Raw genomic sequence first — 72,089 nt, 5'->3', positions numbered from 1 at the left:
GGTCTACTCTGCTCTCCCGTGTTCCATCGCTACTGACAACTATTGGTTGCTACTGGTTACCTCCGTGTACCGCAGAGCCCTGCTGCTGCTGACCGCGCTATCACCCATCTACTGCTGATCCGCTCTCCACGCCTTCACGTGTCCCGCAGGTCTACCCTCCTGTCAGCATTGGATTTATATCTCATCAACTACTCCTCTGCTGGATCATCTCCACTCTCCTGGGGCCTCCTTGAGTCCAGTTCCACGTGTTATTGATTCCTGTGGATTCGTGTCCCTGTTGGTCTACTTATCTGTGCGCTGCACCTACTAGACCGCTGCCTCAGCTATCCTGGGACTTCTCATCCAGCCGGCCTCCTGCCGCTCAGGTATCGCTGCACTCCTATCTGACTGCCTGCTTCTGAACCACGGTATGCATACTTCTCATTGACTGTGCTGGTGTATTGCATATCTTGCTGGACTGTGTTGGTCCTCCTCTGGAGTCTGCTACCCGCTGAGTCTATTGCCATCATTGACTGTGTTAACTTGTGCTGGACTACTTCAAGAGACTTTCTATATTTGCAGACCTGTTCAGTCATTTATATATATTGTGCATGTTACTGTGGATCGTATATAAGGTGCCTGTGTATATCCTGTGTTGCAGTCTCTCCCCGTGCACCTCCTCACATATATATTCAGTGGTACAACGTGCTAGTAGCAGACCACTGATCCCTGCTTCCAGTATCACCTGTTCCAGTATCCTCTCACATAGCAGTGGTACAACTTGCTATCGCAGACCACTGACTCTCCGGATACCTCCTCTTGGATTCCATTCCTTCACTCAGACAGCGGTACAACTTGCTATCCGCAGACCGCTGACTCTCATCACCTCCTCGTTTCTGTTGGACATTCCTCCTCACTATAGCAGTGGTACAACTTGCTACCGCAGACCACTGACTACCCTCACGTGTTCTTTGTCCATACAGTTCCTCGTGTATTTCTATATCCATATTACCAGTGCTGCTAGTCATAGACTTTCCTGAGCATCTCCATCATCTGCTATTTCCTGTTCCGTGATCACCCTGCTACCAGAGTACCATATTACCATCTATACTGCTCTGGTAAGCCTATCACCTGGTGATCCCTGGGTAAAGACTCCTAGTGCCCGTGACACAGACAGAGAGAAGACAGAAGACTTTACCTGACAGAGGAATCATCTGACAGGGTAAGTCAGAATTCACTATAGCGTTGTCTCTCCTCTGTATAAGCTGCACAAATACTCTGTGAAAAAATTGAGGATAATGTTTATCCTCAATTTTTTCACATGATTTATATAGGTGCATCTTATACAGTGGAGTGTCCTATACATGGAGAAATACGGTATACTGCATGGACAAAAGTATTTGGCCACACCTGTTAATTATTGAATTGAGGTGTTTCAATCAGAGCCATTGCCAGAGGTGTATAAAATCAAGCACCTAGCTATGCAGTCTCCATTTGCAAACATTTGCGATACAAAATGGGTCGTTTTGAAGAGCTCAGTGACTTAGAGTGTGGTACTGTGATAGGATGCCATCTTTGCAATAAGATGGCTTGTGAAGTTTCATCCCTGCTGGATATTCCATGATCAACTATAAGTGATATTATTACAAAATGGGAGCGTTTAGGAACGACAGCACAAAGCCACGAAGTGGAAGACCATGTAAAATCAGAGTGGGGTCAATGACTGCTAAGGCGCATGGTGTGTTAAAGTCACTAACGCTCTGCTGATTCGATAGCTGAAGAGTTCTGAACTTCCACTGGCAATAATGTAAGCACAAAAACTGTGCGGTGGGAGCTTAATGGAATGGGTTTTCATGGCCTAGCAGCTGTATGCTAGCCTCACATTACCAAGACCAACGCCAAGCGTCAGATAGAGTGGTGTAAAGCACACCAACACTGGAGTGTGGAGCAGTGGAAACGTGTTCTGTGAAGTGACAAATCATGCTTCTGTTTGGCAGTCAAATGGGCGAGTCTGGGTTTGGCGGATGCTGGGAGAACATTACCTGCCTGACTGCATTATGCCAACTGTGAAGTTTGGTAAAGGAACGATAATGGTATGGGGCTGTTTTTCAGGGTTTGGGCTAGGCCCCTTATCTCCAGTGAATGGAAATCTTAATTCTTCAGCATACCAAGTCATTTTGAACAATGCTATTCTTCAAACTTTGTGGCAACAGTTTGGGGAAGACCCCTTTTTATTCCAACATGACTGTGCCCCAGTGCACAAAGCAATGACAACAAACACATGGTTTGATGAGCTTGGTGTGGAAGAACTTGACTGGTCCATACAGAGCCCTGATCTCAACCCCATCAAGCAACTTTGGGATGAACTGGAACGGAGATTGCGAGCCAGGCCTTCTCATCAAACATCACTGCCTGACCTCATAAATGCTCTACAGAATGAATGGGAAAACACTCCAACATCTTTTGGAAAGCCTTCCAAAAAAGAAGAGTGGAAGCTGTTATCACTGAAAATGAAGACCAACTCCATATTAAAGTATATGTATTTGAATACAATCTCATTACAGTTCCTTTTGGTGTAATGGTCAAGCATCTGAACACTTTTGTCCTTATAAAAAAAAAATATATATATATATTGTGAAAGTCAAATAGTTGGATGAAGTCATTTCAAATAAACATCAATTTAATTGTCTTTATCTGAAAATATGTGAATAGGCATGCTACGGCGTGGAAGGGCGTAGTACGCAATAACACTAGCGAACACTTCTACATGCATTTACACTCACACATTCATTTGTAAATAGTTCACCTTAATAAAGTTCCAGCACATAGTCTTTCATAATCAAATGTAATAGATTTAATAGTTTAATACAATAATGTTAACACCACTTTGTCACGCCTGAGGATCTGTCTTGTACCCGGATTGGGTTGTGTCTCTGGAGCTGGACTGGTGGCTACGTGGACAAAGCTGGGTGGCCTGATAATGTTCCTCTGAATGTAGTGAAATTACTGGTGCCGATGGTGATTACACTAGCAGAGGAGAGCAAACAGGAACTGGATTGCTGTAACCAGACTGTAACTGGAATGCTGGAAGTGGATTACTGTAACTGGACTGCAACTGGAATGCTGTAAACAGATTGCTGGAAATGAATCACTGTTACCGGAATACAATAACCAGACTGGAACCGGAATGCAGTAACTTGAATGGAAACAGAATGGAGCCAGAATGCAGACTGCACTGTCAGAGCTGGATTAATAGCAAGACTGTAGCAAGATAGATAGCAAGACAGCAAACTGCTGGGAACCAGGTTGGTGTCTGAAATAGAAGCTGATGAGATGGATCAGGTGACTATATCCAAGAAGGCAGCTCCCATGAACTGGCGTTGAAGGGAATCTGAAATGGAGGATGTTATCACCTGATTGGATGAGAGGAATCATGTGACCAAATCCAAGATGGCAGAACCCATACTCTGATTCTGGAGGGATCTTTGGAGTAGAGATAGACTGGACAGCATCTTACAGAGAGGTCTGAAACCAACAGAGCCTGAGGACCGCAGGGACAACTTGGAAAGGCAGCGAAGAGGTAAGTGACAGAACCTGAAAGCCTGGTGTGTGACACACTTTATTGATATCAACGGTTCAGAATATAGGAAATGTATCATGTTTAGTGTCATACCAATCCACTTTCTACCATTAGACATCCGCTACAATCGGCTAAGCGATCACACCCTGTGTATGCTAATTATGGATGATAAAGGATTAATGCTCAGAATAATAATGTGTTTGGAATGCTAATAGACTGGTTTGAACCAGAATTTCGGCGGGAAGACACGTAGGCAGCTTTTGGAGAGTTGACCCCTACCATTGGAGAGCATCGTTTGAACTGACATATGACCTGCATTATACTGGACTGGCCTCAATCCTAAACCAATGGAAAAATGCCATGACATCACCACTGCTTTTTATGTACTACAAACTGTATATATACCTGGCACTGAGACCATCATTCAGTCCACTTTGACCACAGGCTTCAGGACTGAATGACTGTATGCTGGATCCAGTGTGTTGTGTATGTATCGGCTGTACTTTTTTTTTTATTTAATTGGTAATTGTTACATCTTGCTATTAATTCTCTTTTGTGCGTTGGAACCACATTGATCGCAGCGGACAATATTTATTGATATCGACTAGATGAACATAACTATTTATATATATATATAGCTATAAATTCAAACACAAAGAGAGAGCGCCAAACATAGTGTAACTGTTAAAAACACATAAAAGTGCAGAAGTGCTTATTGGAATGGTACCAAAGTGACAAATATCATAGGCTTATCCAGAGGTGGGCAAACCTGTCCTCAAGGGCCATATCCAGTTCATGTTTTTAGGATTTCTGTCTGTAGAAACAGGTGGGATAATTACTGACCCAGCCAAATAGATTAACTCAGCTGTACATGATTAAAGAAATCCTAAAAACATGAACTGGATATGGCCCTTGAGGAGAGGTTTGCCCACCCCTGGGCTTATCTATGATAAGGTAATATTCTTGTAATTGAGTTATCAGGTCTCCCAGATGGATTCCAAACAGAACTAAAACTCAGAAGACATGGCAAGGATAGTGTACTACGTTTCAAAAAATGTGTCATAATGTTCTCAAAAAGTATTTAATATCAACCCAGCATAAGAACAAGCAATTGCCTGTACATCAAAAACACGTAAAAAGGCTTATCTGAAATCCCCCATTCTGCAAATTCTTCTCCAAAGGTAATTAGATTCCTTACCAGTGCTGGCAGGTGGAAGAGACACTCCGCCAAATTCTCACGCGTTTCGTCTAACAAGACTGTTTCAAAGGGTATACCAACACTGAGACACACAAGTTTAAATGGCCCATATACATATGTATGTATGTATATATATACACATATATATATATATATATATATATATATATAGTGACAGAGTCACTGGAAGGAGGCTAAATGGCAGAACTATGTGTCCCAGGCTTACAGCATTGTGCATGTTAAAACACCAGGTAGAATGTGTAGATGTGTAGGTAAAGCTTCTCACAGGGTATTTCCTTGTGCTACCAAGACATGGTAAGAGTCCATGGTGTTATGTATGGAGAAAGAGAAGGGTGGGCTCCATACATAAGGCCCAGTCTGGGTCTTCTGGCCTGCCAGTCTCTAAACAGACTGATCAAGAGATGCACCTGTGAGGTGCCTGTGAAAAGGCAGCTAGAATATGCAATCATTGTCTCAGACCTGGGGAGGAGGTGAGTTGCCTCCTGAGACACTCTGCTGTGGTGAGCAACAGTACAATAGTTAAAAGTGTGCCCGTACATAATAAAAGACATAGTTAGGCTTATCTGTAAATTTCCCAGATGATAACTGAGGATCTCACAAGTCCACCTGGCCAGGGTAGGTATGGTAGTCCAGAAGAGAGATCAGGGATATGTAGTGTGTTCATCCTGTCAGGATATCCGGTTTATATAGTCCCACATCGCCATTATATTGATATAAGGCAATTAAATAACAAGAAACAACTATAGAAAACATTCACCATTACTATGCGCCCGGACGGACGGAGCTAGCGTCACTTCCGGTATCGGGCGTTACATCACTTCCGGTATTACAGGACATATATTGCTATAGAGTAACCAGCAGAAGTACAAAATAATAATATAGAGGATAATTATCCCCACTATATACACATAAAAGATCAAATATCAAGTTAAATTGCCACAAATATTATAAGGTATTCTCCGTGACCCAGGCGTCCGAACGGAAGAAACTGACGTCACTTCCGGTACCGGGTGCCATGTCACTTCCGGTATTACGGAACATATAAAACTACAACATACATTCCTATATATAGCCCCAGGTAAATGCAAGTATATGTTCAAGAAGAAAAAAAAATTATGTTCACGAAAAAAATCTATATATAAACATAATTTTTTTCTTTTTTTTTCTTGAACATATACTTGTATTAACCTGGGGCTATATATAGGAGTGTATGTTGTAGTTTTTTTATTGGGCTATTATACTGGTTAATCTTGGGGATTTTGATGTCTCCTATATGCACTTTGTATTGAGTTTGTATTAAGCTGTGATGTTGTCTTCTGTAAAATGGCGTCTTCCACTGGTCTAAAGTGGAGACGGAGATATAGATTGAGAGTATCTTCTATATATATTTGATATTTGATTATCTGCTTCTGTGTGGTGGAGATAACTCTCTTTTATCATACCATTATTTTGTATATTATTGTTCTACTCCATTGTTTGCTATTATATAGAAATACATGTTCCGTAATACCGGAAGTGACATGGCACCCGATACCGGAAGTGACGTCAGTCTCTCTAGCTCCGGCAGGCTATGTAGCCGGGCGCCTGCTCAGTTGTGTTCCTCAGCTGTAGGCTGATTAAAGTTTCTCTAATATTATTAGCCTGTACCTGGTGGGGTATTGGTGACAGGTTCCCATTGGCTGCTCTAAGTATTTAAGGTAGGGAGGGCTTAGCCTCCCTGCCGGTTATAGCTTGTCTGCCCCAGTCTTGCTGACCTGCTCCTATTTGCTACACCCTGTCCTGTGGATACTGTTTGATTCCGTGTATGACCCCTGCTTGGATTATTGGACCCTGCCTGTTTAGCTTGTGACCCTGACACTTCTTGCCTGTACCGGCCTTACAGACATTCCGGAGACGAAATTGGGATGGATGAAAGCGGAACCAACTTGTCTCCATTTCAAGCTCTGGCGGGTCATGGTGAGACCTTGTATCAAATGGTCCGGGGATTGTCCCAGTGTTTGTCCGCTAAAGAGGAGGACTTCCGGACTACACTAGCCATTTCCGGTCCCGCCGATGAACCCAAGTTAAATTTGCCGGACCGGTTCTCCGGAAATAGAGCCCTGTTCCGGAGAGCTGTAAGCTCTACTTTAGGCTGAGACCTCGGTCTTCTGGTTCGGAACAGCAGAGGGTCGGGATTGTCATCTCTCTCCTTCAGGGTGATCCTCAGTCCTGGGCCTTCACCCTGCCTTAGACGAGTCCTACCATGCAATCTATGGAAGCCTTCTTTAATGCATTGGGTCTGCTCTACGACGACCCTGACCGAGTTGCCTCCTTTGAGGCTCATCTACGGGCTCTAAAGCAAGGGCGACGTTCTGCAGAGGAATACTGTGCCCAGTTCCGCCGATGGTCATCTGACAGTGAATGGAAGGATCCAGTGTTACGCAGCCAGTTTCATCTAGGACTGTCAGAGCAGATCAAAGATTCACTGGTGCAGTATTCTTCTCCCATCTCGTTGGAGACCCTTATGCAAGTCGCCATTAAAATTGATAGGAGAATTAAGGAGAGGAATACCGAGAAAGAGACATCTTCCTTTTCTTCTGCATATATTCCCGTTCTTACAGATATTAAGGAACCCATGCAGTTAGACGCATATCGCCTCTCTCCTGAGGAAAGAGACAGAAGGCAATCACAAGGTCTTTGTCTCCACTGTGGTAATAAAGGCCACTTCTCCCGTTTTTGTCCCAACAAACCTGGAAAAGGAGCATGCCTAGGGAACGAGGGGAAGGTTCACTTAGGTTTGCAAATTTTCTCCTCAAAGAATGCTGTCCTGATTCCTGCACAAGTCACTTTCGGTGCCTGTTCCGTGGCTCTGACGGCCTTCATTGATAGCGGAGCTGCGGGCAACTTTCTTGACATCGGGTTTGCCCGCTCTGCTGGAATTCCGACTTTGAAGCTCAAGTCTGCTATTACTGATTGTGGCTTAGATGGGAGTCCATTGCCTGGTGGCAAGATTATCTGGGAGACCCCGCTATTAAACATAGGAGCTCTCCATTCAGAGTCCATGACTTTCTTCGTTATCAACTGTCCGTCAGTTCTGTTGATTCTGGGCCATCCTTGGCTTTCCCGTCATAACCCTGTTCTGGATTGGGTGAAAGAAATTATCCAGTGGAGCTCTTATTGTACACAGTCTTGCCTAACTATGCCTCTGCGAATCATTCAGTCAATTCCTGAGCAGCTTCCCTCACAATATCATGAGTTCTGGGATGTGTTCTCCAAAAAGGCTGCTGACACTTTACCACCTCACCGTGACTTCGACTGTGCTATCGAGCTTATTCCTGGTTCCAAGTTACCCAAGGGACGCTTGTACTCTCTTTCTGGTCCGGAGACCAAATCCATGCAGGAATATATTGATGAAAACTTAGAGAAAGGTTTCATCAGGCCATCTAAATCTCCAGTAGGAGCTGGATGCTTCTTCGTATCTAAAAAAGATGGAGGACTAAGACCCTGTATCGACTATCGAGGACTGAATCTCATTACAGTCAAGAACACTTATCCTCTTCCTCTCATCTCCGTATTATTTGATCAGTTAAGAGGCGCTACAGTCTTCACTAAAATCGATCTTCGTGGAGCATATAACATCATTCGTATCAAAGAAGGAGATGAATGGAAGACGGCGTTCAATACACATTCTGGCCACTATGAATATCTGGTCGTGCCGTTTGGTCTTAGCAACGCACCTGCAGTGTTCCAAGATCTGATTAACGAAGTTCTTCGGGAGTTCCTTGACTATTTTGTGGTTGTCTATTTAGACGATATCCTCATATATTCTAAATCATTATCTATACATCAGGGTCACGTCAAACAGGTTCTACAGAAGTTACGAGAACACCACCTTTACGCCAAACTAGAGAAGTGTGACTTTGAGGTGCAGAAGGTATCATTCCTGGAATACATAATCTCTTCTGCTGGGTTCTCCATGGATCCAACCAAGGTCCAAGCTATCCTGGATTGGGTGCAACCAAATAATCTCAAGGCGGTACAGAGGTTCCTGGGCTTCGCCAATTACTATAGAAGGTTCATTCGTGGCTTTGCTGACATTGTGGCTCCTATTGTTGCCCTGACCCGCAAAGGAATGGATCCAACCAACTGGTCGCCCCAAGCAGTAACCGCATTTGAAAGCTTGAAGAAAGCCTTTGTATCCACTCAGGTCCTTAGACACCTGGATCCTGAAAAACCATGTGTTCTTGAGGTCGATGCCTCGGACGTCGGTGCTGGCGCTATCTTATCCAAGAAGGACCCTCATACTCACCGTCTACACCCATGTGCCTACTTCTCCCGTAAGTTCTCTTCAGCAGAAGCCAATTTATGATGTGGAATGGAAGACGACGTTCAATACACATTCTGGCCACTATGAATATCTAGTCGTGCCGTTTGGTCTTAGCAACGCACCTGCAGTGTTCCAAGATCTGATTAACGAAGTTCTTCGGGAGTTCCTTGACTATTTTGTGGTTGTCTATTTAGACGATATCCTCATATATTCTAAATCATTATCTATACATCAGGGTCACGTCAAACAGGTTCTACAGAAGTTACGAGAACACCACCTTTACGCCAAACTAGAGAAGTGTGACTTTGAGGTGCAGAAGGTATCATTCCTGGGATACATAATCTCTTCTGCTGGGTTCTCCATGGATCCAACCAAGGTCCAAGCTATCCTGGATTGGGTGCAACCAAATAATCTCAAGGCGGTACACACTTCCCTTGACTTCAAGGGATGGTACTTGCAGGAAGAGAACACCAGCCTTTTCAAGCTGCCATGACATCTCACAGCCCGCCCTCCATTCCTTCTCACCATGCAACACATTGACATGATTTACTTCAGGGAAAACAGCAACAGAAAATAAATTACATTGTGGTTTTACATTGTAGAACAGTGGTTAGCAGTGTCCAACTGCCAAGGCCGTAATTAGGACTGTGCGAGAGGGGCGACCACCCAGGGTGTAACGCTGAAGGGGACGCAGTTTTATGAATATTTCAGGTTAATTTATTTAAAATTGAGGGCCAGTTTTCCCTCTCTCCACAGGCGCTTAAATTTTAAGTTACGGCTCTGACAACTGCAGACAATTTTAAAAGCACACACTTACCTTGGCTTCAAGGGATGGAAGTTTCAACGCCGTACTCACTTTCAAATAATTTGTCACAATATTTTTCCAGAAAATTTATTTAATCCTGATGAGACTACAATGTTAATATACTCAATTTAAGAAGCATTATTCAAATGATATGCTATTCCTCAAAAAAATAAATAATGAGGTCAGCATTCTCTCTCTAAGTTATACAAGTCTACCAGGCACGTTCTCGTTTTTTGTTCTCTTCGCAGCTGTGTCGTTAGAGTGTTTCCTGTCACTTTCTTAATTAGGTCCATTGTAGTATTTTGTTCTTTAATTAAATAGGTTATCAAGTTGTATACATCTAATTTCTTTTTAACAAGAATACTAGTCCACTCTTGGTGCCAACCTTCCTATTTATTTTGTGTTCTTGGTATTCCCAGTTTATTGTTTCCATAAACAGACTAAATGGTGAGTGGAACATTTGTGAGTGCTGCCTGGAAATTCTCTTTGGGCAGCATTAATGGCAAACATTTCAAAATCAGTCAGGATGTACTGCGGAGCAAGCGTGAGATCATGTTCCAAGGCATCTCCTGCAAGTAAAAATCTTTGATAGCACTCCTGGCTTTTGCTTGAAAGTAAAGCAACCACCAATGGAAGAAAATATCTGGTATTCTCATCAGTTCCAACCATAGTATGGATGGTGTATATTTGCTTGAATAATGTTGGAAAGGTTTTAAAAGAGCCATCCATCACCCAATATGGTGCTTCCTGCAGTTTGATGAAATTGTTCAGAGTTGAAAACAATAAAATTCTTTCAGTCATACCTGCTAGTTCTACTATTTCACCCCATTTCTTTTTCTTACATTATCAGGGACATGGATTTCGTTCAGGGACATGGGCAGTGGAGGCATGTCAGCTAGTCTCACCCTTTTCATGGTTTGTTGGAGAGCATCACGATTAGGCATGGCATTTGTACTCGTGGAAGGCATCTCGGCCGTCACCCGCTGAGTGATTTGGTCAGGTGTCTCCATGGTATTTCTGGCATGTTGTTTTATCTCTGCCCTTGCAAGAGCCACCTCCATTTTTTCTGCCCTTACTGGATGAATATGCTCGGCTATGGGACAATTCTCTTGATAGGATTTCCAATGCCCCAAATTGCTCATTGTTTGTGATAATATGTAATACATTCATTAAGCTTGCAATATAATTCTCAACATTTGATTAATGTTAACTGGCACATAAAAATATAGTAAAAAATGTACGATATAAAAATGTTTTTATTGTAAGTACATAATTTGAAATTGCATTACATGAATAATAAAGTTCATAGTGTTAATTACATTAGGACAATATTTAATTTATATTTATAAACATTAAAATAGTATTGAGAATAAAAATATGTAAATATTTACCCTGTAAATTGGTATTTACACATTAAGGGCCTGATTCATTAAGGAACTTAGGCAAGAAATTTCTTGCTTAAGTTTTCTGGACAAAACCATATTAAAATGCAAGGGGTGCAAATTAGTTTTCTATTTTGCACATAAGTTAAATACAGACTGTTTTTTCATGTAGCACACAAATACTTGACAGCTTATTTGTACACTGAAATTTAAAGTTATTTGTGTGCTACATGAAAAAAACAGACAGTTTTAAATTATGTGCAAAATATAAAATTAATTTGCACCCCTTGCATTTTAACATGGTTTTTTGTCCAGGAGACTTAAGTTAGAAATTTCTTGCCTAAGTCCATAAGTCATTGCCAAAAATGTCAAGATGTATTTAAATTTCAAGTAACTTGAAAATATCCACCAAAAACATGTTTTGGTTGCACATTAGAAGGATCATCAGATTTGACATCAGAAGATTAACTTCACCATCAGCACATGACCTTGAACAGCAGAAAAATATTTTGACACAGAAGATTAATTTTACAGCAGCAGATAACTGGGACAGAAGGTGATGAACATTGTAGTTAGCGATAAGGAGACTTGTCTCAGAAAAGCTCTATTGCAGCCGACCCTGGAGAGGTAAATAAATAATTGATAAAAAAAAAAGAAGAAAAATATCATTTAAACAGTGGACAGGTGAGCAAGAGCTACAGTTAGGAGAGGAGAGCAGAGTGTGGTGGAGGCACATACCCGGCTTGTCTGGCAATGGTGCTGAAGCTTGAATCTACAGGCAGCGATGAGGAGACTTATTTTGACTCGGAAAAGATCCACTGCACAGCAGGGATAAACTTTGCAACATACCTTCAATCCACAGATACATCTGAGTCTGATGTCTGTTCTGTTATTGATGTGCTCTGTCCTAGTATTATTGTAGCAGCTTGTGATGATGATTGTGAAGTTTGAACAGGAGCTTGTCGCGCTGGCATGGGGGCAGTGTGGTCAACATTTCTTCTGTGTATCTCATTGACTAAACATTGCAATGTTATAGCGGTGGCAATATTTGTTAATGCAGACTGTGGTTGAGTCAGAAACATTTAATTTAAAGTGGATGAGATTTGCTGCTGTGACTTGGATATTGTAAAGTGTTCTGAAATGTTCAATTTGGCGACTTGACAATGAAAGTCATACTGGGCAAACAGTTCTTGATTTGCCAAAATTTGCCATTGATTTTGAAGCACAATGTCAATGATTCTTGCTCACTGGACTGGCTCTTGTTCAGTTTGTTGCTGATGATTAGCTTCTTCATCTTGAGTTGATTCTGGTGACATTTGTGCATTTTAGACTTCTGTTGTCTGCAGTTTTTCAATGTCCCGGTTTGCAGATTGTATGTGACTAATGGAAAGACAAGGGGTAGTTCTAAATTAAAATGAAAAAAAATTGTTATTAAGTTTTTAATAATAAGCTGTACCATTAGAAGATACTATAGACATTAGTTTTTATGTTCCTGGACAGCCTTCTCTAGTCTCAACTTGATATGTGGATGTGTCAGTTTGAGGGTGTTACTAACATCTTGAGGTTGACCTGTATTTACTTCTGGAGAGATTAGAGGGAACACTGACATTAACGGTGTCTTCAGTGTTCACAGGCTCAGATTCTTGCTCTATGAATAATATTCTTCTCTTTCCTAATGAAACATTGAGATATGGAAAAAATAGTGCGAATTGTGTTATTTGGATGTATTAATAGGAAGATTGTTGCTAGTATACAAATAATTTATTACCTGGTGCTGATAAAACAGAGGAAGTTAAGGATTCCTCATGGACGGTGACTTAATTCCGGCAGGTGGACATAGTCCTCAATTCATCTGAATCTCGGTGTATCTGAAAATATAAACATACATTCAATTATACTACTATTGGGAGACCTATTTTCTGTTTTAAAATAATCATGTTCATTGACCTGTATTTACTTCTGGAGAGATTAGAGGGAACACTGACATTAACGGTGTCTTCAGTGTTCACAGGCTCAGATTCTTGCTCTATGAATAATATTCTTCTCTTTCCTAATGAAACATTGAGATATGGAAAAAATAGTGCTAATTGTGTTATTTGGATGTATTAATAGGAAGATTGTTGCTAGTATACAAATAATTTATTACCTGGTGCTGATAAAACAGAGGAAGTTAAGGATTCCTCATGGACGGTGACTTAATTCCGGCAGGTGGACATAGTCCTCAATTCATCTGAATCTCGGTGTATCTGAAAATATAAACATACATTCAATTATACTACTATTGGGAGACCTATTTTCTGTTTTAAAATAATCATGTTCATTGACCTGTATTTACTTCTGGAGAGATTAGAGGGAACACTGACATTAACGGTGTCTTCAGTGTTCACAGGCTCAGATTCTTGCTTTATGAATAATATTCTTCTCTTTCCTAATGAAACATTGAGATATGGAAAAAATAGTGCTAATTGTGTTATTTGGATGTATTAATAGGAAGATTGTTGCTAGTATACAAATAATTTATTACCTGGTGCTGATAAAACAGAGGAAGTTAAGGATTCCTCATGGACGGTGACTTAATTCCGGCAGGTGGACATAGTCCTCAATTCATCTGAATCTCGGTGTATCTGAAAATATAAACATACATTCAATTATACTACTATTGGGAGACCTATTTTCTGTTTTAAAATAATCATGTTCATTACCTTCACATGTTAGCCTCGATTTTTTTCTTTAAAAATTTTTTCTCTACTTTGGCAATGATGATTCATGGAAAAGAAAGGATATACACTATATAAACAAAATTATTCGGACGCTTGACCATTACACCAACAGGGACTTTAATGACATTGTATTCAAGTACATATACTTTAATATGGAGTTGGTTTATGAATAAGTGGAGCAAAGCAAGTGGATTTACATTTGATTCCTAGTTATATCCATAGTATTGGACTTTTCTATGTCCTCTTTATAGTTTTCCCTCTCTCCACAGGCGCTTAAATTTTAAGTTACGGCTCTGACAACTGCAGACAATTTTAAAAGCACACACTTACCTTGGCTTCAAGGGATGGAAGTTTCAACGCCGTACTCACTTTCAAATAATTTGTCACAATATTTTTCCAGAAAATTTATTTAATCCTGATGAGACTACAATGTTAATATACTCAATTTAAGAAGCATTATTCAAATGATATGCTATTCCTCAAAAAAATAAATAATGAGGTCAGCATTCTCTCTCTAAGTTATACAAGTCTACCAGGCACGTTCTCGTTTTTTGTTCTCTTCGCAGCTGTGTCGTTAGAGTGTTTCCTGTCACTTTCTTAATTAGGTCCATTGTAGTATTTTGTTCTTTAATTAAATAGGTTATCAAGTTGTATACATCTAATTTCTTTTTAACAAGAATACTAGTCCACTCTTGGTGCCAACCTTCCTATTTATTTTGTGTTCTTGGTATTCCCAGTTTATTGTTTCCATAAACAGACTAAATGGTGAGTGGAACATTTGTGAGTGCTGCCTGGAAATTCTCTTTGGGCAGCATTAATGGCAAACATTTCAAAATCAGTCAGGATGTACTGCGGAGCAAGCGTGAGATCATGTTCCAAGGCATCTCCTGCAAGTAAAAATCTTTGATAGCACTCCTGGCTTTTGCTTGAAAGTAAAGCAACCACCAATGGAAGAAAATATCTGGTATTCTCATCAGTTCCAACCATAGTATGGATGGTGTATATTTGCTTGAATAATGTTGGAAAGGTTTTAAAAGAGCCATCCATCACCCAATATGGTGCTTCCTGCAGTTTGATGAAATTGTTCAGAGTTGAAAACAATAAAATTCTTTCAGTCATACCTGCTAGTTCTACTATTTCACCCCATTTCTTTTTCTTACATTATCAGGGACATGGATTTCGTTCAGGGACATGGGCAGTGGAGGCATGTCAGCTAGTCTCACCCTTTTCATGGTTTGTTGGAGAGCATCACGATTAGGCATGGCATTTGTACTCGTGGAAGGCATCTCGGCCGTCACCCGCTGAGTGATTTGGTCAGGTGTCTCCATGGTATTTCTGGCATGTTGTTTTATCTCTGCCCTTGCAAGAGCCACCTCCATTTTTTCTGCCCTTACTGGATGAATATGCTCGGCTATGGGACAATTCTCTTGATAGGATTTCCAATGCCCCAAATTGCTCATTGTTTGTGATAATATGTAATACATTCATTAAGCTTGCAATATAATTCTCAACATTTGATTAATGTTAACTGGCACATAAAAATATAGTAAAAAATGTACGATATAAAAATGTTTTTATTGTAAGTACATAATTTGAAATTGCATTACATGAATAATAAAGTTCATAGTGTTAATTACATTAGGACAATATTTAATTTATATTTATAAACATTAAAATAGTATTGAGAATAAAAATATGTAAATATTTACCCTGTAAATTGGTATTTACACATTAAGGGCCTGATTCATTAAGGAACTTAGGCAAGAAATTTCTTGCTTAAGTTTTCTGGACAAAACCATATTAAAATGCAAGGGGTGCAAATTAGTTTTCTATTTTGCACATAAGTTAAATACAGACTGTTTTTTCATGTAGCACACAAATACTTGACAGCTTATTTGTACACTGAAATTTAAAGTTATTTGTGTGCTACATGAAAAAAACAGACAGTTTTAAATTATGTGCAAAATATAAAATTAATTTGCACCCCTTGCATTTTAACATGGTTTTTTGTCCAGGAGACTTAAGTTAGAAATTTCTTGCCTAAGTCCATAAGTCATTGCCAAAAATGTCAAGATGTATTTAAATTTCAAGTAACTTGAAAATATCCACCAAAAACATGTTTTGGTTGCACATTAGAAGGATCATCAGATTTGACATCAGAAGATTAACTTCACCATCAGCACATGACCTTGAACAGCAGAAAAATATTTTGACACAGAAGATTAATTTTACAGCAGCAGATAACTGGGACAGAAGGTGATGAACATTGTAGTTAGCGATAAGGAGACTTGTCTCAGAAAAGCTCTATTGCAGCCGACCCTGGAGAGGTAAATAAATAATTGATAAAAAAAAAAGAAGAAAAATATCATTTAAACAGTGGACAGGTGAGCAAGAGCTACAGTTAGGAGAGGAGAGCAGAGTGTGGTGGAGGCACATACCCGGCTTGTCTGGCAATGGTGCTGAAGCTTGAATCTACAGGCAGCGATGAGGAGACTTATTTTGACTCGGAAAAGATCCACTGCACAGCAGGGATAAACTTTGCAACATACCTTCAATCCACAGATACATCTGAGTCTGATGTCTGTTCTGTTATTGATGTGCTCTGTCCTAGTATTATTGTAGCAGCTTGTGATGATGATTGTGAAGTTTGAACAGGAGCTTGTCGCGCTGGCATGGGGGCAGTGTGGTCAACATTTCTTCTGTGTATCTCATTGACTAAACATTGCAATGTTATAGCGGTGGCAATATTTGTTAATGCAGACTGTGGTTGAGTCAGAAACATTTAATTTAAAGTGGATGAGATTTGCTGCTGTGACTTGGATATTGTAAAGTGTTCTGAAATGTTCAATTTGGCGACTTGACAATGAAAGTCATACTGGGCAAACAGTTCTTGATTTGCCAAAATTTGCCATTGATTTTGAAGCACAATGTCAATGATTCTTGCTCACTGGACTGGCTCTTGTTCAGTTTGTTGCTGATGATTAGCTTCTTCATCTTGAGTTGATTCTGGTGACATTTGTGCATTTTAGACTTCTGTTGTCTGCAGTTTTTCAATGTCCCGGTTTGCAGATTGTATGTGACTAATGGAAAGACAAGGGGTAGTTCTAAATTAAAATGAAAAAAAATTGTTATTAAGTTTTTAATAATAAGCTGTACCATTAGAAGATACTATAGACATTAGTTTTTATGTTCCTGGACAGCCTTCTCTAGTCTCAACTTGATATGTGGATGTGTCAGTTTGAGGGTGTTACTAACATCTTGAGGTTGACCTGTATTTACTTCTGGAGAGATTAGAGGGAACACTGACATTAACGGTGTCTTCAGTGTTCACAGGCTCAGATTCTTGCTCTATGAATAATATTCTTCTCTTTCCTAATGAAACATTGAGATATGGAAAAAATAGTGCGAATTGTGTTATTTGGATGTATTAATAGGAAGATTGTTGCTAGTATACAAATAATTTATTACCTGGTGCTGATAAAACAGAGGAAGTTAAGGATTCCTCATGGACGGTGACTTAATTCCGGCAGGTGGACATAGTCCTCAATTCATCTGAATCTCGGTGTATCTGAAAATATAAACATACATTCAATTATACTACTATTGGGAGACCTATTTTCTGTTTTAAAATAATCATGTTCATTGACCTGTATTTACTTCTGGAGAGATTAGAGGGAACACTGACATTAACGGTGTCTTCAGTGTTCACAGGCTCAGATTCTTGCTCTATGAATAATATTCTTCTCTTTCCTAATGAAACATTGAGATATGGAAAAAATAGTGCTAATTGTGTTATTTGGATGTATTAATAGGAAGATTGTTGCTAGTATACAAATAATTTATTACCTGGTGCTGATAAAACAGAGGAAGTTAAGGATTCCTCATGGACGGTGACTTAATTCCGGCAGGTGGACATAGTCCTCAATTCATCTGAATCTCGGTGTATCTGAAAATATAAACATACATTCAATTATACTACTATTGGGAGACCTATTTTCTGTTTTAAAATAATCATGTTCATTGACCTGTATTTACTTCTGGAGAGATTAGAGGGAACACTGACATTAACGGTGTCTTCAGTGTTCACAGGCTCAGATTCTTGCTTTATGAATAATATTCTTCTCTTTCCTAATGAAACATTGAGATATGGAAAAAATAGTGCTAATTGTGTTATTTGGATGTATTAATAGGAAGATTGTTGCTAGTATACAAATAATTTATTACCTGGTGCTGATAAAACAGAGGAAGTTAAGGATTCCTCATGGACGGTGACTTAATTCCGGCAGGTGGACATAGTCCTCAATTCATCTGAATCTCGGTGTATCTGAAAATATAAACATACATTCAATTATACTACTATTGGGAGACCTATTTTCTGTTTTAAAATAATCATGTTCATTACCTTCACATGTTAGCCTCGATTTTTTTCTTTAAAAATTTTTTCTCTACTTTGGCAATGATGATTCATGGAAAAGAAAGGATATACACTATATAAACAAAATTATTCGGACGCTTGACCATTACACCAACAGGGACTTTAATGACATTGTATTCAAGTACATATACTTTAATATGGAGTTGGTTTATGAATAAGTGGAGCAAAGCAAGTGGATTTACATTTGATTCCTAGTTATATCCATAGTATTGGACTTTTCTATGTCCTCTTTATAGGAAGATCTATGTCTCCAGTTTAAAACGACTTTTAAGAGACATACTGCACTTCCATCTGCAACTAGTTTAGAAAGGAGACCTGTAAATGAGGCCATGTGGAACCTTATATGATTCATCAGTATTCAGGTGAAAGGTGGATACTTGACATAGGAGGATTTGCTATCCATGTTCAAATTTATAGTGGTAATTCATGACATTTACTTATATATGATCTCAGGAATTCTATTGGACTATATGATTTTTTTATTTATGTGGTACCACACTTTTTTTTCTTGCTATTTGGCCGATTTTATTCAATCATATATATTTTTGGTCCTCTACTAGGATATTGTGTATACATGTATTGCATTAGACTATGTTATATTGTTTTTTTTAGTATTATTTGAATTTATTTGTTTTTATTTCAATAAATTGTATGTGATTTTATCATTTCACAAGCTCCTTTTTAGGTATTGGCTATTGGCTCCAGCGCTGGTTTTTGTTTAGTCCACATAAGAAGTATTATTTGATTGTCAATTACTTTACAGTTATAAGAATAAACATGGTCGCAGAATATTTTGAGGGTTTACATAGTAAAATTAAAATAAATAAAATAATTTTTTTAGGGTGCGACGCGTAATGGGGGTATTGATTCAAAACAGCTCTGACCTGTAGGGGCATGGAGTACACAAGACCTCGCAGATGCTCGATTGGATTGAGATCTGGGAAATTTGGAGGCCAAGTCAACACTCTGAACTCTTTGTCATGGTCCTCACACCATTCCTGGATGTTGGATGTTATTGCATATCCAACTCATCTAGATCGAGTGAGTTTCCCTGTCAGAATGTTACCCTCCAGCGGCTTTGTTATATAAAGTGTGATGCACTCGCTTTTAACTGTGATTGCATTGTCACAAGCCTGAAGTTTGGAGGCATGTCAGCTACTATCTGATTCGATTCAATATATCACGGTGCCTTAGTGGTTAGCACTTCTGCCTAACAGCACTGGGGTCATGAGTTTGATTCCCGACCATGGCTTTATCTGTGTGGAGTTTGTATGTTCTCCCCGAGTTTGTGTGGGTTTCCTTCGGGTGCTCCGTTTTCCTCCCACACTCTAAAAACATACTGGTAGGTTAATTGGTTGCTATCAAATTGACCCTAGACTCTCTGTCTGTGTGTATGTTTGTATGTTATGGAATTTAGACTGTAAACTCCAATGGGGCAGGGACTGATATGAGTGTGTACTCTGTACAGTGCTCCGGAATTAGTGGTGTTATATAAATAGATGATGATGATTACTGATGTGTGCATTAAGGAGCTTATATCACTTTACAGAGGATACTCAAATCCAAAGAAAATTTTGGTGGAAACATATTCATTCTCACATATTTTCTCCAGCGTATACTGTTGGAAATGTAACCAGATGTTTTCCCATGCAATTATTGGTTGAGCCATGATAAGTGGTTTGTGGCTTAATATCTATTATTATCATCACCATTTATTTATATAGCGCCACTAATTCCGCAGCGCTGTACAGAGAACTCATTCACATCAGTTCCTGCCCAATTGGAGCTTGCTATCTATCTCTTTGTTTTTTCTATTTTTATGTTCTATTTTATTGATTCCTTGGGTATATATGGTATTTAATGCGGTTGACAAATCACATAATTAATTTTGTATGCACCTAGAAAGGTGATTTAAATTACTCAGTCTTTAAAGGTGGATTAGATCCCATCTGTGCAGCCCAATAATTTTTCTTGTTGGGAATATGGACTGTTAATTTTAATGATGAGGGTGGGAACTAATTATGTAATTGTGGGTTAATGGTGAAGGAATTTTATTTGATGATGGGTAATATTTAGTTTAATAGTGGAGTCATGGTAGTGCCTATTAATTTAAGCTGGAGTGAATACTTGGGGGATATTAATTCAATATGGGGTTGAGTGGGGCAGAGGATGTTAAATGGCAGGGCTGTGTGGGGTGTGGGTTTATTTTTTGTAAATGTGAATACTATTAATTTAATCTTGGGACTGGTTTGGTGGAAATAGGTCTCTTTATTAGATATGAATACTATTATTTAATATCAAAGCATCTTGGTGGTAATTAGGTCTATTTATTTATTCTAAATGCTATTAATGTAATGTCTGTGTTAGGTGGATGGAATTTGGTCTATTTATTAAATGTGAATGCTATTAATTTAATGCCTGGGCTGGTTGCAGGTAGAGTGGATTATTAAACATGGGTGCTATTGATTTAATGTTGTAGCTAATTGGGGGGAGGAAGGCCTAGAGTGTTCACTCGATGCTGGACTTTTCATATTTCATGTAGCTATCCCTTTTTCCTAACAGGGTTTCAACATTCTAGGATTCAGACAATCAGCAACTGAGCTAAGACACGAATAGTAGTTAGTGGAAACTGGAAGAACAGGTAAGAGAGAGCAGGACAGATTATCAACTGTCCTGATTCTGATGGGGCAGTCCTAATTTTTGGTGACTGTCTAGCTTAGTCAGGAGGCATGTCCCGCTTCACATTGCTCTACTTGTGTATTTGAAGTGGATGGGAAGGGGTTGGACCTAGTACTGTCTAAAATGGCAGCCACGCTCCTTATATAATGATCAAGCCTACTTTTATGGTGTGGCATTGAAATCCCCCTCTAAAAATCCTGCTTTTGCACCTGTAGAATGCCAGGTGACATCACAGGCATGTGTCAGAACTGGTCCTCATGCGTTAACAGGAGCACCAAAGCAAGAGCATCAATAAAGATAGCAATCTCCTATAGTGAGCAGTTTGAAGGCGGGTGTGCACAAGCAGCATAGAGAACAGGAGTGATAGTATGGGTTTATTACAAAAGCCATTCAGGGTAATGCTAACACAACAAGTGATACAAGAACTTAATTGCCAAGGGAACATCCAGAGAGATTTGCATATTCACTTAGATTCTTTGTCCTTAGGTACAACCAAAGATATGCTATCTGTTTTAGCCAAGAAAACTAAAGAAAATCAGTCTGGATAATAGAAATCTCTAAGGTGGACTTCTCCTTTAACTCCTCTGCTACAGTGAAGCATGCAGAGGTGAAATAACCCAATTTGTGGGGCATTTAAACATTTCCTTTTATGAATACGTTCCAAGTTTTGATAGTGCACCCCTTTTAAATTCTACATTTTTCATCTATTAAAAATCTATTTATCTAAAAATCATCTATTAAACTATTTAAAGATCAATGAAAAGACACCAATTTAAAAAATGTTAGTCATTTTAAGGAGGGTCAGCTACCCAAGAGACCCTTGTTCGCAAGTCCATCTTTATTCTGCTCTTCACCCATATGTCTCTTCTTAACACACTTGTCAGCACATCACCATACACAAAGACTTTTAAGCATGTAGGTACATGCTAAAGTTGATGTAGCAACAGCAACTGGCAGATAAGTCAAAAGTCAACATGGTAATATAATATAAAGATGGTTTCATTATAAAAACATTTTACCACTTTCTATCAGGAGGATCACACATTGTTGGCATAACTGTTTACACTGATAAGTTTCATAAATGTAGATATAAGTAATAAAATTACTCTGGGATGTAGGCAACACAAATAATGCATATACGGTGGTGCAAACATTCAAACATAGCTCTACCAGATTCATAAACATCAAAAACTGTAGAGTAGCTGGTATCTAGTGTAATGATGAACATGATAAACTAACTGTATTTTAAAATAGCTGGATAGTAGTATAAACTAGCATTATTTTAATATGGCTGGATTGTATACTTTTTGCACAGAAATGTTATCAATTCTAAGACAATTTTGACATCAAAACATTAAGGGCCTCATTTAGGGTTGTACACATTTGTGAACCGAACGTATGCAAAAAAGTGTCCTACCATGTGTATGTTGCGTCAGAAGTAACTCAAAACTGTAGAATTTGCACTATGCGTACAAGTGTTTATATTTTACACATAATGATAGTCTAGAGATATGGCTGACAATGTTAGTAGTAAATACTAAAGTTATATAACCTATTTGTACACAATATAATATAATGGAGTGTCATATACACAAGAGAGAATAGTCTTGACAGTTAATATTAAATGCAAAAGTCACATTTTCCATATAATAATGTGTAACAAAATACAAACACCTCCGAATCTATTGTTTACTCCTTTAAAATTCCAGTGACAATCTTTCATGCAGTAGTCTATATGGAAACGGCAAATCAGTAATTCTTATAGACTGACGCATACTATATAATCTAGCAGTGACTTTCATGATTTAAGTAGCTTGAGAGTTCAATATGCAAGCAATGAATCAGAAGTGACTAGATAGTACTGCTGATGGTCATCATTGCATATCTTTGCACCAGCTCTCCAGTACCAGAAAGAGATACACTTCCTATAGATGTTTCTAATTATGTTGTAGTTATGTGAACATACCCTTACTGTATTCAGCTTACATTTGTCCATTCCTGTTCTGCCTCTCCATAAGAACAGACTGTTGGTGCGTATGCACTGTGTGGAGATACTTGGCTTAAGCAAAAAACTCAAAATGAGGTGTATATAGGCTTGCATTCATAATGCATATATGTGCATCTCCTTCTGATCTGAGTGCAGACATATGCATACCCACAAAGTACCTCATGTAGAGTTGGACGTAAGTCCATTTTATTTGAGTAAAATACTTATTTCCCTACAGCGCATGCACACGAAAAATGTGTAAATGTAAGTCCTGCAGACTCATCTTACACTTACTGCTCTCTACTTTTACACTTACTACCCTGTGGCAGGTGCAAAACATACACCTCCTAATAAATGTACATGTGTGTTTCTGCAGGTCTGCATGAGCTGTATTTGCATAATCACACCTTTGCTGTACTCAGCATATGTTGAAATGCCTCATCTCTCCCCCGTCCTGCCTCTCCTGCTGGCGCAGGTAGTCATAAGTGCCGGAATCGGGCAAGTCTGTATGGGTGCATATGTGTGCGCCATTTGCCACCTCTCCAGTTTCGCACAAAACTTACGTGTCCTCTTTCTATGCTCAAACAGCCCTTTGTCCCCCAGACAAACATTGCTGTGTGCATACCTCCCAACTGTCCCTATTTAGGCAGGACAGACCATATTTGTGGGTTCTGTCCCCAACTTGGACCAAAATGCTGGGAGGTAAATCCACTCACTTCTGCCCTGCATAGGATAATAATGTAGAAACCCCCCCTTTCGTCGACTGTCCCACTTTGAAGTCCTCAATTGTAAAGCACTACAGAGTATGTTTGCACTATATAAAGATTAATAAATTATAGTAATCCAGATCTAAAATAAGGACAAAGGGTCAGGGGTGTAGCTGTATATAAAATGGTAGAAGGGCATGTGATAGTATAAGACACAATCATACTTTCATTTCTTACACAGGGCACTGACTAGTGCGCTCATTCTGCAAAAGCGAAACTGACAGCAGCACAGCGCGCACGGGGGGGCGAGGTCGGCACACGTGCTCTGGGCGAATCCCGGAGGGCTGGTGCCACCCAATGACAGACCTGACGATTTTACGTCATTGTTCTCCAGTCGAAAAAAAAAAAAAAATTGCTCCGAGACCGAGCATCGCTAAATCTGACTAGGTTATAGATGGCGGCACCTCCCTGTGACGTCACGGCACACAACGGCCCCGCCTCCGTCCTCGCAGAGAGAAGGTATTGAAGAACGGAACGCCGCGCGGCTCAGTATTGTTCTCCGAGTGCCGCGGAGCGTGTGTTGACAGTTACCGGTGCGGAGATGGAATGCCGGGAACCTGAGTTCAATATTCTGCTGGCGACCGATTCGTACAAGGTGAGACCCGTACTGTGGCGCGGTCATCTGGAGGGGAGGGATGTCGCGGCTGTATCACTATACTTATCTATAGCCATCCTCAAAGGAATCGTGGCCTCCTTGACTGTATGGAAGCACCGGGACAGGGGAACGGGGAGCATTGTGTGGTCAGAGCGCATAGCCCACTCCTCGGTGAGTGCGTGTGTCCCGGCCATGGCTGTGCGGTGTGAAGGTCAGGTATCGGTACAGTCTGCATGGTCCCCTCAGAAAGGCGTACCACTCTCCATTGGCGGAGACTATTTGCACTTGGCGTATTACCGAAGAGCAGTAATGTTAATCACTATATATTAAAGCCACTATGTCCAGTCTGACTATCATTTGCAAGAGGCAGCATCTCGTAAAACTACAAGGCAATCTATATTTCACAATATCCCCCCTATACACATGGAGGTCTCTTGTCCTGTAATTGATGCCCGCATGTATTTTCTTTCTTCTAAGCAAAAGTTCATCCTAATTTAGAATCGTGCATATCCACGGTGAAAGTCTCCTGACACCTTGTTGCACCATATTTTCTCCATAGTAATCAGAAGTTGGATACTATTTAGCCTGTTATTCCAGTTTCTGTTTGCAAGCTATGGGAATACATATATTAGTGTGCACCATAAGCATAGGCACAGTTGAGCAGCTGTGTTGAGCTGTACAGGGAAATGTTAGTAAGTTTTTCACTTCTGTTCGTGGGTGATGACATGCAGTCATGTACATGTCTAGATCCCAAACTGTCTCACTATTGCTATGTTGCAATTGGATGTCATTGGATTTCTTCACAAATCGTGTGTATATAGGAGACTCAAAAAATATTTATTAGCCCCTGTCATTAAATGAAATGTGAAATAGTATATAGAATCCCATTCAGTAGTTGGCTTGTGGTCTCTTCATTTTGTTTTATAAACTCCCTTCAACTTCACTAATAAAATAGAGAACAGTATAGCAATGTCATTATCTCTGGAATTTTAGTCCAGTGCAGAGTGCTTTACCAAGGTCTGTGTTAGGAAAAGCATTAACATGGCTCTCAGCAAGTTAACTCTTTACTGGGACCAAATAGAAAGCATCAGATGTGTCTTTATGTTAAATTCTCATTTTTCATGTTTGAAGCACTTTCAAATGTGTGTAAGTATTTTTTTTCTTCTGAAGCTGTGTCAAACTGGTTGTCACCCATTGAAATATGTGCTGTTGTAGGAACAGGTGACATTAAGGACATACCCAAAGTTGTCTGTTTCGCGCGTTGTACTAGCATTTTTAATGCTAGTTCTACAATGCACAAAAATGGGTCTGGAAATGGAAATCTGTGCTGCCATACCCAGTTGTGATGTTACTTGTGCTGCATTATTTGTATTATATTACATACTTTCTTGCATGCTTTTCTTATGTTACATACTTTAACCTTCATTTAGCATAAGCATACATTATGTTTTTAAATCTGACCTGCTGGTGGCATTTAAGGACAAGTTTGGAAGTTGCACAGCCATTATGACTCAACAATTAATAAAGTACAGAGGCTTTCCTAATGCCTGGATTAGTGCTACTAACTTAGTGACTTTTGCAATCTGAGGAACATTTACATCACAATTTGTTTGTTGTGGGTTTTATTTTTCAGTATCTTAGCAGAAGTGTGTTCTCATACTAGCTGAACTTTATTTTGTATGCACTTAACAGTTGTATAGTTAGAACAAGTAGTGTTTTCTGGGAAATCCATATTAATGAAGTAACAATTTGCAAAAACATGAATGTGAATATAGAATTTTGTTCTGCATGTAGGAATTTGGAAGAATTCCATATTCCTAAACAAACATTATAAAATATGAATGAATCAGAAATTAATTGCTATTTAATGAAGTCTTGTTCCAATATGTCAGTAATACACATGATCTTGTGGAAATGTGTAAAAAGGCCTATCGGCAGCCCCTCTGAATAAATCCCATCTTCTGGCACCTGAGCACCTGTTAACACAGCCATTATAGCAGGTTAATCCATGTCTGTACCCATTGAAAACCCAATCACCTTGCTCGCCAATCTGAGGTAATTTCTTACATGAAAAGTGCTGCATTTGGTACACCATATAGTGTTATATAGGGTGGGGCATAAAGATCTCCCACATTTCGAAAAGGTATAAAAAATGAACAAAAGTATTTAGGAAAATATTGTATTTATTTCTGAAAAGAACATAAGACTGTTTTGTTGATGGGTTTTAAAAATCATATCAGACAATTGTCAGCCGCCTTTTGTAATACATTGCTGAAGACGTTCCCAGAATTTCTCCATCACTCTGGGTCATATCAGGTGGAATGGCTTCGATTTCCTGTCTGATTCTTTCCTTCAAATCTTCAAGAGAACGATGTTTGAAAACCTTTTCCTTCAGTTATCCCCAAAGGAAAAAGTCACATGGGCTTAAATCTGGTGAGCATGCCGGCCACCCCACTTCTCCCCTTAAAGAGATCAAACACCCAGGGAACATTTCACTCTACATCCCGCGTAAACGTGTTTGTGAGCTGTGGCCTCACCCTGTTGACACCACATATGTTCCATATACACATTGGCCAGTTTGGGATGCAGAAAGGTCTCCAACATTTCAACATACCGGTCAGAGGTCACAGTGACTGTTGCACCACTTTCCTCAAAAAAATATGGGCCAATCACACCAAAGTTGGCAATTGCGCACCAGTCACGCAAGGAGAGTGGAGTGGTCGTTCCTGGCGTTCACGAGGGTTATGTTCAGCCCAATAGCGAAAATTCTGCTTGTTTACGGCTCCACTGATTTGGAAGTGAGCCTCATCACTACTCAGAAGAACGGCTGTAGCAGGAACCTGTTCAAGAATTTTCTCACATAGGGCTCTGCTCTTGGCATAATCCCCCTCACTTTATTCTTGAACCAATATAATTTTGTAAGGTAATTATAAATCTGCATGTAAAATTCTCCTCAAACTCTGACTTATTATCCCCAGTGCCATGGCATGCTTATGAGCGGAACATCTTGTTGATTGCTGAATGTATACTGTCGCTACTTCCACATTATCTGGCGTTCTAATGGTCCTAGGTCTGTGAGGTGATTTTCTTTTCATTGTAGATCCAGTTGCCCAAAGTTTAGAAATCCATAGCAAAATCGTTTTTCAATCTGGTATAGATGCATTTCGACATAGCGCGAAGTGTGTTCGGAACACTCTCTGCGTCAGTATCTCAGAACGTTTGTTCTCATAATACGCTTGAACAACAAAGCCCTCGATGTTCGTTGAGGAAATGGGTGAGATTTCCATACATTGGGTAGTATATATAAAAAGGGGGATGTTTTTGGGGAAAATAGTTAATCAGAGTTGTCAGTGTTTCTGAGAACATTCCACCAATTATCAAATATATAGATTTTTTTTTTTTACTTGGAATAGATGTTACATGGTGCATTAAGCCACCTGAATCTGTATGGCATAATATATGTATGATTTGTGTTCTAGGAAGTGAAAAGTTAAATTGCCTCTCCACAAATCAAATATACATATATTCTACATACATTTCTTCACTAAAACTATGAAATCTATTTGTAGGTTCTAACTTCTGCCTTTTTTCTTCTTTTACAAATCAACTTGAATAAGTCAATTAAAATATCACAAAGTTGATCCTGCATTTTTCTTTGCTACACTTTATTGTAGGTATTTTCCAAATGTGTATTGCTCTGCTTAGGGATTTCTGATTATTTTTTTTATATTTTTGTTTTCAGGTGTTTTCCATATCAGATAACTGTGATATGATATTATTACCAGTACTTAGAATTTGATTTTGATGGTGTAACAGGATTCATTTCCTAGTAACTAAAAAGAAATACAGAAAAGAAACTGAAAGTGCATAAAGTAGCTGGAAAAAGGGCTGTAGTCAGAATTCCATGCACACTTTTCACTCTCTGATTGTTAGGATGGCATGTCTGAAAACTTAAGTAAACCTCTGAATTGTGCATTTCATTGCACATATGCTTTCCAGGAACCTTGACACTCATTTTCAGAGGGAATACTATGTGTTACTAATATGATATAGCTACCATCACAAGTTCCATTTGATATAAAAGGATTAATATGCATCAGTAATTGAGATCCATAGTGAAAATGACATGAAATTTGTATTTACAAAATACTATATCATCTATGCCAGTGAGTTATTAAGGTATTGCAACTGAAAAATTGCTTATAATTTCAATATATCATTTCAGTAAATCTTTACTTTTAATATCTTGTTCCATTTCAGTTGGTCAATATATACATATCATAGATATGTAATGTGGTTTATGCATTTTCCCTGCATTTTAATGAATTAAATGCATTTCAGACATTAGTAAGTATATAGCTTTAGTGCATTATTGCACAGAATAGTGGTAGGTTAATGCACACAAGTATCTCATTGCACATCATTATCATCACCGTTTATTTATATAGCGCCACTAATTCCACAGCGCTGTACAGAGAACTCATTCACATCAATCCCTACGCCATTGGAGCTTACCTTCTAAATTCTCTACTATAGACACAGACTAGGGTCCATTTGCTATCAGCCAATTAACCTACTAGTATGTTTTTGGAGTGTGGGAGGAAACCCACACAAACAGTGAGAACATACAAACTCCACACAGTTAAGGCCATAGTCGGGAATTGAACTCATGACCCCAGTGCTGTGAGGCATAAGTTCTAACCACTTAGCCATCGTGCTGCACATGCAGAAACGTCATGTTATAGTATATAATATGAGCCTTCAGAGCATCATTTTTTGCTTTTTTGAAACCCATAAATCTGTGTGGTGGGAAATGTTTTTATAGAGGACTTCCTAAAGTTTGTTCGCTTAGATCTATGTACCCCCTAATATATGTGAACATATTCAGTGTCTTCTAATCTAAGTGTTTCTACCAAGCAAATACTTATAAATTTGTTTTCACTTAAAAAAAGTATAATATAAGCAGGAAAAATATGCAAGCATAAGGATCCGAGCGAATTTGACAACGGCACAAATTGTGATACCTAGATGATTTGGTCAGAACATCTTCAAAACGGCAGGTATTGGGGGAGTGGTTCCAGTATGCAGTGGTTAGTACCTAATACCTACCAAAAGTGGTCCAAAGAAGGACAACCGGTGACACGTCATGGGCACCCAAGGTTCCTTGATGCACATGGGGAGTAAAGTTAAGCCCATCTAAGCCCATGGAAGAGCTACTGCAGCACAAATTGCTGACAAAAATGAATGCTGGCTATGATAGAAATGTGTCAAACACACAGTGCATCGCAGCTTGCTGCATACGGGGTTGCATAGCCGCACACTGGTCAGAGTGCTCTGACCCCTATTCACTGCCAAGAGGGCCTACAATGGCCATGTGAGCACAAGAACTGGACCATGGAGCAATGTGGAAAAAAGTGGCCTGGTCTGATGAATCACATTTTCTTTTAAATAATGTGGATAGCCAGGTGCGTGTGCCTAGTTTATGTGGGGAAGAGATGGCAAGAGGATGCACTATGGAAATAAGGCAAGCTAGCGGAGGCAGGATGTTGCTCTGGGCAATGTTCTTCTTGGAAACCTTGGGTCCTGGTATCCATGTGGATGTTACTTTGAAACGTACCACCTACCTAAACATTGTTGCAACGTTCTTTCCTGATGGCAGTGGTCTTGTTTCAGCAGGATAATGCACCCTACCACACTGCAAAAATTGTTTAGGAATGGTTTGAGCAACATAACAAAAAGTTCAAGGTGTTGATTTGGCCTCTAAATTCCCCAGATCTCAGTCCGATCTAGCATCTGTGGGGAGTGCTGAAAAACAATTCTGAGCCATGGAGGCCCCACTTAGCAACTTACAGGACTTAAAGGTTCTGCTGCTAACGTCTGGGTGCCAGATACCACAGGACACCTTTTGAAATCTATGCCTTGATGCGTCAGAACTGTTTTGTCTGATTGGTGTAAAATGTGTACGGGGTGTTTTTTTGTTTGTTTGTTTTTTTTAACTTCATACAAATACATTTTGAGTTATATTTAATATGCTGATGTATCATTTGAATGCATCTGAGCTCTCGGGGTATATGTGGAGCTTGAGAACATGGGCTTTAGAGCACTAGTGCATGTGGCAAGGCCACTTTTTTTTTTCAACATATAGGACTGACGCAGCAAGACTTGGGCCAGAAAAACTTATCTGCATTGTACAGATTCAGTATGAATGAGCTTCACCCTGATTCGCTGCTTCACTCTGCCTGAATGTATACAAAAAGGCATTTATTTCAATAAAACATATAGCAATAATATTTTTTTGGGAAAATACCACTGCATTACATTTATTTCACACTGGTTTAAGTGTGCTTGTTTGCAAAAAAAAAAGTGCTATGGCAATAGTCTGTCCGTCATACCTAGATACTTTCTGGAACAGTAAGAGATGAAATGGGGAAGATCAGACAAAACTGTTTCTAATCAGATGAGCAGAGTGTTGAAGGCGATGAGTGTGCTGTGCATATTGGGAGATGCCATAACCTGACAGTAGCACAGTATGGTCTTGTGTGGTTTCTGTGAAATTGATGAGAAGATTTTACACACCCACCTCCTGTATTAAATTCAAATTTTCAATTAGTTGTATTTAGTCCATATTATAGTGAACTTCAAAATTAATTTTTCTTCTTTTAATGTTTCTAAGGTCATGATTTTATCTAGATTTCTAGTCCTGGACATTATTTATATAGCACCACCAATTCTACAGCACTGAATATTTGTCATTCACATCCGCCCCTGCCTCAATGGAGCTTAGTCTAAATTTCCTCAGACACAAACACTAAGGTTAATTTGTCAGCAGCCAATTAACCTACCAGTGTGTTTTTGGAGTGCGGGAGGAAACCCATACAAACACTAGGAGAACATACTCTAACCCCACGCAGATGAGACCCTGGTTGGGAAACAAATTCAAAATACATTATACATTATGCATTTGTCATGACAAATGTGTTTCTTATCTATTTGTCTTACTATTGTACAGCTATACTACCGTAACGGAGATTGTGTTCAGAATAAAAGTAGATAATTAGTTAATGATAATAGGAAAAGACCTTCGACATGTATACATTTACAAAAAGATTGTAGTGTTCCTACATTGTTGTCGGTGTACAGTGTTTATATGCTTAAATGGGAGAAAATATAATCAAAAGCTTTTAGCTGGGCTGCCCTCTGTAATCCTAGGACCATCACAACATGATAAACGGGGCCTTTTCGTCCCCCACTCCTCAGTCCAATGAGAATAGGGTGCTCTATTAGTATATACGAAGAAGAGCCCATCATTGTGGCAACTATACTGTGCAAAAAAGGCAGTGCAACGAAGATAACTATAGACCTGAGAACCTTTAATAGAAAGGGCGCTTATGTAATAACTTTTATTATTTACAGTCAAAATACAGGATATATAGAAGTATAGTAAACAAAGGGAGCGCAAACCCACATATCTTTGCTTAAAATACAGGATATGTTCAGTGGCTAGCATTGTTGCCTTACATCACTGGAGCCCAAAAATATACTATTAGGTTAATTGGCTTTGAACAGAATTGATCCTAGTTTATATGGTAGGGAATTTATACTAAGCTCCACTGGGGCATGGATGTTGGAAGTGATTAACATTCTCTTTAAAAAGCTGCACAATATGTTGGATATATATATATATATATATATATATATATATATATATATATATATATATATATATATATATATATATATATATATATATGACCCAAGGCAGCATGGAATTGCTGCTAAGATCATGTCAAACAAATCTAGTGGATTTTTTTTTTTAAAACTCTGTACCTTAAGTAATAAATCCAGGTTGATTTGTGAATGTGGTTTATTTAGATTTTAACAAGGCATTTGATACAGCAGTGATTGCATTGAGCCCTGTCGATTTCTGGTACAAAGCAATCGGAACTACAGCTCAGTTTCTTAAACCACAGTAACTGTTTTCCCCGATCGATCATGCCTGCTGCCTAATTCCCGCTCTTAACCAGTTACCCACACCTATACAATCCCCAAGCCATACAGCAGCCACACCACAATGTATAGCAAAGCTCCAAACACCAGGAATCTAATGAGTCGAACAGTCCCAGACATATAGAGCACCCATATGCACCACAGGTGAACCTATCCTAGCCCATCTCAAACAAGTTTACCTGCAGACCTCAATCCCAGGGACCACATGGATGCTGTAGCCCACCCCACAGGACACAGAAGTGTACCAAAAGGTACAGGGACTGAGTTACTGACTGTTTGTTTTTTGGCTTGACACCTTATGCCAGGTTTATTTTTATTTTGATCTAGACATTAAGGCATAAGAACTCCTATCATCATGTAGGATACTAACTGAAACAATGGATACTATTGGAAATAAGCAGACATGAGAAGCGAAGGCTAGATGGACCTATAGCCACACAACTTTGCCAATTCTGTTGACTATTGGAAAAGCTATCCCCATGTGTTTCCCATATCCCCAGACCCTGCTCAGATGCTTGCTGTTGGCTTGGAAAAAGTGTTGTTAATAGAGATGTTCACTGACCCCCCAGGTTTTGGTTTTGGATCTGTATTACATTCGTGTTTTGGTTTTGGCAAAACCACCCTCACGTGGTTTGGTTTTGGATCTGTATTTGTTTGAAAAATTGCTAAAATATGGTAAAATCACATAATTTGGCTTTTTTTTTTTTTGTGTGTGTTTTCTTTTTGCTCCTACATCATTATTAACCTCAATAACACAAATTTCCAGTCAATTTTGAACACCTCACAGGTCACAGTTATTTTCATCCACATTTGGGCCAAGACTTCAGCAAGCTGGCTGGATGCTAAGCGTTAGAGCAATGGTACAAACACACAGCAGTGGCAGAAAAGAAAAGTGGTGCAAGATGAACTTGTCCTTGGACCCTCCTACTCACCTTTTTATGTTAGAAATTTAAAAGGTTGTGTACAGTTTAACAAACCAAACACTCCCAATGACAAGGAGTGATACTTTTGTGGCTAAACTGCTTGGTTTGTTTGGGCCCCCACAGAAACAAGCTACCAATAGCTTAGCTGCCTTAAGCCCAACAGTGCTGTCAGTGAACTCTACAGTAGCAAGATGTCATTGTCATCCTCGCCCTCATCAGTGTGTACATCATCCTCACACAATATTAATTCATCCCCGCTGGAATCCACCATTACAGAAGTCTCTGTACTTTGATGTAATTGGCGGTAAAGGCCTTCCTCGTGGAATTTGTAGTTCATTTTGATGAACTTCATTTTTTACACATTTTTAGGAAGTAGCCTCCTACACCGATTGCTGACAGAGTTTCTGGCTGTGGTGAAAACTGATTACACACTGGAGGATGGGCAGCTTAGGTATTGCAAAGCAAGTTTGTACATGGGTCTCCAAACTACCTTTTTTTTTTTTTTTTCCCCCTCCCAGTATGTAAAGGGACTGTCTAACATGTCTATTTGTATGCTGTCATTAAATTGATCCTCCACCATTTGATGTTGATAGTAGGTTCAGGTGGAGTGACGGCAGAGGTGTCACGAATTCTTGGCAATTCTTTTAGACCAGATGTCAAAATGTTGCGCTGACTCATCTGCATCACCAATGGGTCTATTGTGAAAGCTAAGTTTTGCAAAGAACATGGCAGTTTATAGCACATCTAGGAAACTTTGCTACACAGTGGTAGCTGAAAGGAAAAGTGGTGCAAGATGGAATTGTCCTTCGGACCTAACGTTGGATTGACATAATATGATTGGGCAGCAGAGTAGACCAAGTTATAAAGTAGACAATATAATGACATTGACAGTATTATTAGGATATCAATTGCAATGTAGACAGTATTTATTAGGTTGACAATTCAAAGGTAGACAGTATTATCCCCAACTCTAACCCTGTCCCTATCCCTACACCTGTCCTTAACCATATCCCTAGCCCTATGATAATACTGTCCACATTTGAATAGTCTCACTAATGGTACTGTCCACCATGTGAATTGGTGACCTAATAATACTGTTAAAACCTGAATTGTCGACTGTTACACAAGCTGATAGACCAAGGCCAAAATGTCACAGTACAAGATGGAATTGTCCTTGGGGAAATATGTTAAAAAGGTTTATCAAACTCGCACAGAAACAAGAGGTAGCAGGTACAGTTTAACAAACCAATGAACTCTGATGTCTTTTCGCTGTCCCTCCTCTGAAGCGTATAAAGAGAGTAATTGTTACCATTTCCTTACCATCTCTTGCTTCAGTTGGTGTCAGGGCAAATTTTATTCTTCTTGTAGCTGTTGCAAACTAATCGGCAGAGTAACTGCACAAACACACAGCAGTTCATAGCACATCTAGGAAACAATGCCACACAATAGTGGCAGAAAAGAAGTGGTGCAAGATGGAATTGTCCTTGGGCCCTCCCACTCACCTTAATGCTGGATCTTAAAAAGGACATGCACACTTTAAAAAAAACAAGCACTTCAATGACAAGGAGTGCCACTTTTGTGGCTGAAGTGCTTTGTTTGTTTGCGCCCCCCCCCCCCCCAACACAAGAGCTACCAATGGGTTTAAGACAGCTAAGCTAACAGTGCTGTTAATGAACTTTACAGTGGCAAATCATGTACCATTGATGATAAGAAGGCCATTGTCATGCCTGGGCATAAGACCAAAAAAATCCACCTCATGTGTGGAATTATTTTCTTAACCAATCCTGGCAACAGTTGTCTAGCCATTTGTAGCGATTGCACAGCCACAGTCAGTAGAGTTAGGGACCTTTTAAACATCTAGGAACCTCATCCATGTTACGCCTTTTGAAAAGAGTTCATGGCAAGCTCTTGGGGAAAATCAGAAACTTATGGTAAAATAACAAGCAGTCCAGTATCGGCTAGCTCCCTTCTCTCAGCTAGATCCAAGCACCTGCAATCTACACCCCCAATGCCTTAATTATCAATATCCACACTAGTGATTGGAGTTGGTCCTACATCCAAGTTGCTCTTCAACCCAGAAGCAGACCAAGAAGGCTACTAGTATTTTACAACAATTGACTGTTAAACAATCCTTTGCAAGATGAAGCAAGTATGACAGCTGTCACACAGCGACTCACAGGCGCCATGGCGACTATGCTAGTATTAGATATGCGTCCAATATCCACCATTAATGGAGCAGGTTTTAGACAGTTACTTGAGGTCCTGCGTCCCTGTTACCAAATTCCACCTCGGCACCATTTTACTAGAAAAGCTAATCCTCGCCTCTACCAGAAGGTTCGTAAAAATGTAATTATTGGGCTGCAAAATGCCATTGGGCTGCAAAATGCCATTCTACCCACTGTAAACATACTGCTGACAATCTGTTTAAAAAAAACTAAGATGTCATTGCAACATGGTTTATCCCGCTTGGACTCTCCTGAGGATATGTGATTTCTGATAATGCCACTAATATTGTGAGGGCATTACCGCGGGGAGAATTTCATCACATTCCTTGTTTTGTTCACACAACTTGGTGGTACAGAGCTTTTTAAAAAATGACAGTGGCATGCAGGAGATGCTGTCTGTGTCTCGAAATATGTCTGGACATTTTCAGCATTCTGCAACAGCATGTAAGAGATTGCAGCAGCTGCAAGAAAAATAGAATTTGAGGGTGAATGTAATTTAGTTCGGTGCAGTGGAGAACACTTTCAGTGTTGTGCAAGGTGCTGAGTCCACTCGACGTAGTCACCTATGAAGTGGGTTAAGAAGCAGCTAGAGAAATTGGAGGAGATGAAGCAAAGCAATTCCGTTAACTATGCTCGACTTGTAGATCAAGTACTTTTTTTTTTTCGCTTCGCCAGGATCCAAGAGTTAGCAACATCTTTAAATAGGATCACTTCATTTTGGCAACTGTGCTTGATCCTGGGTTTAAGAGCCATGTATTTTCTTTCTTTCCAACTGACCTAGATCTCAAGAGATGCAATGAGCTCCTGGTCAGCAAGCGGACAGCTCAAGTAGTACATGACACAATGACGTCTCTTCAGTTTCTCTGGCAACTGCTGGTAGGAAAAAACGTTGTTTCCCAAGAGACCCAGTGGTGATGCAGATGAGTCAGCACAACCGTTTGGTCTGGTCTAAAAGAATTGGCCAAAAATCGTAACAGCTCTGCAGTAAAATGAACTACAAATCCCACGAGGAATGCCATTGTTGGCAATTGCATCATGTCTGTACAGGTGGATTCCAGCAGGGATGACTTAGTATTGTGTGAGGATGATGTACACATTGATGAGGGTCCGAATGATGACCGTGTAGATTGCAGGTTCTGGGATCTAGCTGAGAGAAGAGAGATTTATAAATTGAGGGGGAGTACTATTTGGCTGTATTATTTTTTAAAATATGCATTTTAAAACAAAAGCCTCTGCAAATGTTAATTTAAGGGGAGCACACTGCTCATTTATGTGGCAGTTGTACCACCAAATTAACTGAAGTAACAAAACCTAGGAGCAGTGGTGGAAGCGGGGGTTTATACAGTGGCATGCCATACCGCCACTTCTCCTACTGCCTTCACTGTAATACTGTCACATTTCATTCGCTTACATTTTTCATACCACCTCTTCTAAATTCCCACTTTGACCAGTGCTAGGAGAATATGGCACTGCACCAAAAACTAAAATCTAAACAATGTATACTGCGCAATGTAAAACTATCCAAGTTCCCAACTCTGAGCATTGTAATCAAGCAGACAGAGCTGGCCTTGCTTTATGTCTAGCTCTATCTGTGGATGTTTTACTCTCACACACAGATAAGCAGAAGTTGAAGAGCCAAGATGTTCTGACAGCTTAAAGCTTTTAAATCAACATTTTAGCAAAAATTGCTGACTCTTTAACAGACATACATTTTGCATGAATGAAATCTATAGTGGTTCATTCATTAATGTTGTTTCCAAATTTCTGCATATTAGTCCTGAATGTTAAAATGCTTGAAGTGGTGAAGTGTTGGAAGTAGCGCATGTGCTTATGGAATTGTCTGTATTCGACTAGGGATATATTGATGATATGTGTGGGATTTACTTTGGACATTTTTGGCATACAGTCATGCATGGCTGGAATTGTTTTGTCAGTTTGATTTCAATTAACATATTACTCAAAAATAGTATGTGCACTTAAAGGCCTAAGTTTTAGTAAGTGATAAGTACATAATTATTATTTTTTTTATTGCTATGTATCTTGGTAATATCTACCGCATTTCTACAAAAATATAAATAATATTGCCACTCTTGGCTTCCAATATCTGGTTGCTTATTGGTTACACAGGATTTCTCCTTTGTGCTTATTTAATAACATGGTGCCATGGTGGATTTTTTTTTAGGGATTTATGGTTGCCTACTTATGTAACTTCTGTAAACTGAATGTATGCATGTACCCAAATGATGGTGTTTTCACACTGGGGCATCTCCCAATCTCTCCCTCCTGCAATATGTTTTCAGCTGGCCTAATTTGTCGGTTCATTTTATGTACCAAGATACAGTAATAAATAAAAATGGTATAAGTGCTAGACCTAGAACACTATGATGTCAGAATAAAGGCACAATAGTCTACTTGAGTATCCTAGTTGTTTTCCTAGAACATAACTTCTATTTATTCATAAACTCTCCCAGTTTATTGTTGCGCTCTCACTGATGAACCTTTCTGTATTTTTCCTTTCTAAATGAATGTATTTATTAAATACCATATGGGGCCAAGCTAACAAACATTCAGAGTATCAGCCTTTGAACTTTGATTCATTTAGCATTTATGTTTGCTTCACATTTTATCTGCTTTCTTACTGAAGTGAGAGCCCCATTAGTACATGTGTGTTGGGCTATAATCATTACCATCATTTATATAGCGCCACTAATTCCGCAGCGCTGTACAGAGAACTCATTCACATCAGTCCCTGCCCCATTGGAGCTTACAGTCTAAATTCCCTAATATAGACACACACAGAGCGGCATAGACCAGGGTCAATTTTGATAGCAGACAATTAACCTTACCAGTATGGTTTTGGAGTGTGGGAGGAAACCAGAGCACCCGGAGGAAACCCACGCAACCACAGGGAGAACATACAAACTCCACACAGATAAGGGAATCAAACTCATGACCCCAGTGCTGTGAGGCAGAAGTGCTAACCACTAGGCCACTGTGATGTCCATATAATCGGAACACAAATATATTTGAATACGAAAGTAATGTTTAAATGCATAACTTCTCATATACTGTACTTTCGCTTTTGAAGTCGTCTTAATGAATTGTTGCAGTTTCTGCCTGTACACCATAATGTAGAGCAGAGCTTGTCAGCAGAAATTAAGCTACTACAAGTTTTTACTCTTCTTACTTTTCTTACTCAAGTCTTTTTTTTTTTTTTTTTTTTTTTAAACAAGTTTTTTTCTTTATCCAGCGGGCAATTCTTTGTGAGAAACCACATCCTTTTGTTTTTTAGTTTAACTTCTCCAATATGTTTAAATTGGCAATTGTTTTTTTCATGAAGAGCAAGTGTGCAGCCAGTAACTGTTCCTGTCAACTATCCATGCAAGGTTTTACTAATATTTAGGAGCCCTGACATATTGTTTTAGTTGGCCTCATGAATTATTCATTCAGCCCACAAAATAGATGCCCCCATTCTATGAGGGTGACATATACTGTAATCAGAAGAAATAATTGACCTAAGCAAATAGACATTGTCACTAGCATACTAACCACATTACACAGCCAGTTGTGTGTGTGCCTCCAAGTTAGTACAGATTCAAGAAGAAGCGATATTCCGTGTTCCTTGAAAAGCCACTGACTAAATCCAACATTGAATAATATGACTAGAGAATAAAGCAGCAGTAGCCTGCAGTTAAGATGTCAAACGCAAAGACCATAAACCATATAGGTAGCTAGGCATTGGGCACATCTTTATGTATAAGCCACACATACCTCATCCTGTTTGGGGAAAAATGTGTGCGGGGCTCAAAGTTTTAAGGGACTCTTCCTAAAAACTTTTCTCATTTTATTTTTAAATTGAAACATCATACAAATATTAAGGTTTCTAATCTAAGTGGCTCAAAATGCTTTTAATCATTTTCAAGATTAGAGGGCTTTTTTTCTTTTGTTTCTTGCCAAATAAATCTACTGTTTTTTTGTTTATCTTTCTTCCCAAACAGGAACTGCATCATGAGTTTTGCAAATCACTCTCACCAACACACACTTTCAGTCAGTGTATAGTTAAAGTTTCATAGTCAAGGAACATAGCCTCAAATAAGTACAGATAATATAATAGGATTTATTCAGAATGTTTGGGACTTGGGATTTTCTTAATTCATTTCTCTGTAATTTGTTGCACCCTGCCTAATATCTACTAAGAGATCTAAAATGACCTCTGCCAATCTCCTAGACAATAAGGGCTTGATTCAACTTTGGACGCAAGACCCATTGTGTTCTGTATCTTGCGTGGTATTGCTCTACACATACTGTGAAACGGACCATATGCCAGTGAATGAAAATACATCCAGTTCATGTCCAAATGCAAATGACACTTCCCATTGCCTACGAGATTCAGGGTGAAACAGGGGGCGGGAATGGGCGGATACATGTATGCCAGGTACAGCAAGGGCATGCCGAGGTCGAGTGCATGCACATTCAGCCTATTCCAGCTCTGGGTCTCTCTTGGGTACGTGCTTTTTAGTCATGATTTGCAGCAACTACAGGGCAGGTGTAAGTGACATGTATTTATGAAAGAACATGTTTTGCAAGTAAGAGAAACTCTAAAAATGCATTTTATGTGCAGTACACATTAAGAACATTCTGGATTTTGTTTAAAAATACATTTTAAAAAATTCTACATGTATATGTACATCCTAATCAGAGTTTAAGATACTTCCAGGTCTGATTGAGTAGTAGATGCATCTTCTCAACATCAGACACACTCCTCAAACACTTCCAACATTTTATATGCTACGCATGCAATTGCTGTAAAGCAGCAGGAATAACTTCCCAGCATACGTACAAAAAATAATTATATTCTCTAAAACATGCTCAGCAAATCCTTATCTATGGCCGAGCGACTAAAGCTTCAATAAGCATATGCAAATTATTTGCAAACTTTCTAATTACAAGCAATTTGCTAATTCGTCATCCTCAACTGCTTTATTATTCGTATCTGCAGCTACTTCCAAGTCCGAGCCTGTACACAATTGCTCGGACACACCCTCAGTTTATATTGCCTATGTTGGAACACCCCTTCCCTCCCCCCTCACACCTCTTCAGGCATATAGAGTTGTAAAAGGCAAAAGGTAGTAGGTCCAAATAGCCATAGCAGCTCAAGTGCACTTTATGAGCATGCGCATTGCAAAAGTAGGGCAAAGATGCACTACGCAGACAGGTGTACATCTCACTCTGAATCAGGCCCTAAATTGTTAAGCAGATCTCCTTCATAGCAATTGTAGTAAGAAACACTTGGTAATAATGTGTGTAACATTGCTGAACAGCAGCGAGTTATTCTGTTTTTTTGAAACTTCATGGACAGCTGGTTTCCAGATCCCATGACTTTTTTGTTTTTAAAGTATTAACAAACTAGAAATTTTTCACCTGTTTGGATAGTGATTTTTCTTGCAAAAAAAGTGAGAAATTGGGTGGCTGCCAAATATTGCTTTTATTTGAATATTGGAGTTGTGTATATGTATAAAATATTTTTTTTCCATTCTCCCACAGGTTACACATTATAAACAGTACCCTCCAAATACAAGTAAAGTGTATTCTTACTTTGAGTGTCGGGAAAAGAAGACTGAAAACTCAAAATTAAGGAAGGTGAAATATGAAGAAACTGTCTTTTATGGTCTACAGTATATTTTAAAAAAGTATTTAAAAGGTATGTATGTTTAAAAACACTAATAAATGAAACCACATGCATTGCATTATTCAAAAACTAAAAATAAATTGTAATGCATTATATTTTGCGAATACTGGAACACCTATTATGGTGTTTCCCAAACAGCCGAGCTCCTCCCATTGCTCTGACTGAGGAACACCTTTAATGCTTCACTGCTTGACAGACTAGTGGGACTATACAAAAACAACCCTGGCACCTTACTATTTTGCTCCCACAAAGGAATACTGTTCTTTCAGGTGCCATAAGAAAGAGCATACGGTACTAGAAGATGTGACCTCTTAGGATGGGTTTTTCTCTTGTCACCATTTTCAAATTTCTGTTTATTTGGTCTTCAACAGGAAAAGTAGTGACTAAAGAGAAAATTAAAGAAGCCAAAGAGGTATACAGAGAGCACTTTCAAGATGATGTGTTTAATGAGACTGGATGGAATTACATCCTAGAAGTAAGTGGACCAAGATCATGTTACCTCACGGGATTGTGTTGTGGTTTGACAAATAGCATATTTACAGATATTTCTTCAGGTTTTTGTTTTTGGTTTTTTTTGTTTGCTTATGTGTGTGTTAGGGATTTTAGACTGTAAGTTCCGTTTGGGCAGGGCTTGATGTGAATGATTCAATATTCTCTGGAAAGTCCGGTGTAATATAGTGACTTTATACCAGTAAATGATAACCAAATGTAGGCTATAAATATTGCTTAATCCTGCTTGTCAGCTGTTTTGTCCAGTTCCTCCTTACGGTACTGCTTTCACTCATAGATGCATAAGCTCCTTACTTCAGGTCATTCCACGATATTTCAATAGGTAGAAGATCAACAAACGTCATGCCTCTCTTGGAAATGTCTTTGTATCCAAATATGAACATAAAAACAATGTTTGTTTTTCGCTATTTGTTGTTTTTTGTTTTTTTGTTTTTTTTTGTTTTTTGCATTGACCACACATTTTTAGTTTAGAGTCTCTTTAACATTAGGTTTGTAGTTCACTTCTAGTTTCATGAGCATTATAAGTGCACAAACTATGGACCACACAGGGTTGTCCTCACATTGGCTGGAATACCGACTGAAGTCAATCCTTCACTAAAATGATTACCCTGGAGCAGGGGTTCTTAATCTTTGAATTTTTATGATCCTCACTCTAAGATTTGATAAAAATTTAGGTAAAAATAATGTAGAAATACAAATGGTTTTTAGTACCTTTACCCACTATCTGCACATGTACAACATTTGAAATGTTACTGGTAATTCAAACTTGCAACCAAATGAAATCTGTAGGATTTAAATTTTTCACCTCCCTGCACTTTAGAATAAGAACACAATGTGAATGAGAAATGAATAGTATTCTTTAGGGCTGTTGTTTTAGCATTATATTAGAAATGTTCCTTTCAGAATAACATTGTACCATTTAACCCTTTGCTATATGTTCTGTTTTACAGAAATATGATGGCCATCTACCTATTGAAGTTAAGGCTGTTTCTGAAGGTAGTGTGATCCCTAGAGGGAATGTACTATTTACAGTTGAAAATACAGATCCTGAATGCTTCTGGCTCACAAACTGGATAGAGGTTTGATTTGTTTTATTACACTACTTGCAAAACATAAAGTTGGGGTTTTTTTTTTTGGTTTTTTTAACTTTCCATCCTTTTTTCTGTAAGGTGTCCACCTTGAAATAAAAATACCTGACATACAGTCAGTGGGCCCTCAGGTACACCTGATCGTTAATGCAAACATCTAATCAGCCAATCATGTGGCAGCAACTCTGTGCATAAAAGCATGCCAAAATGGTCAAGAGGCTCAGATGAAATGGATGGGCTATAGCGCCAGAAGACCACACCGGGTACCACTCCTTTCAGCTAAGAATAGAAAACTGAGGCTATAGTGGCACAGGCTCACCAAAACTGGACCGTTGAAGTTTAGAAAAACGTCACCCGGTCTGACGAATCTCAATTTCTGCTGTAACATGCTGTTGGTAGGGTTAAAATGTAGTGTAAACATGAATCCATGACCCCATCCAGTTTTATGTCAATGGTGTAATCTGGTGGTGGTGTAATGGTGTGGGGAATGTTTTGTCTTTTGGTACACATTAGGCTCCTTTTTATGCCAGTTGAATATTATTGAAATGCCACGGCCTACAACAGTTTTGTTGCTTACTATGTGCATCCCTTTATGGCCACAGTCTACTCATCTTCTAATTGCTACTTCCAACAGGATTACTCATCATGTCACAAAGCCTGCATCATCTCAAGCTGGTTCCACACGCATGATGACTTTTGTCATAGATTTGTGCGGCAGTGCTCCGGGACGCCATACAGTAGGGAAAACAAACTTCATAAGGACATGCATAAAACAGGGACATACAAGACAGACAAAATAAATGCAGATATGAAAATAAAGGGTAGGGAGGGCCCTGGTCATGACACAGCTTACATTTTAAGTGAAAGAGGGCACAGCTGAAATGAGAGGAGCAAATGTGGGTCAGAATGAAGATTGGGACACTTGTTGAGGGTGAAATAGTGTAAGTAACATAGTTGAAGAGGTTGAAAAAAAAAAAAAAAAACACCAGTCCATCAAGTTCAACCAATTTTGGATCTCCTGCTATCCCTCTCTTATATTTGAAATTGACCCAGATTAAGTAACTGTCAGTCTGTTTCAATCTGGTAAAATCTCTCCTGACCCAATATTGCAGTCCTATTTCTCCCTGGATCCACTACTATCCTTCATTTTAATTGACAGTCATGAGCATGCATACCCTTTTTCGTTATAGTAGTAGCATTAGGGATAAGGTTAGCCCTAATAAAAAAAAAAAATGGGGTTTTCAGAGAGCATCTAAAGATTTGAAGCATGTGGGAAAGCCTGATAGGGCGTGATAGGGGAATTCAGTAAGTGGATAGCACCATGGGAGAAGTCTTGTTGGCGAGAGTAATAGGTGGACAATGAGTTCATTGTACTCCACCGGCCATCTCGGTTACCAGATTTCAGTCCAATAGAGCACCTTTGGGATGTGGTGGAATGGGAGATTTCAAGCTTAAATGTGCAGCCAACAAATTTGCAACCACTTGCGTGATGCTAACACAGGGGTGGGCAAACCTGTCCTCAAGGGCCATATCCAGTTCATGTTTTTAGGATTACTTTAATCATGTACAGCTGAGTTAATCTATTTGGCTGGGTCAGTAATTATCCCACCTGTTTCTACAGACAGAAATCCTAAAAACATGAACTGGATATGGCCCTTGAGGACAGGTTTGCCCACCCCTGTGCTAACAGGTCTCCAGAATCTGTAAGGAATTTTCCCAGCACCTCGTTGAACCCATGCAATGAAGAGTTAGGCTATTCTGGGGACCAAGGGGGGTTCTGTCAAGTACTAGAGAGATGTAGCTGATAAAGTGGTCACAGAGTGTATATATGCTTAGTATGATCAGCATGCTTTATTTAATATTCTTTATTTGTTTACCCTTGACTTCATAACATTGTTTCCTCATAGTAGTGTTTTCTAAATGGGCACCTTAGAGTGTTTAAGCTCTCTCAAATGGGTTGAACTCTTGTTTTGACATAATTTATCATTATTGGCTAAGAGCAAGGAATGTGCTTACTCGATCCTTGTGGTGTAAGGATTTTAACTTTGTAAGTGAGCATTAGCACTCCAGGGGGTATATTTACTAAACTGCGGGTTTGAAAAGGGGGAGTTGTTGCCTATAGCAACTAGTCAGATTGTAGTTATTTAGCACATTCTACAAAATGACAGCTACAATCTGGTTGCTATAGGCAACATCTCCACTCTTTCAAAATCTCAGTTTAGTAAATATACCCCACAGGCTTCTGAATTGTTGTCTTGATGTCAACCCTTCAGTTTTATTCTAAAGCTCCTATAAGCTATAAAAAAAATCAGTACCTCATTTCTAAAAAAAAAAAAAAAAAATTCTTCTCCTGATTCAGCTCTATCCTCCATTAAATGCACGTTGATCTGTTTCATTGTAGACAATCCTTGTTCAAACTTGGTACCCAATCACTGTTGCAACAAACTCAAGGGAGCAGAAGAAAATTCTCGCCAAGTATTTGTTAGAAACATCTGGTAGCTTAGCAGGTCTGGAGTATAAATTGCATGACTTCGGCTACAGAGGCGTTTCTTCACAAGAGGTAAAATATCAGGGTTTTTTTTGTACACGTTAGTATAGTTGTGTGTAGCTCTCGTGTACAAGTTAGATCTGTACGGGAGAATCTCTTGTATTAAAGTGTACAAGTCACCTACAAATTTTGGAGTGAGCTATTTTGTGGGCTGAACTGTTATTCAGCTTTTCAATTCGCTAAGAGTGGTGACATTACGGAGACATGAGGTAATAAAGTGCTCGGTGACTGCACTGGATTGTCATGAAGCCTAGTTCAAGCCACATAAAGGCTGCTTTATTATGCATTATTATGCTTTTTATTAGGCTTCACTATATGTAGGTGACAAGGGAACTGTTTAAAATATTGAGTAATAGGTATGATATATCCATCAGCACATCATATTTGAAAACCAAAAAAGTGTATATTGCAACACTTAAATAATGTGCCACTCTTAGCATAGATAGTCACTCATACTATATATATATATATATATATATATATATATATATATATATATATATATATATATATATATATATATATATATATATATATATATAGAAAAAAAATCACATATCACTTGCACCACACCCCAGGAGAATATTGACAGCAGACCATTTACCTGCCAGTGTGTTTGCTACTCAATTAAAGGCTATGCAGCATCAACCTGTATTTGGTTTTAGTGACACTAGCTAATTGTATTTTTATTTTTTTATACCAAGACTGCAGGAATTGGGGCTTCGGCTCACCTCGTGAACTTCAAAGGAACAGATACTGTACCAGGAATTGCACTGATAAAACGATACTATGGAACAAAGGACCCAGTTCCTGGATTTTCTGTGCCAGCTGCCGAACACAGGTAAACTCCTTTTTCATGGTTTCACCAAATCCTCTAATTGGAAAATAGTGTCAACATACTTTTTAAAAAATCGTTATAAGTACGTGTCCCCAGATAACCCCTTAAGATTTTTCTTAAACACCCAATCCCTGATCTTGGCAAACCCACTGACTACCTAATCACACATATATGCCAAGCATTAAAACTACGGTTTGCTAGAGCCTGGAAACAACATGCCCCTCCCCTAAGAGCTGAACTGCTTAACCGCATATGGAACGTTTTGACCATGGAATATATCGCTGCCCTTCTGAACGATATAGTTTCCAAATAAGTGTGGTTTTCTTGGTTCCACTCGCACACACCAATCGCCAGTTCCAGGGAATGCTTAATTCAAACACATGCACCAGCCTCCCACATACCCACCCATTTTTCCACTCATGCTCCTCCTCCCTTTTTTTTTTTTTTTTTTTTCCCCATCCTTTCTTCCCAAGCCAACCCCCTCCCCCCCACTAAAAACCCTGCATCATTCTAATGATTCCTCACCCCTCTTCCACAAGTGTTAGTTCACAACTAATTCCATCACAAGTATTTTGCCAATGAAATGTTTAGTCAATTCTGTTGACTATTTATTTCTATTTATTTCTATTTATTTCTCTGTACTTGTATATGGTTTGATGAAAAGCTTTTTTTTTTTTTTTTTTTGCTTTTTTTTAAACTAATGGTTATAAGAGCTTGTGGGCTAGAGCAACAGAAAGTACATATTTAATCAACTGTAGAGGTAGCTTCAATAGTGTGTAGTATTTAAAATCTACGAAAGTAACAAGTCTGAACATTGCAATTAGTATGTTAGAAGGCAAATGTTGACATTGTTAGTGGATCAGTATGGTGGGAGCACTGCCATCATGTTTTCAGTTAATAAGGAAAACCATCTTATTTAAAAAAATAAATAAAAAAATACCAAATTGCATAACTATCATTTTGTCATTTTGATTTGCATTGGTGCCCTTCTGTAAATGTGTGTGCCATAGCCACTGATTTGCTTGGCATAAGAGCTTTTTATTTTGTGGACATGTCTTCTATTCGGAATATCAATACAAAAATGCATAATATATATTTTTAAATATAGTAACTTTAAGACTTTGTATATGCAAACATGACTGCTTTGTCTTGTATGCTAGGGAAAGGTATATGAAACACTGTTGCCACTGTTTCTGATCTCCACAATGAACCTGAATCCGTTTCCTGCTGTTGTTGTAGCTTGGAGATTGCTTCATATGTGTGTAACATAGTTTACTTCCTCACATATGTCTTCTGTGCTCTATATTTCAGTACGATAACAGCCTGGGGAAAAGACCATGAGAGTGATGCTTTTAAACATATTGTAACACAGTTTTCTTCAGTACCTGTTTCTGTGGTCAGTGATAGTTATGATATTTACAATGCCTGTGAGAAAATCTGGGGGGAAGATTTAAGGAGTTTAATTGAATCAAGAAGTCCCGATGCCCCTTTGATAATCCGACCAGATTCTGGAGATCCACTTGATACAGTTTTGAAGGTAAGAAGACTTCCCATTCGATGCCCAGTAAAAGTCTGCTCGTACATTTCTTGAAGTATATTGTAATCTTTCACAAATTTCTTTGCAGGACATTTGTGGTCCATTTTTTTTTTTCTTTTCTTTGTGATACCTCCTTTTTTTTTAGTGTAATTTTTGTTTTCTAGGTGCTAGATATTTTGGGAAAGAAGTTTCCTTTTCCTGAAAACTCAAGAGGTTACAAACTTTTACCTCCTTACATTCGAGTAATACAGGGAGATGGTGTGGATATAAATACTCTACAAGAGGTGAGGTGGTGTTTAACATTCTGAACCTGAACGTAAGAAATAAACATTTAGATTTATAATATGTATTGGTCTATATTCCCATAGATCAGTTTTGGCTAACCTGTGACACTCCAGGTGTTGTGAAACTTGTGAAAGTCCCAGCATACCCTTCCAGTAATATGCTGCTATATATTGGCAAAGCATGCTGGGACATGTAGTTTCACAACACCTGGAGTGTCACAGGTTAGCCAACACTGGCATAGATTGTAAGCTTGCAGGCAGGGCCTTCTTACCTCTGTCTGTATTTACTCGGATTGTTTTATTACTGGATTTGTTCCCAAATGTAAAGCGCTATGGAATTTGTTGGCACTGTATAAATAAATGTTGACATTTACTTAAGTATTTGACTTGGGACACTGATCCTCACCCAGCTGTACACCACTGTATTGGTATAGCTTGTATTGCTATTGGTGTAGTATTACAAACAGTAACAATTATGAGGCTCATTGTGGTGGTGCCATTTCACTGAGGTATGTTTGAGCATATAATATTAAGAGTAATTGTATATTGTTTCCATATCACATTCTTATAAATTAATCTAGCTACTGTAAATGCATGGTGACTTTCTTCTGGAATACACATTTAATGCTTCTTTCATTACTTATTTTTGTCTTTTAGATTGTGGAAGGAATGAAGAAACATAAGTGGAGCATTGAGAATTTAGCATTTGGATCTGGAGGAGCTTTGCTACAGAAACTGACCAGGGACCTTTTAAACTGCTCATTTAAATGTAGCTATGTGGTCACCAACGGCCTTGGGGTATGAAGAAAAACAAATGTTTCACCATACTAGATTAATTTGTTTTAACATATATTGTATCTAGGTTTTCTACATTTTCAAGTAAAATTTATTATATCTTTCCTGCAGGTTAATGTGTTTAAAGACCCTGTAGCTGATCCAAACAAAAGGTCAAAGAAAGGACGTTTGTCACTTCACAGAACACCTGGAAACGATTACGTGACTCTTGAGGAAGGGAAAGGTGATCTGGAGGAATATGGGCCGGTAAGTAGAATTTATATAAATATAGATATGTGTCTCTTTAGAAAAACTGATGCAGAGCTTTGCTCCAGTTTCTGACTTGTACAGTAATTTAAGTTAGATATGCCATGTTTTCATAAAGCAACAAATCTGTTTACACATTCCAGTCTGCATTTATTTAGCTGATCATATGTTAATTCTCTTTTCCAATCAGCCATGGCAGCCATTACACTGGGTAGGTTTCCTTTCCAGTCTAGATAGAGAGGTTAGAAAAGGCCCCAGACAGTATATAAGGCAACTCCCCCTCTTCCCTTCCATCTTTTCTTGTATCTAGTAATCAATAGGTCAGGTAGTGTTTTTTATAGTTTTCTGTAGGGCAGGGTGTTGGAGTTGCCTTCTTTGCGTCCAAGTTACGCACCATCCCATGGTGTTAGCCGAGGACTGGGTTGACTATCCAGGGGACATCAGTCTTCTACGTCTGGGAGCTGATCTGGTGTTTAAAAAATGAATAAATAAACCTTTAGCACAGCTTCTCAGACCTGGCAGTCTGCGCATGTGCCGCGCAATAGGTTACAGAGCTCAAAGGTGGCGACCAGGATAATGGTGGACTCCCTGTCCCGTAAACGGTTCACCAGTCATTTGAAATGCAGCGGAAAGGAGCTTGAGTCCTTCCCCAAACAGCCAAAGCTCACCTGCGCTATGTTAGCCCCTAAGTTAGGGGTGGAGGTTCTTTAGTGAGCTAATATTCTGTACTTTCAGTACTCTTGTAGAGCCTGTGGAAGGAAAAAAGGACCGCAACCTGCAACAGCATAGTTTGTGGAGCCTGTTCTATACTGTTAATAACAGAGTATGAAGGGGTCTTTTGTAGAACATGAAGTTCTTAAGCCGAGGGAAAAACTCAGCCCCCTGAGCAGTTTAATGAGCTTATAGCCAGCATGAAAGAATATTTTGTGACCAAGGAAGATCTGTGTGCTATACCAGAGTTACAGAGAGGAAGGTCTCTGAAAAACATAGTTTTAGAGGAGATATACTCAGTCGGAATGGGATTCTCCATGGAATTTGGTAGATTCGTATAGTAATGAATCCAGATAGATTACAGATAGGATGTTTAATGAAGGCAATGTTGAGATTTTGCTGAAACCTGTATACAAATCTATGGATGTGGAACCAAGTGCCACATACAACCATGGCCAAAAGTTTTGAGAATGACACAATTATTTGTTTTCACAAAGTTTGCTGCTTCAGTGTTTTTTTAGACATTTTTGTTGGATGGTGCTATGGTATACTGAAGTAAAATTACAAGCATTTTAGAAGTGTCAAAGGCTTTTATTGACAATTACATTAAGTTTATGCAAAGATTCAATATTTGCAGTGTTGACCCTTCTTTTTCAAGGCCCTCTGCAATCCGTCCTGGCATACTGTCAATGAACTGGGCCACATACTGACTGATGGCCGTCAATTCTTGCCTATTCAATGCTTGGAGTTTGTCAGAATTTGTGGGTTTTTGTTTGTCCACCCGCCTCTTGAGGATTGACCACAAGTTCTCAATGGGATTAAGGTCTGGGGAGTTTCCTGACCATGGACCCAAAATTTTGATGTTTTGATCCCCGAGCCACTTAGTTATCACTTTTGCCTTATGGCAAGTTGCTCCATCATGCAGGAAAAGGCATTGTTTGTCACCAAACTGTTCTTGGATGGCTGGGAGAAGTTGCTCTTGGAGGATGTTTTTGGTACCATTCTTTCTTCATGGCTGTGTTCTTAGGCAAAATTGTGAATGAGCCCTCTCCGTTGGCTGAGAAGCAACCCCACTCATGAATGGTCTCAGGATGCTTTACTGTTGGCACGACACAGGACTGATGGTAGCGCTCATCTTTCCTTCTCTGGACAAGCGTTTTTCCAGATGCTCCAAACAGATGCCCATCGGAGAAAATGACTTTACCCCAGTCCTCAGCAGTTCAATCCCTGTATCTTTTGCAGAATATCAGTCTGTCCCTGATGGTTTTTCCTGGAGAGAAGTGGTATCTTTGCTGGCCTTTTTGACACCAGGCCATCTTCCAGAAGTCTTCGCCTCACTGTGCATGCAGATGCACTCACACCTGCCTGCTGCTATTCCTGAGTAAGCTCTGCCCCGATCCCACAGGTGAATCAACTTTAGGAGACAGTCCTGGCGCTTGCTGGACGTTCTTGGGCGCCCTTAAGCCTTTTTCACAACTATTGAACTTCTCTCCTTGAAGTGCTTGATGATCCGTTAAATGGTTGATTTAGGTGCAATCTTACTAGCAGCAATATCCTTGTCTGTGAAGACCTTTTTGTGCAAAGCAGTGATGACTGCACGTGATTCCTTGCAGCTAACCATGGTTGACAGGAAGTAAAATGATTTCAAGCACCACCCTCCTTTTAAAGCTTCCAGTCTGTTATTCTAACTCAATCAGCTTGACAGTGATCTCCAGCCTTGTCCTTGTCAACACTCTCACCTGTGTTAACGAGAGAATCACTGACCTGATGACAGCTGGTCCTTTTCTGGAAGGGCTGAAATGCAGTGGGAATGTTGTTTTTGGGATATAGTTCAGTGTCATGGCAAAGAGGGACTTTGAAATTTCTAATTGCAATTCATCTGATCACTCCATGACATTCTGTAGTATATGCAAGTTGCCATCATAGAGGCAGCAGACTTTGTGAAAAATATTTGTAATTCTCAAAACTTTTGGCCATGAATGTAGACTTGTAAATCCCTTTTTGAAGATCGCAAAAGAAAGGGTCGATATTTTTCCCTGTACTTCAGGTGGTGAAAGAACTTATTCGTACTTACGAAAAATGGGCACATGTGGAAAAGTGTCAGTCTAACTCTGAGATTAGAACATATGTATCTATTCACTGATGAAGAGGCTCAGAAGTGGAGCTTGGTCCCAAAAGTCATTGTAGTTGTGGATGACATATCTAATGTCATCCACAATTGCTATCCCTTTTGAAGATGGGAAGTTTCATATTTCATCTAGAACCACTTTAAAATCGGGCAGATCAGCTTTCTACAAGATCATGGCTGGATTGTGAACAGAGCAAAAAATCCTCTCAAATCAAACGACGTTTCAGGGGTCCAGTTAAACACTGTACAGAACAAAGTATTTGTCAGAGGATGCGTGTATCCACTGTATCTAGATCAATTTCCAGGCACATCAGCTGCTGATTCATCGTTAAATATCAATAAGGAAGGGGCTTCAAATTTTTGCCTCCACCATAGGGATCATTTCCTCGGCAAGGTGGCACATGCAGAGTCTCCAATTGGAACTTCTAACGGGATCACAAGAAGATTTCTCTGAATCATGTCATCGTCCGTTACGAGCCAGAAGGAAGTCTCGGGCAAGAGGAGTGTTTCTTTTAGAACTGGAATGGATAATACTCATAACTCCAGTGTGGCTGTTTGGAGAGCCCACTTTCAGGGACAGGTAACACAATTTCTATGATCATAAAGCAAGAAAAGACTTCACATAAGCTCTTGAAAATGAAAGCAGTATGGAAAGCAATTTAGCACTTTCATCTTCATGTAAAAGAGAAGTATTTTAGCATATTCTCAGACAACATGACAATAACTTTCATACTGTATATCGCAAAGAAGGTACCAGAATCATGATGGTAAAATTAGATTTTTCTCTGCCAGATGTGACTTTTGCTAAAGTCACTCTCAGTGGTGCATGTATCAGGTAAGCACAACGTAATAGCCAATTGCCTCAGTTGAATAGTAGCTCTGACAGTTCCATGGACATTGTACTTGGATTATGTCTTCTCTCCATTTCCATTCATGGCGCTCATTCTAAAAAAACATCAGAAAGCAGAAATGCTAGCAGTTTCCTGTAGCTTGGATGATGCTCCAGCAACCATGACCTCTCCCTAGTTGACTCAATCTCCTACAAGAACGTCCAAATAAAGAGTGGCATGGAGATGGGGTGTGATTTGCTCAGGCTGTTACGAGCTGCGGCGGTGCCCAGCCGCCGCGACTCACTCACCTGCGTCCCGGCCGTCGCTATGGCGACCGGGACGTCACTTCCGGCCCTGACCCGGCCGTTGCCGGGGCAACGAGAAGACGCTTCAGCGCTGCGTCCCGGCAATGAGAGGAAGCCGGGCGCAGCGCTCACCATATGTCCTAGCCTGTGGGCTAATTAATACAGCCTATTATGCTGGGGGCTGTGTCTAATTCAGAGCTAGGCTCTGATTGGTGGCCACTGGTATTTAAGGCAATGAGGTCTGCTGCCTCATTGCCGGTTATAGCTCCTGTGTTCCAGTCTGCTAACCTGCTAGTTCCTGTCCTGTATCCTGATATCTCTATTTGACTCCCCGTGTATGACCCTTGGCTTTGATTTGGACCTTGCTCGTGTTTCCTGTGACCCTGATCTTTGGCCTGTTTACCCGTTCTGCTATTTGCCTGTGACCCCTGACCTCAGCTTGTTCATCGATACTGTTGTCTGCTGCCGGCCCTTGACCTCTGCGTGGACCTGACTCCTCTTGCCTGGGTTCTCCCCAGCTGGTACGCACTTCACGACCCTCTGTCAGTCTGCGGCCCAGTCTGTCCCCACCATCAGGGGCTCCAGTGAACACCTGACTGGCAGAGTAGATTCCGGGTTGTGTTGTGCCGGCTGGAGGGGTTCCTAACACAGGCATCCCAGGGTAATGGCTGCCATGGGGGATTAAAGGGTAAAAATGTGAACTATGCTTACTGTTCATTCCTTTTTCTCAAAATACTCTATGCCAGCCCAGTTTCCCAACCATGCTTGTTATGTTTATATTTTTCAGAGAAAGCTTTGTATGTCACTCATGATGTAGGTGGAGTGGAGGTGCTGCCTTATATACTCTCTGGGGTGTTTTCTAACAGTCTCTAATCTAGAAAGGCAGTGGCTGCCATGGAGTAGTTTAAGGAAAATGTTATTAAATGAATAAGCATAATTCACTTTTTTATTATTATTTGATTAATAAGAGCTATATAGACAGGGTCCATCTTTCTCTTTTAAGCGGTTTGAAATACTGATTCCCCCCTTTCATTTGTATACAGTGCTACTAAACACAAAACAGCAGGATTTAGAATAAAAGTAATCCACTAAAAAAACGCTTCTGGAGGAAATGACTTACACAGAACCTTTTATAGTTGGTACTGTACTAAAAAAATTTGCAGTCTGGTCCACTTTATAAGCACGTTAGGTGTGTAATATTGGCCAACCACTGCACCATATGTGGCCTCATCTTAAAAAAACAAACAAATCAGTCCAGCCTAACTTGAATTGATTTACCTGTGTGGTGTTCTGCAAAAACATGTGTTAATCAGGAGGTCTGTAGAATTGGATCAAGCAGATGCTCAGGTTGACCCCCTAAAGCTAACCATATCGGAGTGTGGTCAGGTTGCTTAAAGATATGACCACACTGCGATAACTGATGAATAGGCAATGACAATAAAAATCATTATCTACACACAATAGCAAATAACTTGTTAAGCTGGGCACACACTACACAGTTTTCATCCAATAATCGGCTAAATCAGCCGACATACGACCGCTCGTTCAAAAGTCGGGTCAGTGTGTGCAGTGACACGATGGTCGAAAGTCTGCCCAAATGGACGATTGTCGCCTCATTTGGTTGGTCGTACCGTTAAATATTTTCGTTCCAATCTCGTTTCCGCTGTGTAGTGTGTATAAACTTCCGACCGATCCACAACAGTGAGTACGAAATTAGTCATTGCTCACGACAACATGGCTGTAAAAAGTCACTAAAGGGACGTCCGCTCTTCCCTTTATAGTCCTAAACAAGGCTAGTGTGTATGCAGTCCATGGACCGAGCGATCGGAACATCGATCGCATGTAAAATCGCTCTGCATAAAAAGTTGGTTCAAATTTCTGTAGTGTGTACCCAGCTTTAGATTATTATGCTAAAATGAGTTTGTTTTGCTTTGGTTTGATTTGGAACACAAACTAAACATGATTATCCAGTAAATCCTGACAAAGATTGCCTCCTAACAGAACCGTTTTTATACAGGATCTGCTCCGCACAGTCTTCAAGAATGGCAAGATAATTACATGTTACTCATTTGATGAAGTAAGAAGCAATGCTGGACTGAGGAACCGAGAGCTGGAAGAAGTTATTCTGTAGATTCTATAGTGTGTATCATTTATATGTAAATCTTAGATTTCATTGTATAAAATTGTGTGGTTATTTTTGTGTTGCCATTTTTTATGCTGGTTGGTCAATGCTTTTACCTGAAATGCAATCTCTCCTCTATACCAATATCTATCTTGTAGTTTTGGTGACATTCACAGATTTAAAATTAACTTTTACCCCCAGTAAATATACTGTTTTTTTGTTTGTTTTTGTCCTTCCTTTTTTTTTTTTTTTTTTTTTTTGAAATATCAAAAACTGTAAAATGTCATATTAAGTGGTTCCATGTTTCTGCTTTTACAATGTTTCACAAACACATATTTACAAAAGACAGCTTGGAAACTAGATCTTTTATTGAACTGATAAATCCAAGTTTATATCTTTCTATCATCTCATTTAGATATATTTTATAAATAGAAAGAACTAAAGCTTTTCCCAGCTGCTAGATCATTTTTTGTTTTTCATTTGCCTTATATAGAACACTAATCTTCCAGTGTTTCTTATGAAAGCAAACTTTCAGCTTTTTGTGTGGCAGATGTAATTACATTATGTAGATATTGCGTGTATGATTAAACACACTTTGCTTCATATGTACATATACAGCAAAAGAGCATAGTATATCAGTTATTCAGATACATATTGCACATCACTCATTCACGTAACGTGACTTTGAGTATTCAGTGGCCTATTACATATTGACTTAACTCCTTACAATAATCTTTAATTAGTCTGCATATTGAGCTGTAGTACAAGAAAAGCCAAAGACTAATTGTCAATACAGTTTTCATGTACAGTCATATTTTATACTAAGTTTCCCAAACTGTCAACAATATTTAATTCCACATTTAGACTGATAACTGACAACCATGGCCTTATCTGTGTGGAGTTTGTATGTTCTCCCTGTGTTTGCGTGGGTTTCCTCCGGGTGCTCCGGTTTCCTCCCACACTCCAAAAACATACTGGTAGGTTAATTGGCTATAATCAAATTGACCCTAGTCTCTCCCTCTCTGTCTGTGTGTGAGTGTGTGTCTATAGTAGGGAATTTAGACTGTAAGCTCCAATGGGGCAGGGACTGATGTGAATGAGTTCTCTGTACAGCGCTGCGGAATTAGTGGCGCTATATAAATAAATGATGATGATGATGATGATGATAACTAAAGGCCTTGGATAGCTGAGAAATATACATTTTTGTGGAAGTAATGTAAAGGAGAGCTCTAAGGAAAATAATTTTGCCAATGAATTTCCCACTTCTCAACTGTTAAAGCAGCAGTAGTCCCATGGCGGGTCTCGTGCGGTTCAGGACTTACTCATCCTTGTCTGTGCATGGCTAATTATATAAAACTAGACACCCTGCATTAAAAGTATCAATGCAGTTGATTTGGCTGCCTTGGTTTAAGTCCTCTGCACAATTAAACTTTAAATGCTGGCTGCAAGAGTATTTCCTGACACGCAGTGGTCTAGGTGTGGGATCACGGGAGTCCATTGTCAATTTTTTTTTTAATCACTGGAGTTCTGTAAGACTTAATGTTATCTGCATCTGTTTTATACATGTTGAAGTAACGTAAAATATATATTGACTTGCACACTACCTACAATTTCCTTCTTTGAATGGGTACTTCCATGATGCATCCGAGTGTACAGTTCTGTGTACATACTGAGAGCAAAATACTAATTTTTCCAAAGTGTAAAATGGACATATAAAAAATGCTTAAGATGTTGCGCGCACACACACACACTATATATATATATATATATATATATATATATATATATATATATAATATATATATATATATTTTACATTATATAATATATATATTATATATTCTGTTTAATCCTCCCCCCTTATGTTGCTTTCCCCCAGTAAAATTTAGCCACAAATGGGAAGATTTACTAAGGGTTGATTTTGTAGAAATTAGGATTATTGCAGCAATAATCCTGATCACCAAATCTATTAAGGCAAATGAATTTATAAATTGCTTATTTCGCAAAGCTCTGGGGAAAGTCTCCAGACATCATCCAATCATGGATTTTTCAGTGCTAGCTATAAAAATGATGAATTTAGTTAAAAGCACAATAGAACAATAAAATGACTTGTTTTAGACCGTATTGGTTCAAAGCTCTGGAATTTAAAAAATAAACCAAAAAAATGTATCCGTGTACAAGAAATGGGCCAGTTACTGTCCATTTGAAAAGCTCATTGTATGAAGTTATCCATTATTAGCCCAATTGACAGGTTGTAGAATAGTCTGACAACTCTTCTGGAGTTGTCAGATGAATTCCAAATTATTCTGGCTAATAAAGGAAAATTATAGACAGTTTTTCCTGTACATTTCAGTATGCCCATTGCTTTCAGTGGGGTGGGAAACACCATTGAAATGAAAGTGAAAAACTTCCAAGAATTTTAAAATATGGCTGGTGACTTCAGTTTTTAAATCCATGCACATTGCTTATATTGCTGCTTCATAGACAGAATTCTCGGATCTTGCAAAAAAAAAGGGGGGGGGGAGGGGCGGAATATCTGCATTCCAATCATGACATTAGTACTGTGACTTAATGTACAAGGGACAGTGTAATTCATATTACCCTTTTGCTTTAACCTATACCTAGTATGTGCCACAGAAGAATGGGATACAAAAGGTATGGCTTAAGAGAAAAACCTTCCTTAGGCAAACATGTCTCAGAGAAGGGATTGAATGCCATGTTAGCTGAAAGCGGTGAGCAAGCTCGCACTGAATCAAAATTCCTTTTGAAAGCTAGTACACTACTACTACAATGCTGTACTTGCACTTCAATAAAGCTCATGGTCAGACTGTCCTTCGGCACGGAGATGCTGCCCAAGCCTGCTGTCTTTTTTTTTTTTTTTTTGTGGTGGGGGAGGGGTTGTTTTTTAAGCAAAAATAAACAAAACAAATGCTTAATTTTTAAAGAAGCGAGCCTTCCAACAACCTCTTAAAATGTAGTTTGCAGGTAATTATAAACTGCTCTGTGATATTTCAATTAATATTACAAATAAGTGATATACTGCCTACCTAATAGGGTGATTTTTAGGACTGTTTAGGCATAAAGTATGTTAACTGTATTCGTAATGGTTATGTGTGTGCTCTTTTACCTGTTCTAATGCATTTTTGGTATATATTTTTTTTTCTATATTGAAGTAATCTATTTTATTTACCTTTCTTTATTTACACCTAACCTGCCTTCTTAGATTTTTCTTAAAGGTTTATGTGAATGGAAAATGAGCTTGCTTTCCTAAATTGTCTTTGCAGATAACTCTGCAATAACTGTAGTGGAATGGGTGTTCAGTAAAATTGAATTGAGTGAGAGAAGAATTCACCAACATGACCCTTGGCACACAAACATTTACGGTGACCTATGCTGCACTGGATACTTTCTTCCAAACTGTCTGTTCATTTAGTTTTTTTTTAGCACAAGAAATATCTACAGCATTGTTTTGCTGAGTGTTGGATAGAAGAGCACCTGTTCTCTTAACCTATGCTGCGTGAGCATGTAATCATTTAAATGTAGGTATGTAGATGTGGGTGTTTACATGCATTTAAAATGAAATACATTTGAACTGACCTGGAATGCAGGTATTCCTGTTTGCATTCAGTTTAAGTGTGTTCTGGTTATTCAAACATTTTATCCAAGTGATGGTTTTCTTCACAGAGTTACCGTTAACAATCAGCAAATGTGCTGAAATATGTATATGCCCTAAATGTTTTGACATAAACCCCTTTAACTGCAGACAGGCTCTGCAGCTTTATGTGCTCTTATCAATATCCATGCCGTATTGGATTTAAAGCGTTGAATTTAAACTCATTTAAATTTTAATGTTCTTGTTGTACTTCATTCCTTAAATCAAAGTGTATATTTGGTTCTTTTTTAAAATGTATCAAGTATAAATTTCCCATCCTGATATTTTTATATGTGAAACGATTAAGAAATTGTGCTAGAACTACATTGCTTTCCTTTTATGTAACATAATTTTAAATTATCCACTTGTCTAGATAATGTTGTGGACATGCACTGAACGTCGTATGTGTAAATAATTGCATTTTAAATACCATCAGAAGTTTTTTGTTTCTAAGCGCTTGTAGAGTCGTATGATTTTTTTTTTTTGTTACTTTTTTTTCGTGCTTTTAATTCTATGCCCATCAAATCTTATTTATTTTATGCTGCAGATGTGTAAAAATAAATGAATATGTATATTCATTTTTTTTCTATCATTTATATCGGACTTGGGTAACCTGTGGCTCCCAGACTACCAGAGTCTTCTATATCAATAGACCAGAGCCAGTACACAGCCATACCTGTAATTTACAGGGTACCAGCTGCATGGTAAATAAGACATTTCTATAAGAATACAAAAAACATTATGTTCCATGATCACAGGTTTCCTGCCTTCGATTTAGATATGCATACTGAAAGATATTTGCAGTGTTTAATCTCTTCTTAATAGAAGCAGGCCTTCATGTTTGCAAGCATCATTAATTTCCTCTTTTGATTACATATACCTTTCATAATTTATATCAATATATTTCTACTAAATAAAATGAAAATTGGATGGCAAGACTTGTATGTGTGTTGAAATTTCAAATTTATTTGTGATCTGTATGTAGTGTTCTATATGCATTTTTATATATATATTTTCCTGATCTGCACTGTTAGGACAATTGATGCAAATAATGTGTAAAGGAGTGTCGGAGGCATTGAAAATGATGTGCCCTGTTTCAATTAAAGGTGGTAATTTCCAGGTTTTACATTCCTGAAACCGTATGTGGAATATGATCCAACACTTATATTTTGTCCATTTTACTTCAATGTAATAAATCTATACAGTACTCATGTATTGAATATGAAAGACAATAAAACTGTACCTTCCAATTGCAAACTTTATTTTAATGGGGCTAATTACATGCAAGCATGTGATATTTAAAAAATATTGTAATTTTGGTTCCTATTACGTTGGCGCTCTTTTTTAAAAAAATGGCAGGCTAAGGTGTCTAATAGTATAGTTGAAAGAACAAAATTAACTTGAAAGTTAACAGTTTTTAAGTGGCTGCCATAGTGTCAATTTGTATTTATATAGACTTAGCAGTTTTTAGTTTTTGTTTTTTTTCTACTGACAAACATGAGAACTCAATATTGTGTCAATAAGTACACATAGTTTAAAAAGCAAAATCAGTTTAAAATCTCTGAAATAGACTATTAGAAGCACCAGAAACTAAAATTTTACCATCAAAATCCCTTAAGCACTTTACTAAATAAGTTTAAAATAATATCTCTTTTCAAAACTGTTTTGCATCTATTCCCTGTCAGAGACTGCTTATTTTATAGTTTTACCTGTTTATGGTGGCTGGAGAGAGCAAGAGTGGATTCGGGGGGCTCGGATCAATAATATATTCAAAAGACTGTGATTTCTTTATTAGCAATAATAGTCCCTATTAAATGTGGGATAAATTTTTAAGGTATTTGTGGGAAAACAGGCCTTTGATTAAATTACATTGTTGTTCACTTACTGTTGGGACAGCCGGAGTCTGTGGTATATGTGGGTTTATTAAATGGGAAATCTATTAATTTAATGTCAGGGATGGACGGAGGAAATAGATCTACATAATAAATGGGAGTGCTATCAATTTAATGGTTAGGAGGAAGGAGGCCTATTAAACGTAAACACTATTAATTTTAAGTTTGCCTGGTTGGTAGGGAAGGGAGTCTTAGATTGTTGACTCTGCTTTGCTTTCCAGGTGGTGAATAATAACTTTTTCAAACAGGACCCCAACATTCCAGGATCCGGCCAAGCCGCAACTGTGTTTGACACCAGCAGCAGCTCCAGGTTGTCAAAGCTATAAGAACAACTAGGAGAGTGGAGCACAGGGTTGGAGAATGGTCTTGTGCTTGTAGAGGGCTAGGCATGTCCCACTGTTGGATTGCCACACCTCCCCCCAGTGGTGCTTCACCACTGGGAGGCAGCATATACTTCCACCAGGAAAGTTGAGGGGATGCCAGAGTTCTCTCTTGCCCAGGGCACATAAATATCTAGTTACAGCACTGATCTTTCCCAAAATAAAAAGGTCTGGACCCCCACTGAAGCCATTAACCATTAACTCTCCATCACCCTCCTCTAGCTGCCGAATCACAAGTGTTCTTTTGAGGCATAGATGAAAGGTAGTATTCCAGTCCTCATTTGCTGATATAAAAATATAAATTCTATTCATTCTCCTCATGCTTTAATCAGTATCTTCCACTCATGAAAACACTATTAATTAACTTACCCTTAATTACCTCTAGCTCTTATTCCTATGAGCATCCTCCAATATTCATTTTATGCTCTTTCCGATCCTAAAACAATACAAAAGATGCCCATAAGGTAGAATGGGAAAACCTTTCCCATAAGGTTGCATAAAATATAGCTCACAGCTTCAGACAGATATTGGACAGATTGTTCTTACCCTGGTTCTTTTCTGGACATCTATAGAGAAAGTCACAAATTGCAAATTATGGAGGGAAATAAGAAAAGTATGTAGACATGACATTCTCTGCCAACAGTCACCAAAACAAACTTACTTGTTCCACTATCTCTGCTTCCACCTGTCGTTTCTCTTATTGTGAAACATTTACCAAATGGAATATGACCTGCCTCCTGAACAATTTGGTTCAATTCTGAAAAATTTGGAAACCAGGAGCTGCACATTTCAATTTGAGACTGCCCTTTTACATATAACCTGTTACACCCTCCTCCACTCATGACCTGATATGTTGGGTATCATCCTGGAACTTTCACTTTTTCTCGTCCTAATGTAATTTCCTCATTATTCACACTTTTTTTCTTCTGTTTTATGTTTATATTCTTCCAACTAGTGCCCTGTCTGTGTAGAGTTTGTATGTTCATTCTGTATTTGTGTGGATTTCCACTATAAAAATAAACAATGATAATGTTCTAGTATTCAAACTGCAATATCTCAATATTGTTTTGGAAAATATTGCCGATCTGTACAATTGTCGCATTCACTTTTGTACCTTGAATGTACTTACTTATTCCTCACAGTAAACACAAAACAATTGTGACCATTTACATTGCATATATGTAAATGTCACAATCTTAAAAGAAAAAAAGTGTTCTGGTTACAACAGTAAGTAGCTGCCATAAAAGCAGTGTTTTATGTCTGCATACATAGATTTGTAATATTTTTGTGTGTCTGCACCTAAATGTGATTTTCTATGACTGTCTCACTTGGACTGAGTATTTTTGTTACCAGTCAGGAAGGGAACAGGTGGGGAGAACTGAAGAATATTTTATAATCTTTTCTGGCACTGTGTTATAGTAACAAGGGTGAAGTGTAGGGAAAGTTAAGTGAAAGAGACTAATGGTGAAGTAAATTGCACCAAACACCTTGAAATTGTTTACTATTGTGGAAAAACCCTAACTGTTTGTACTAAAGTGACTGTATGCTCACGCCTAAGAGGAAGAGCGGGGGTAAAAATTCTATTCTACATTCATGTCAAATTGGAGGAAAGACCGATAAGGAAGTGTGTTTTATCAAATCGCCTGCAGAAAGTAGTTTTATTGGAGAAAAGTAAAATTGCAAAGTGCTGCTGTGTGGGACTATCTGTGTTAAGTGAATATTGAGGAATACAGGGAACTGTGAGGTTGTTCTTCTAAACCGTGATGTCTGTTTGACCTGTGAAGGAGAAGTGATCTGTATTTGTACTGCCTTTTAACAAGGACAGCATAATTGTATACATTTATTTAATATTCAAATGCATTTGTATGATGTGTTGACAAAGTTGAAGCAACTATGATGGAGCTTAAAATGGTTATTGTGATTGGAGAGATATTGCAAGACAGTCAATAGAAGGACAGTATAGAACTAATTTAGACCTGTATAAATTGTGCATTTGATATCGGTTAGTCTTGCTCTCAAGATACTTTGGCATTTACACTAGATTGTGTGTACTTAGTATTTATTGCATTTCCCTTAACTATTATTTGAATCAGAGAATGATTTTTTGTAAGTTTTATAGATCAAAACTTTCTCATCCATTCTCAACAGCCTGTGAATATTTCTGTTTGAGCTCTTGGATTTTGGCTATGTGTATTTGCACTTCCTCATCCTTGGAGTTGGTCAAGTCCTTTATATCCTTTCAATAGTTGATTGTTGAATTTTGCAATTCGGCATTAAACTCCCAATACCTTCTTCAGGGAGAGTGCCAAAGCCATAGCTACAGGTTTTTTTTCACCATTAAGTGGGTTTCTTTCAACTTTATTTTTTTATTGAATCTCTTTCTTTTACCCTCTGTGTGAGCCTGCAACAAGCGAAGGTGTATCTCTTTCTTCAATGCATTCTTGAAGACTCACTTTTACAACATTTTGTTCACAATCTTTGTTACACAATCAGATGGTAAATCTGCATTCTCTTTATGTCTCAGTTCATTGCTGAACTACTATACATTTTTGGTTTAATAAAAACATTTTCCCTCCCCCACAATGAGACTACTTTTGTACTCTCCTTTTAGTGCATTCTCTTTTTTAATTTGTAACATTCTAAAAGATGCTTATCCACAACTGCCTGTCTTTATCCAAGCAGTGACGATCTCAGTTTTTCATCTATACTTATCTATATATCATTTGTGAGAAAGACCGTTCACTGCATCTTTACAATAGTTTGTTTCTGCACTTTTGTTTCTGCTTTTTGCACCACAAAATTATACCAGACTGAACTTTTATAGAGACATATTCCATTGCAGGCAGACCTGGCATTACGCTTTGGTGTTGACCACAACCTTTTTTTAGAATTAAGTTTCTGTGGTCCTTTTTTAATTTTTTTTTCTTTGAAACATAATTGTGCAACACAACACATTGTACAGTTTCATAGTAATGTCTCATAAAATTAAAATCCATTTTGTGAAACAAATTTGCTTCATACAGTTTGCCAATTCCAGTCCTGGTTTTTTACCTCCTCTTAGAATGAGATGCTGACACTGTGTGCAACTTTTCAGCTTTTTGGTAAACACAAAGTTTCTTTTTTTTTTTTTATTGCACATGTGTTATCTGGGCTACATACAATTTGCAAAGGGCTACTTTTTCTTGCTTTATCTGTAGCTTAAACAGCAGTATAAATTTTATCTTGATAAGCACTTTCAAAACCGCAAACTGCTTTAATGTTCCAGCAGGCATGATTCTTCAATGACCTGCATTTGTCACAGTAGTTTCTTCTACCAACCATCACTTCTGTTTACTGTTCTTTGCAAAATCATTGTTCCTCTGCCCAGCTTTCTATACCACACCTAACTGTTGAGTATGCAGATTCACACACTTGAGACTTTTGCAAAAATAACTATAATTTGGCTTTTACTCTCTTATTAATCATTTATTTTCCACTGTGACTGGACACTTGAACACTTCTGCACAACAGCATTAATACAACCCAGTCCAACAAAAATCCTTACCTTTTTTTTTTTTTTTCTTTTTTACTTTTCACCACTTTTAAAACCTTTCAACCGCTTGAGGTTGTCTAGGAGTCGCAGACTACACTCCAGTTTCTTAAACTACAGGCTGAAACATCCAAATTTACAATAGCTGCAATTTCTGTTTATTACATACTTCACTGGCTACTAGAATGTCCTCCTTTTTCTGTGCATTGGGAGCAGTCTGATTAACAAACCACTTTTAAGTGCATTTTTGGGGCCCATTAGAATTGGCTTCAGGAGAAATGAAGTTCCCAGTGTTATGACTCGCTGTGCTGTTGCTGTGTCTAGAATGGCACTCCTGCATTCAGCAGAAATCCTATAACCAACAGTATTATTATCATTTATTTGTTAGGCACCACAAGGTTTCCGCAGCACTGCGGAACAGTAACAATAGCATGCCATAATACTGTGTATAGGTACCGCAAAACAGGAAGATAGGGAAAGTAAACTAGAAAATAACGGACAGGTAAAGACAGAAGTTGGCAATGAGATGAGAGTATTATCTGGGCATAATCGCATGCTACCCATTGTTAGATATGGTGCTTTTTTTTTTTCTTTTTTTTTTTATTATTATGGTTGCCAGTTCTGTTCCTTTTTTGGGGATCTCTGTGGTCTCCTTGGTCATAGCACCTCCCACTACAACTTCTTGAAACATGGGTATATACCTGTCCTTGTACTGTGTCTACCAGCAATCATGATGTCCTAAAAAAAAATGACCTGGCACACAGCTACTCCAAGCAGGCATATAACCACAAAGGAGAAGCCTTAATTTCCTCATCACTAGCTATACTGGTTATTCTGCAACCTTATCTATCAATTATATAGCACACTCATTTGGTAGGACAATTTTCACCTTCTGCTTTATGTAATTCTATATTGTTTATATCATGACCCACTCAATGTACTATGTACTATATTGGCACTTTATAAATAATAATAATGATGTAAAACTCCCTTACTCCTGAATATGCTCTGTGTATGATTATCTTCTCACTTCTCTCAATAGCTCAGTGCCTCCATCTAAATTTCTTCAGAGCTGGTGGGGATTGCCAGGGGACCACTTTGGAGACCACATTTATTAAGGGCAAGGGTGGTAAGTTTAAAAATGAACGATAAGAAGATTCTGGACATTAGTAACTCTTTCTGACCAGGTCTCTTGCTGCTTGAAGTCCTCACAGCCCTTGTTCTATTCAGCAAGGTCAGGAGTCTCCCCAGCTGCTTCTTTACTTGTCACCTCTCTTAGTGCTCTCCTTATCATGATTTGGAGTGCAATCCCCTCTCCCTCTATGGGGCTGCCTCTCAATGGGGTCACTTCTCACTGGCTGCTCTCTTCCTTGCCAGACCTGTGTCCTATGGCACATGCCCCTTTCTTCCTTTCCTGTACTACTGCGCTCCCACACATGGACTTTCCTGAGGGAAATCTTGCCCTCCCTCTGTTGCAAGAGCAGCCTGTCTTTTTCTACAGGGGCTGTCGGGAGACGTGGTCCCAATGTGCCCTTGGTGGTCCTGACCTCATCTTTCCCTCCCAGTCCATTCCACCTCTTGTCAGCGGGAACCCTGTCTCTCTTTATTGTTGGAGGGGTCATTAGTAATTGTAAATGTTATCTGGCAGCACATATCGGAGTTGGTGGAAGAGAGGACACACACACAATTAAAAACCAAGGGGGACAACCAAGATGGACAGATGGGGAAAAAGAGGTGTAGATAGAAAAAGATTAGACACACACCAAGAGGGGGGAGGGACTCACAGGCACACACAGTGGGTAGACACACATGGGGGCAGGGATGGAGGTAATAGACCCACACTGGGGGAAGGTGGAGTACAGCTAGTTGAACAATAAGGGAAGCAGGGGAGGTACAGAAGTCAGGGTGCAAACATATAACCCTGTGCTGTCGTGGAGAAGAGACTCTGCCCTCTGTGTAGCCAGAGTGGCCGCATGCTGGCGCTATGTGAAAATATGAGGCACGTGTCCAGTTGTAAGGTGTGCACAGTAATAAGGGCAGTCTAGTCATCTTCCAATCTGCCCTGGACAGTGATCGCACCTCGATGCCGGTATCGAACACCTGCTCCACCCGTTGTGATCCTGACTATAGTGTTTTTCTTGTTATAGAATAAAGTTACTGGAGATGTGGTGATTGCCGGAAAATGCTATTGGAAGGTTGCTCATTTCTCTCAATTTATTAACATTATTAACCTCAAATTGTGTTGACCAGAGTGGGATGTAGTTTTTGTACAAATACAGATTTTGCTCTTTTGCATTGCTGAGGCTGCTGTGTGAGACTTAAACTTAGAAGCACCATTTTGCCACTCTATATCATCACAAAGGAGGACAAGCATCTATATTATACATCTACAATGATGTGTATACCATTTATAGAGCACCAATAACCAGAGTTTTACAAGTGAGACAGCTTGCAACACCCCAGCAATATAAGCATCTTTAGTACATTCAGTTACAGCAGTACATAGATAACGTAGCTTGGGAGTAGGAAATCATGCGTGGTTTGATTAGCAGTGAGTAGTGGCTTATTTTTCAAATTACTTTTGGGCGGGAGTCATAAAAAGCAAGCAGCTGAAGAAAATTCAAATAACTATTGGGACAGGATGGACCGAATATGCCACCCTGACTGTTGTTGCTGGGAACCGTCTGGGCTTACTTTGCCACTGTTCCCTTTTGTTATCCAAAAAGTGCCCTCTTGTTGCAGTAGGAGAGGCTTACACGAACTGCCACCACTGGACTCCTCACCGGCATCCAGTACCGGGTTTCTTCTGGGTAAATGACGCTGCTAGTGTATCTTGTTGTTGGTGTACCTGGGCTGGTACTCCTGACCTCCCACGATAGATCAGGGTTGCTGTGGATGGATACCCCCCAGGCCTATTACACTGACCACGGCTGCTGGGTAGCGGGCAAAGCAGTGGTACTGGAAAAGCATGGGTCCAAACCTCAGACAGGCGGCGAACGGATTACATTTAGGGTTTAATCTGTAGATCACATGAATACGGCAATATTGAAGATGTTTCCAAGCAGGTCTTTAAAGCAAGATGTTTGCTCACACTGGTTTGAGGTACCAGTGATCAGGTCAGATGTTGTATTCACTTACATGCTCACACAGCTCATCTTTTATACAATCTATTTTTAGAATCAGGATGTACCCTGTTCCCAAAACATAGATTTACATGCGTTTCAAGGCTAACAAAATTTACACTTATCTATGAAATGCACTCTGTGCAAAAGGCCACACAGTAACGACCTCCTGCTGGGCCTTTGGCCCGAGAAGGCATGACACTTCATCACAAAACTTCGTTAGCACTTTCTGCTATCAGACTCCCTTGCACATATGCCTAATTGGAGGTTTCCACTAGCAACCTTACAAATCCTAAATAATGACACTTCCATACTAAATACATCCCAATACACACAAGACCTCCATCCACAAAGGCCTATTGTATCAGATATATGCCTCAGAAATAAGGCATATCCTTTAGTAAGGTGGAAACAGGAAAAAACAGTTTCTACCCTGGTGTCAGAAATAACGATTTCCTATCTCAGACTATATACAATATTAAAAATAAGTGCATTGGCAATTATATAAATATGCGCCCTGTGCTATTTCCCTTAAATACATTGATACCATAAGTTATTTATGAGTGATCCAGTCACATCCCTCCCCCCCCCCCCTTGTACATGTGGCAACCAGGGTGCTATGTCCAACGATTTGGCTCCCGGTCCGCAGTATCCTAGGGTTACCGGAGGTGATCCGGAGGATCAGGCTCTTTCTGCCGAGACAGTCCATTCGCATTGCTGCGAGCCTTTCCTTGCTTGTGAATTATGTTAAAGTCATCAATTTGAATTACAAGGCTCCAGCGCAAAAAATGGCCATTTTCCCCTGAGCTGTGCTGCAGCCACTTTAAAGGATTATGATCAGTCACCACAGTAAAATGTTGTCCATACAAATAAGGTTGTAGTTTTTTTACTGCCCACACAATGGCCAAACATTCCTTCTCAACTGTAGCATACCCCACCTCCCAGTTTAGCAGTTTTCTGCTCAAATAGGCCACGGGGTGCTCTGGCCCATCAGGCCCCACCTGGCTAAGTACTACTCCCAGTCCATACTGTGACGTGTCAGTTTGCAGAATAAAGTCCTTGTCATAATTAGGCGCCAACAGTACTGGAGCACAAACTTCCTTTAATGACTGAAATGCCAGCTCACAAGCGGGTGTCCAGTCAACTACTTTGGGGAGTTTATTCTTAGTGAGATCTGTCATGGGCTTCGCTACAGTACTAAAGTCTGGGACAGAGTTTCTGTAGCCCCCTGCAGTCGTTAAGAGTGTTAGTACATGTAACTGGGTCGTGGGCTGGGGCCAGGCTCGGATTGTCTCTACCTTAGCTGGTTCTGACTTAACCCTTTCTCCCCCCACACCGATCACCCAGGTACTGTACCTCTTACATCCCCATCTGGCACTTCTCTGCCCTAGCAGTCAAAAATGCTCACCCAATCTTTTCTAAAGCCAGCCCTATTTGCTCCAGATTATCTTCCCAAATCTTACTGGAATTGGAAATGTCCTCTAGGTAACCCTGAACTCTGCCTAATTCATCTACAGAAGCGTTAATACAGGGCAAGGGGTAGGTGTCAGACATGGGCACAGGCAGGGGACCTACTGTCCACAGCCACTCGCTGAAAAGGTTCCCCAATTATTGGCAAGAACCTGAGGGGAGCACGGACACTGGGGTGCCCAAGACGTTGACACACATCACAGGACTTACAGTAGGCCAGGATGTCGTCAGACATTCCAGGCCAGAAAAAGTTCTGTGTCAGGCGCTTCAGTGTTTTGGTCTGCCCTAGTGTCCCGCCATAGGGATTTCATAAGCAGCTGCCACTAGTTGCGCACAAAAGCCCCGTGGTACCACCAGTTGAACTTGTTCCTAGACTGATCTATCCCCATCTACCTTCCTAGCTACACGGTACAACAACCCTTTATGCCAGGTCACACTCCCTACCTCCCTCGCTGGAAGGCTGCCGCCAGCCTGCCGCCTCATGCCTTCCAGTGAGGGATCAGAGAGGTGCGCTGCCCTGAACTCTTCCCTGCGGCCCTCACTATCGTCCAAGTCAGGATACGCTGCAGGTGGGTCTATGCTGTGGTGACTAGGGTCAGTCCAAGGGGGGTCACTGTGGTCAGCTGTACTCAACGCTGGAGCTGGCATACTGCTAGGGACAGGAGCATCACCTGACACCCTCACAAGATCAGGTTGGAAAGCGACAACATCCTCTGCGTTGCTAGGGGACGTAGTCTTTCCAGAGGCAAAGGGCTGGCTGTTTCCTGCAGAAATATCAGATGTGGTCTTTTCCTCTGGGCTTGCTGAAGCTGTGGTTGCAGGTGATGGCTGTGTTGTAGCAGCTGTGGTCTTTTCCTCTGGGCTGGGCTTGGCTGTGCAGGTGTAGATTCTGAAGACTGTAGCTTAGCAGCTTGGCTCCGGGTAAGAGTTCAGAAATGCGGTCACAATTCCACCCCCAACATCGTTGCCCAAAATCACATCAGTTGGGAGGCCATCCATAACGGCAACATCTCGCAACTCCCAGCCATCTCCCCAGTCCAAATACACTCTTGCTACAGGCACTTCCTTCTCTAGTCCATCTGTCACAGTAATTTTGGCAGTGCTATCCTGCAATAGAGCAGCAGGATCAATAAGATGGGGACTCACTACAGTGATTGAGGCCCCTGATTCTCTCAGTCCTTCACCCTGCAGGGGTCCCACTTGGACCGGCTGCAGGTTTCTTCACATGTTTTTAGGGGGTCTTTTAAACACACAGGTGACTCTCTCTGCTGAGTCACGTTCAGACATGCCACACTCCATTGGGCTGGCAGGGGTGGAAACAGTCTCTACAAGCTCACCTTCACCAGTTAAGCAAGTCAGTCGGGCCCCAGGACTCGGATTAGGGGCACGAGTCTGGGGTGCTGGGGCTGTGGGACAGTCCATCTTTAAATAACCGGTTTTCCTACAGTTGTAGCACTTTCTCTACAGCCTCGGCTCCGATGGTCTCTGATAACTCCCAGGGACAGGGCGGGGCAGTGGCTGGTGAGGGGTACCCGAAGGGTTAGGTACTTGCTTTTGGGGGTGAGTAGAAGAGGGGAGTCCCCCTGATTTTACAGTCCTTTCTGGTGGACTGTTAACCTGGCGCTTCTGCCAGTGTGGCCTCACTGCCACATACTGATCCGCTAGCTGGGCCGCTTTAACCAGGGTTGCTGGGCTACGGTCCAATACCCACATAAACAATATGCTGACCTTATGATTTTAATAAATGGCTTCTTTAATAAATGACTGTCCTATTGTCTTAAAAAGACTATCATATATAGTGATATGAAAAAATCTTGGGCAGAGGTTTCCACCTGCACATCCAAGTAACTGTGTTGAGTTGTAGGGCCTCAGTCATTAAGGAGAGCAAAGCATAAAAAATTAGTAACTTTGTACTTGGGCAAAACCATGTTGCATTGGAGGGGAGGTAAATTTAAAATGTGGGGACCGATTTATAGTTGGGTAGGGCATGTCCTAGATCAACTTTAAATTTCAGTGTAAAAATAACGCTATCAAGTGTTTGTGTGCTACATGAAAAAACAGCCAGTATTTAACTTATGTGCAAAGTAATAAACTAATTTGCACCCCTTGTATTGTAACATGGTTTGTCCCAGAGAACATTTGCTCCTTTTTTTTGCCTTACCTTAATGACTCAGGCCTGTAGTGTTATTTGTTTACTGTATTGTACTGTTATACTATGTACTGTGTTGTTGTTTGCCATCTGTACGGCCCTGTGGATGTTATGGCCTGATGCTTTTCTGCACTAAGTCCCTACAGGTGCAGTTCTGCATTTTCACCACTAGTGGTCGCTATGTGGATTGTGTGTCCTCACTCAGCTGTTAAGTGTTTTGCTGATCATCAGACCATAAAGACTGACCTGTGGCAATCATTCCCTGCTGGTTCATTGTATGTGTTGCAGCTCTGAATCATTACTTGTGTTTCAGCTCTGGAACTCTGTATGTTACAGCCCTGGATTTTGCTATTTATAATTACCTGGACTTCACTCTGACTTCACTCTGCATCTCTGGAGCCTGGCACGTTTAAAAGACTTTTGTTTTGATTATCATTCCTGGACATTTTGTTTCATCCCTTGCCTGGCCCTTCAGCCACTGAGATCCACCCCTGCCTGTATTTACAATAAATATTTAAGTTTACCATCATCACCACTGTTTCTGTACATTAGTATTGTGGAATACACCTAAGAGACGTGACAGTGGACTTCATATAGCACCCTATAAATAAAGGTTAATAATAATTTACGTAACATCATGTAGGCTGTGTATATA

General features: G+C 39.4%; 1 protein-coding gene across 1 annotated transcript; it reads left to right on the top strand.

Annotated features, from left to right (window-relative positions):
* The first annotated feature begins 24,236 nt into the window (after nt 1-24,236).
* Nucleotides 24,237-55,462, top strand: NAMPT (nicotinamide phosphoribosyltransferase). Its single transcript, XM_075208793.1, has 11 exons — nt 24,237-24,454; nt 41,154-41,310; nt 41,670-41,773; nt 42,759-42,887; nt 45,298-45,456; nt 46,149-46,285; nt 47,594-47,819; nt 47,984-48,103; nt 48,761-48,901; nt 49,010-49,144; nt 55,136-55,462. The coding sequence occupies exons 1-11, from the start codon at nt 24,401-24,403 to the stop codon at nt 55,247-55,249; spliced, it is 1,476 nt and encodes a 491-aa protein (XP_075064894.1). The 5' UTR covers nt 24,237-24,400; the 3' UTR covers nt 55,250-55,462.
* The last annotated feature ends 16,627 nt before the right edge of the window (nt 55,463-72,089 follow it).

Source organism: Mixophyes fleayi, chromosome 4 (genome assembly GCF_038048845.1).
Source record: "Mixophyes fleayi isolate aMixFle1 chromosome 4, aMixFle1.hap1, whole genome shotgun sequence".
Lineage (NCBI taxonomy): Eukaryota > Metazoa > Chordata > Amphibia > Anura > Limnodynastidae > Mixophyes > Mixophyes fleayi.
Note: the sequence above shows the minus strand (reverse complement) of the source record. Positions and strands in the feature narration are given on the sequence as shown.

Excerpts from the sequence above, each read along its gene's own strand:
- NAMPT (XM_075208793.1), top strand. The coding sequence starts at position 24,401 with ATGGAATGCCGGGAACCTGAGTTCAATATTCTGCTGGCGACCGATTCG. Across the intron at positions 41,774-42,758 it reads GATGGAATTACATCCTAGAA|AAATATGATGGCCATCTACC; the intron begins GTAAGTGGACCA and ends TCTGTTTTACAG. Across the intron at positions 48,902-49,009 it reads TGGTCACCAACGGCCTTGGG|GTTAATGTGTTTAAAGACCC; the intron begins GTATGAAGAAAA and ends TCTTTCCTGCAG.